At 34.3% G+C, this 72,089-nt stretch overlaps 1 protein-coding gene across 1 annotated transcript; it reads left to right on the forward strand.

Moving 5' to 3' along the window:
* Positions 1 to 12,814: 12,814 nt before the first annotated feature.
* On the forward strand, positions 12,815 to 45,270 carry LOC145674033 (zinc finger MYM-type protein 1-like). The gene is made up of 3 exons (XM_081743859.1): positions 12,815 to 13,118; positions 27,495 to 27,548; positions 44,429 to 45,270. Exons 1-3 carry the CDS (start codon positions 12,815 to 12,817, stop codon positions 45,268 to 45,270), a joined length of 1,200 nt encoding a protein of 399 aa, XP_081599985.1.
* Positions 45,271 to 72,089: the final 26,819 nt, after the last annotated feature.

Below are 72,089 nucleotides of genomic sequence, written 5' to 3' on the forward strand. Positions count from 1 at the left end.
ATGGCTGACCCCCACCATGCTAAAGCCGTATATGATACTCCGAGAAACCTTAATACTTTATAGATGTTATTTCTTTTGGACGCATGTAAAATTAAATTTTATGGGGAGCAGCTTAAATGAAAGTAGAAATTGCGTAGAGCGAAATAGCAGTTTTAATTTATTAGATATCATAGAAAATTTAGAGTGAAGCTAAGCGAATAGTTTCATAACTGTTGAAGTAGCGTAATACAAGTAGCCTTGACACTTAAGGACAATGGATAGAGTGTATGAACTAAGTTACTAGTTTTTTTTTTAATGGGGACGACCTCCAGTTTCTGAAATATAAGTTTCAAAGTTATGGCTATTTGAGACATGAACCTCTAACGGTGTAATTATATGAGGCATATATTATTGAATTAGTAGCGCTGCTTTGTTTGGTTTGAGATTCTAAAGGATGTTAGTAATTTTAAAAACGGACGGCACACACACGGGTTTTTAAAGTTTTGGAGATTGGTAGAACAAATTTAAAGAATTCCCTAACTTTGTTTACTGCATCATATTGTTTTAAGTCACTCCGGGAAAAACTTGCAGTTATAATGATCTGGGAAATTATTCCGACTTTTTTGCAATTATAGCTGGTAAGTTATGAGGGAAATGGTGGTTATTTTGATCCTTTAAAATAGATAGAACCCCGAAAAAAATCTATGGATATGCAGCAGACATTTCCACTGACTCCCGCAATTAAAGAAATATAGGATATATTTTGGTATGAGGACAAATTGATTAATACTAAGATTATATAAAAGGAGAAGTTGTACTGATTTGCTATTTAGACTAATCACATTGTATTTTAGTTTGTAGATTACATTTTTATTAAGAAATAGTGATGATTACAGGGTCCGTAGACACAATTTTAGATATATATACTTACAACGAATTATAGTACTCTTGAATTTTGTTTGTAGCGTACTATTTGACTTTATTGAAACTAGTATTTCCTGAAACTAAATTTGATTTGTACCCGATTGAGTTTCAATATTATTGGAAACATAATTTTATATTAGAATTATCAAATTAGCTATTAGTTCCGTATTTGTGTAAAATAAGTTGAACAGTATACATAAATTGTGTTTTTCGCAGCCTTGTTTACAGTAATATTTGAATATTAGCGTACCCGATTTGTTTTATATCTATTTCCGTTTGATAATACAAATGAGAAAATCGTTTAGATGGACAAAAAAAATTAAATGAAATTTCTTAATTAACAAATAGAGTCTTTAGCTTCCTTAAAATATTTGATGCCGGCGAGAAATGTTATAGCACTCCTCAATACTTGTAAGGTTGATTAGTGAGATGTTCCGGACAATACTCAGAAATACATATAGAATTGGAATCTAGATTTTAGATTTTCTAGGCTTCCTTGGATAATGACTTATTTGAGGAGAGGAAAGCATGCCTAGACTTGTATATTTTGACATTTAAAATGCTTAGCGTACAGCGGGTTTAACTATACAGGGAAGAAATACATATAGTTTAGGGAACGATATCGAATATATTTAATAGAAAAGTGCCTGAAATGTTATGTAGACTAGATAAGCACTTTTGTAACGCTGGGTTGCATACAATCAGGGATACTACCATATCTCAACTTATTCTTTGAAATTTATTATTATATTGAGATGACATATTTTAGTTTAGCGTCCCACAATTATGATTTTCGTAAAATACTAACCAATTTTTTTCAAATGTAAGCCAAAGGCGGGGTGGGGTCCCACCACAATTTATATAAAATTTAAACTGTTATGAAAATACTTGACCGGACATGGAACTCTCAAACATAAACGCTTTAGCACCCTAAGATTAGAACAGAGGGAATTTTGTATGCACTTGTTAAAGAATCAGTATCTTTCAGTTTACGGTGATCATGAGAAATGAATCTTTTATATTGATTTGCTTTACAAAGAAAACTGTTGAAAAAGTATATAAAAAGTGGAAGGAAACTCCGGGAAAGCCACGATTACGCTGTTTGTTTACAACAATTTATACAAAACACTTGTTTTTGTCATGAGAACGCTACAGGATTTGTTAAACCAAGAATTCCTAGCAGCGCCCCGCAATTTTACTATTGAGTATGTCATGCATTCGAGTTAAATGGACGCAATTTTAACTATAAGTAGGATATGCATTTAATTAGATTTCAATATAATCAGAGGCGGAAGAACTGCACGCTGTTAATATTCGTGAAAGTATGGGGAGGCCTTATTAATGGTCAATATAAATAATAGAAGTAGAAACATTTGTTTCAGTTCAATGTGAATACTATTGTTCAACGCACTGACACATGTGAAACTAAGAAAAATCGGTTCATTATTTGTAGCCCATCCAACTTATATTTGCAGATTTTATTGAGAACAGTATTAGGACCAAGTTATTGATATTGTCAGAAAATATAGCTGTTTATATTAGAGTGATACATTGTAAGAAATCATTTTCAAGCTTAGCAATGATAATTATTAAATTTAGGCATCCCTTTTTTTCTTATAAATAGTCACTAATTTAGTTCAATGTAGAATGCTTACCCTGGAACCCTACATTAGATAAATGCTTACCCAATGAGAGTCTACGTATATGGAAACTTATTGTATATGTAACAGAAAGTATCTAATTAAAAGTAAATCTGTATTAGGTGAGTCCACTACATATGTATTTACCTAGGGTTCTTAAGTAACTAAGTTTTCAATTACAGATACTTTATATATGTAAAACACATAATCGTTGAAGCTGCATGAACGCCTATTAGTACTACTACCACTTGTACTAAGCTACTACTACTACTATTAGTATTACCGCTACTGCTACTACTACTACCGACTACTAGTATTATCACTTCCACCATCACTACTGCTACTAATACTCTATCAGTACTACCATTGCTACTACTACTACTACTACCCCCCTACAACTAGTACTACTACTAATACTACTAACAACTACTAGTATTACCACTGTCACCACCACTACTGCTACTAGTATTCTACCACTACTACTACTACTACTACTACTGCTACTACTATTAGTATTACCGCTACCGCTACTACTATTATCGACTACGAGTATTACCACTTCCACCATCACTACTGCTACTAATACTCTATCAGCACTACTACTGCTACTATTAGTACTACCGCTTCTGCTACTACTACTACTAGTATAACCAATGTCACCGCCACTACTGCTACTAGTATTCTACCAGTACTACTACTACTAGTACTACTACTACTATTACTGCTACTAATACTCTATCAGTACTACCATTGCTACTACTATTAATACCACTACTACTAGTACTACTACTACTACTACCACTACTATTACTACTACTACTATTGGTTGCATGTGAACTATCGAGTATCGGCTACTACTTGTTGCTTTGCGGTTATTTCTTTTGTTCCGCTTTTAATCTAACCTTCTTTCTTCTACTACCATGTAAACTTTTGCATGTATGCCTCTTTTTTTCTTTCTTTGCCTGTATGCCCTTTTTCTAATCAAAGTTTATTTTCTTTGTGTTTTTCTCTAACTATTTTTACCTATTTTGTTTTATGTGGAATGCTATTAGATTTCTATTTCAGATTTGTTCTATCTGCACCCATTTATTTCTATTTTACTCTTTCCTTGATCGGCTTTTTAAATTCCCCCTTTCTTTTGTTGGTTTATCTCTATTGAATATTTCTCTGTTTTCTCATGTATGTTTATCTCTTTCTATAGAATAATATGATGAAGTAGGTAAACTAAGTAAAGTTCCTTTAACAAGTCATCTCTTACAGATTAGTATCTTCTCTTGCTTGAGTTTGACGACTTTTTATGTAACCTGTCCTAAGTTATTCCAACTTATTGTGTGCTACCCTAATTTTGATGACCTCCCAATTAAATTTTACATAAATTACGTCCTGATCCGCTTTTTTTTTGGGTATCTTTCCAACTATGCTTTAGCTAACATATTCTTGCTTCTCTTTGATTAACAGTATATAGATTTATCTGATTTCTAACTTATTTTTTTAATTTAACAACACCCACATTTACTTGCTATGTAATATATCTGTCCTTTATTGTTTCCATGGTATGAATCGCTAAATATTTTGTTTCTGTTTGTTGTACTACGTGATTTCCTCTTTTACTTTGCTGACACTTCTATTTCTGATGTTATTGTACTTTCTAATGTGAACTAAATTTAATTTATTGTATTTGTGCTTTGCCTCAATCGTCAATTGCCAATGACTTACAATACTTAATAAACGCCAATATGATATTATGATCATGATTTGAATAATTTGTTTAGAATTAATTTATACTTTTAAGATCTTGTCCGCAGTTAAGCTTTAACTAACTAACTAACTCTATGGTCTATGGAACCCGGAGGTTCAATGCCGCGTTCACAGAAGTTCTCCACTGACTTTTATTCTTAGCTAATTGCATCAATTTTTGCTTTGTATTCCAATCTCTGCGAGATCCATCTTAATATTTTCCTCCCATTTGCGCCTAGGTCTTCCTAATGCTTGTTTTCCGACTGGTCTTCCAGTCAAGAGTTTGAAAGCGTTTCTACTTTTTTCCATTTTAGCTACATGATTTGCCCACCTAAGCCTCCTAGACTTGACGATCCTAACAATGTTGGGTAAACCTTATAAATTATGTAGTTTTTCGTTATGAAGTTTCCGCCATTTTCAATTTCCGTTCCTCTTAAGACCGAATATTCGTCTCAGGATCTTGTTTCCAAATACTTTTAGTTTATGTTCTTCCCTCAGAGTAAGTGACCATCTTTTGCAGCCATACAGAACAACAGCTAAGCTTTAAATGTTTTCTAAACTATTTGACTTAAGCTCATGTTCTGCTTTTACTTGCTAACTAATTACTTCGCTACTTTTTCAATTAATGCTAAATCAGTATGGTGCTTTTAACTATTACATACTCAAGTTTATGTTCCTATCCAGAACTAAGCTTAAGCTATTTGAAAAGTTTTTCTACCTCTCTGTTTGCTATTATATGTCTGTTACCAATTCTATTATAAGATGTCTCTTAGAATTTCCAATTGTGCGCCTCTTTGTAGATGTCTTTTCATTTTAAGATTGGTGTATGGGTTCCATCTTGTGCTAGCATTATATATTTCTTAAAATGGTTGCTTGCTATTCTATTTTATTTAGCATACTTATTGTTTGGCTTCTGCTGCTATTTGATATTATTAGCACTACAATAGAATTTCTTAACTTGCTTGAGTACTATTCTATTGTGTTTAGTTTTTTTTGCTTGGCTTTTGCTGCTATTTGCTATTATTAGTACTACTACTGGTATTCTATTATATCTTCTTTAACCTAACCCAAACTATTTGACATTAGCTATCATATGTCTTTTATCTTTCTGTGTATAGCAGAAGCTTTCTGTTTGTGTATAATCCAAATTTGTTATGTTTTGTCATTTGTCTTTATGCATGTTTTTCTATGATGTTTTCTTCTTATGGCTGACTTTGATTTTTCTTTGTATTTTTTTTGTACTCTGTTTTCGTAGACGTTTTTCTTATAAATGTTTCCCTTAGGTTTCTCATTACAATACTCGTAACTTATCAAAACTCCATTGACATCTCCTATATACCTTTTCTTGAACAAAACCCACCTCTTCCTAGTATCTTACAGTACTGATATTTGAAAGTATCACAAATATTATGAAAAAACTACTTCATTTTAAACAGAGCCAAATGATTTATACATATTTCAGAAATATATATCTTTAGATACACTCAATATCATGTTCTTCTATCTTATATTCTAACCATAAAGTTATTCTAACATATAAGATAGATATAGATATCTGTATTGTAAATATAAATACATATCGATAGATAGATATAGATAGATAGATATAGTTATAGATATAAATAGATATAGATATAGTTATAGATATAAGTAGATATAGATATAGTTATAGATATAGATATAGATATAGATAGATATAGATATAGTTATAGATATAGATATATTTAGGTATAAGGTTTTATACTATATACTACAACATATGTTCTAACACATGTTATGTTATATTTTAGGTAATCCTTTTGTGGCAATACCATTATTACTGGTGTAGTACTAAAACTATCGAGAAGTATCAACCAAAAGTACCAGAGGAGCAAGATATTTTCTGCTACCAAAGGTATTTTTTATTACTTTGTAATAAATTACTTAAATAGAGCAATTATGTTGCTGCAAGAATATTATTGAAAATAATACGAAATAGTGAAATAAGAAACGATTTATTTACAGTTCACAGCGTAGCTGTTCTAGCGAGTATGCTCTGGCATACGAACCAATAAAAAAATAAGAAGCGAACCAAAAATAATTATGAGAGGATAAATAAATAAGGAGTTTCACAGAAAACAATCCAATAAACAAGAAGTTTTCACAGAAAACGATCCGTCAAAGTTAAGAAAGAAACATTGAAAGAACAAGTAGAAATAGTCAAACATATAAGAAAAAACATTGCAAGACCAAATGGAAATAGTCAAACATATAAGAAAGAAAATTTGAAAACCAAATAGAAATAGTCAAACATATAAGAAAGAACATTTAAAACAAAGTAAAAATAAAAAGAAAGGTTAGCTTAAGTTATGTTGAGTTAGTTTGATTAAACATTCTAATATTCACAGCATCGTTGTTCTACGCAATCTTAATTTTCGGAATATCTTTAGTATGCTCACACAAAGTGTTCGAGTAATTTATTACGAGAGGTTAAATAATTATTTATAACTTCACAGCGTAGCTGCTCTTAAAAGTATGCTCTGACATACGATCCGTAAAAATAAGAAACGATCCAATACATAAGCAGAGCTTCCTTTGGAAGCGAATCAAAAAAATGATTAGGAAAATAAATTTCAAGTAATGTTTCTTTGTAATGCACATGACATTGAATGTCATGTAATGTTACTTACATGTAAGTACATGTAATGTTACTTAGTAATGTTTCTTTGTTTCAGGGCAACTAATTGGAGTAAAAGTTGCAGCGGAATTCAGAATTCAAAAGTATCGCACTTCACAGAAGTAAAGTAAAGATCATTGGCAACTTACATCATAGTTTGTGTTTAAAAAATTTTTCACCTGCATTATTTTTTGTAAAAAAGTTTGTAGCATGCAGATTACTTTTGAAAGAATTATTTTGCATCAGTTATTTTTTGAAAGCGTGCATTATTTTGTAACAGTTTGTAACATGCAGATTACTTTATGAAAGAATTATTTTGCATTACTTATTTCTTTGAGAGCGTGCATTATTTTGTAATAGTTTGTAACATGCAGATTACTTTGAAAGAATTATTTTGCATCACTTATTTTTTGAGAACCTGCATTTGTTTTGCACAACATAAAGGTTGTAACATGTTTCCGTTTACAACATACATTTTTTGTTAACAACTGATAAATTTTTCTTGCATACATTTTTTTCTTTGAATTTATTTTTTGTTCATAATATACATGTAAGTTTTTTCAGCATGCAATTTTGTTAACACCGCTTTTTGTAGCATGCAACATAGTTAAATTTTTGCCAATTAATTTTTACAGTTTAGTAATGTACATTTTCCATTTTTTTATATACTGAAATATAATTTCATGTAAAGTAATATTATCTTTCTTTATTATTACAGCATTGAAGTGTTTCACCCTCAACTGTGAATTTACCACACTCATATTTTATTCGCCATTTAAGAACATTTAGATAAGGATTTCCTGTCTTCCCAGTGGCGGTAAGTGTTCATATACATTTTTGTTAAACTTTAAAACTTGTTAATAAATAGAAATAAAAAATATTTGTTACTTACATAAATAAATTAATAAAATAAATTAATAAATTAATAAATTAATCATTAATAAAAACAATATTTTAATCTAATGAAAAATCAAATATAAAGAGTATATAAGAAGATTAATTACACAAAAATAACATAATTATGAAGAATTGAATATTACAAGTAACAGACTTTCATGAACGTGTGCAGAGAATTTTTTTTTCAAAATATTTTTTTATTTTTCAAAGTTACACTTTTTGTTTACGAATTGCGTTTTTTAATTTTAAAATTGCATCTTTGTTTTTTTAACTTGCATTTTAACTTGCATTGTATTTTCATTTTCGTAAATTGAATTTTAATTTTGAAAGTTACATGTTCGTTTTTAAACTTACATTTTTTAATTTTGTATAATGTAAATACATTCTTACACATATAACAATTTCAAAGTATCACCACAAGTAAATTAGAAATACGAAAAGTTTTACTAATACAAGACATTCTTAATTTTATCAGTTAGAATATAAATGGCTATTGAAGTAGAAGATACAAATATTATTAACAGTTAATTAATGAAAACTAACATTACAAGTGAATAATATTTTAGTAATAAATAAATCATGCATTACAAAATACATTAAAACAAAATTTAAAAATTGTATTATAAAAAATACATTATCAGAAAAATATTTAATGTGTGTTACTTTCGTTTACTTATACATTTTATGCTACTTTACAATTTTAATTCGTACGCTTCCTATGAACTGAAACTCTGAAAAATCTATGATTGTGACTATTTTATTTGTTCGTTTGTTTTACAAACTCTGAACAATCTAAGATGTTCGAACAATATGTGAGTGTACTAATATAAACTCGGTGTTAACTTTAGTTGGGATCCAATAAATATTTCGTTTGCTACTCAATTTCTGGTTATTTGTTTTTCGTGTTATTTTATTTTATTGGTTCATTTGCTTTTTGCAACTTATTATTAAGGATCGCTTCATTAGAGCTCGGTGTTAATTATTTGTGTGAACGTTTAAAAAATAGTTGTTAAATGTTTCGAAACTTATTAAAAGTTGTGAACTGCTAAATAATTTGTTTAAATTAACTGTGTTTTTTCCTAACCATTCTTCTTTTTCTTATTTGGTTTCAAGTTTGTTTATTCTCTGCTATTTTTCTATACTATTGTTATTCTATTAATTTCTTTGTTGTTGTGTTATGTTTTGTTGGATGCTATTTTGCTTTTAACTTCAATTTGTGACAATTAACTATCCTAATGCTATCTTGCTAATCTTTGTTGAATAGAACTGCATTAACTAAGTATCTTTGAAATCTGCTATTCCTATGCTATCATTTGTTTAATAATTGGCTTAATTAAATATGGTTTTGCTAACCTATGTGGATTAATTATCTATATTCTTTAAATCTCTGCTATTTTCTATATTGTTTGTCTGATAAAGTTCTGATGCTTTGGGTCATAAACTGTTCTAAACCTTTTTCTAACCTTTTTTCTTATTTGATTTTTTGCTAAATTGTTTCTTCTTTGATGTTTTCTTTAGTATGTTATTTCTATTAAATTGTGTTTCTGTTTATTACTACTTTGTTTATTCCCAATGTTATTTTTAAATGATAGTGATTTTTATTCTTTGGAATGTTCACATCAGATATGTTCATTTTTTTCAAATATGAAAATAATACAATCGGTAAAAATTAAATATTCGGAAACATTTACTGCAATTTAATATATTTTTAATAATACATGTTTGTAAAATAGTATTATTACTAATTACTTTAGAAATATTTTCATTGATATATGATTTAATCAGTCTGTGTACGAGATTTTAAACTAAGTGTATCTGGGTACGAGACTTTAAAGTAAGTGTATCTGGGTACAAGATTACAAACTAAATGCATTTGGGTACGAGATTACATTTCCGAAATTATAAATAGAGCGCAGCAAGCCGCGGCGGATCAGTATAGAAGACGTTCCTGTTTGTACGTTGTGTGCTGCAATTGCAAAACAGTTAGATAAATATTACAGGATTTTGTTATTTAGTGTTTTCGGAAACTGTGAGCGGATTTACCAATAAACTTAGAAGTATATCTTCAGTGAGCTGAAAGAAAAGTTACGGGAAAATTTATTTTTATAGTTATCGGCAAATATTAGTGCTATTACCGATAAAATTTCAACTATATTGTCAATAAACTTAAAACTGAATTTGTGATTTACAATTATTGTTGTGCGGTCAGTGAAAAATACTGTGAATTTAACTTGTACATATATTTGATTACAGATGGCACATATGGAATTAATTAAGGAAGCTGAAGAGCTTATTGATTTACTTCACCGATTTGGATATGCTGCCCCCGAAGTGGTATATTATACCTGGAAGCGTTTGGCAGATACTTATCATTCCAAGGGTGTGCGTGTACCCAATGAAAAATTTTATCAAATGATAACAGAGTTATTAAACCATTTTAAAGGAAGACAGGATGTAATTTTGGAGGGATGCATATTAGCTTCCGATATCACTGATCTATATCGGACAGGGTTCTTTCAAGTAGGTGAAATAAAAAAGCAGGCTTGTGAAAAGCTCAACCAGTTGATATCATCTGGTAAAACAGCTGGTTTATCTGTTGAGATCACTCGCGAGCTATTATGTAAACCTCTGAACTTAGCAGGACCGAGCTCTGAGAGTTCCGGGGAACCTATAAACTTACCAGGACCAAGTTCTGTAAGTTCCCGGGAAGTACCTTTTGCAATGATTGGTATGGGTGCGCCACAATTTGTAATTGTAGGTAAAAGTCAACGTCATTATGCATATTATGCCATTAAGGGAGGGAAATAAGTATTAAATGCACAACCGAAAATGAAATAAAAAACACTGAATCCTATATCCAGGCATTATTTGATTTTGTAATAAATCAAGCACTAAGTGACGTTGATGAAAATGCCCGGGTAGGAATAACAATTGAGAGCTCGGCTTCAAAGCTGAACAAGCGTCTGTATGTCTCGTGGAGAGGTAAATCGGAACTGAACTCGGAGGTCCTTTTCTCTGATAGAGAACACCCTCAATTCCAATGAGGATTATTTATTCGCAGGTAATGTGACTTTTAAGGTCCATTATGTTAACTTTCGCAAGGGAAGAGGTAAGTATCGAACCCAAACTAATCAGAAATATCTTCCATTAACAGAGTTTTTGGAAGAAAAAGTAGTTCCCATGCAGAAGGACGTGTACTGCCTCCCCAAGAGTGTGATTCTGGGGATGGCAAGGGCCGATCAAAATCGTTCACAAGTGTGTCAGTTAAAAAAAATACAAAGCGCTTACTAAACAAGCTGATATTTTGTGTAATGATTTGGGGATTGAGGCTGAAAAAATAGCGGATGTACATTGGAAGATGCTAAAAAAATACAAAACCATCTTGCACCCAACTATCAAATCATTGTGTATGAAAGGAACCTTGAAACGCGTGAATTTAATGTGATATATCCAGGAATTAAAGGTGGTAAACGAATATTCATATTGTACGAAGACAGACACTATCAACTTATTTCTAGTGTGTTAAAACTATTGGGGAAAAATGGATATTGTAAATCATGTTTAAAGGGATACGATAATGACGGAATTTATCACAAGTGTGAGCTTAAATGTAGATTTTGCGAACACTATCATGAACCAGATAATGATGACATTAAGTAAGAATGTGCTGATTGTCATAGGTTATTTCCAACGAGTGAGTGTTATGATAATCACAAAAGTGTAATTAAAGGAGGCAAAAGTATATGTGATTATGTGAAAGTGTGTAAATATTGTGATGTTATGTTTGATTTACGTCGTAGGAAATCTGAACATAAATGTGATGAACGTTTATGTAAATCGTGTAATACACACGTGGAACGGGATCATATTTGTTATGTTCAGAACCAGCGTCTTACCAGGGTTGAAAAGTATTTGTACATTGTGTTTGATGTAGAGACTATGCTGCTAGACACAAATATTGAGGGAGAGCAGGAACATGTTATCTGTTTAGTATGTTCAATGACTGTTTGTTATGCATGCAAGGGTAAATCATTGGATGATTCATGTCATGTATGTGGGGATGAAAATGGAAATCGCGAGTTTTCTTTCAAGAGCATTGATGAGTTTATTAGTTATGCACTAAAGGCTCCTTGTGCTTTTGAAAAAACTATTGTGCTTTCGCATAATGCATCAAGATTTGACATGTTCTTCGCAATTAGAAGTCTCATTAACTCTCAGCATTTTTCTCCAACAGTTACAATGACAGGACAAAAAATTATCGAGTTGCGGATCGGGATTAAGCTTGTCTTCATAGATACCTATCTTTATATGGGAGTCCGTCTGTCTGACTTAACCAAAACTTTAGGCCTTAATCAAAATTCAAAGAAGGGAGATTTCCCTTATTTGTTTAATATTCCGGCTAATCAAAATTATGTAGGTTCAATCCCTGACATTAAATATTTTGATCCCGATAGTAGAAGTCCTGAAAATAGACAGCAATTGTACGCCTGGTACGAACAACGTGCGAAAAGTGGCGAGCAGTATAAACTGCAAAAGGAGATGCTAGATTATTGCCGCAACGACGTGAGAATTCTAACGGAGGCCGTTGTCAAATTTTCCGATCTAATTGAAGAGAAAACTGGTGGTATCCAATGTTTCACGTCTGCAGGAACCATAGCCAGTCTTCCTATGTTGGTCTACTGTACCTTATATTTACCAAAAGACTTAATCCCAATAATTCCTCCTCTTGGCTTTGATTACCGTGACCGTCAAAGTGTAAAAGCATTACAGTGGTTGCGGTATTTAAAGAAAACAAGAGGTACTGAAATTCAGTATACTGGAAATGGTGGGGAAAAAATTTGGAAAATATAAAGTTGATGGTTATGAACCAAACAGTAATGCTGTGTATGAGTTCCTGGGTTGTTTCTGGCATGGTTGTCTCAGCTGTTACCCTGAATTGCGTCACAAACAACTTGACTCTACCTAGCGTCAATCTACATCCATGCAAGAACGATTTGAGTCTACCACTATTAAGGTTAATTGTTTGCGTAAACGTGGTCTCAACGTTGTTGAAATGTTGGAATGTAATTGGGACAATCAAGTGAAGAAAGACAAGTCCATACAAGAGTTCATTCGAACTCAGTGTGCGGATATTGTCGATCATTTGATCCCCAAGGAAGGATTTAATGGTGGTCGAACCGAATGTTTTAAGGCTCTTCATGAATGTAGTAGTCATGAAAGTATTCAATATCTGGATGTAACTAGTCTCTACCCCTGGGTAATGGCGCGTAAGCCGTTGCCAGTAGGTAAGCCAAAAATACATAGGGGGCCGGACTTCCCAGATGCGGAAAGTATTCATGATATGGTTAAATGTACCATTTGGCCTCCAACTGATTCGTATTTTACGGTCCTGTCATATGTTGCGAGAGGCCGATTACTTTTCGGACTCTGCCGTACATGTATGGAGGAGGAAAATATCAACAATTGTTTGCATTGCGAAAGTGATCGTGCTATTACTGGCACATTTTGCACCCCGGAATTGCATAAGGCTATACAATGTGGCTATAAAATACTCGCATTAAAGAAATATGGGAATTTGAACTCGTAGGTTCGGAGGATTGTAATGAGCGTAGTTTATTCCGTGACTACGTGAATTCTTTCCTCCAAATGAAGCAGGAGGCGTCTGGTTTTCCTGATTCATGCTACACTCAAGGAGACGAGGAAAAATATATTAAGGAGTATCTTGTCCACGAGGGCATACAGTTAAATCATAGCAATATCAGGAACAACCCGGGATTCAGGTATATCTCCAAGATATTCCTCAACTCATTATATGGAAAATGGGGCAGCGAACAGATCTTCCGCAATCGAAAATTGTTGATGATCCAGAAACATTTTTGACCTACTTACTGTCAGCGCAATATGAGGTACAAACAGTGTCACACATTGGTGAACGCCATCTCATTATCACATATAAAGACATCGAAAATGAAAACAGGCCCTGGAAATTTTCGAATGTGGTACTTGCATCGTTTATTACTTCGTGGGCAAGGCTAAAACTCTATGATCTCGTGACGGCTGTAGGGCCTGAAGCCGTATTATATTGTGACACGGACAGTATCATGTATGTCCAAAGACAAAATGATAAGCCCAAGCTTACCACTGGTTCTTACTTGGGTGAGCTAACTGACGAAATACCAAATGGGTGGAAAATTGACATGTTTATAGGTTTGGGGCCCAAGAATTATGCGTATATGTTAAAAGAAATTGGGACGGGAAAATTTGATTATGTTTATAAAATTAGGGGAATCACATTAGATAGTAGAACTCGGGAAAAATAACCTTTGATCACTTTTTTTTATTTAGTCCGCGGAAAAATTGAGAAAAAGTAGTTAAACAATCCAGGTAGGATAGTTCGTAAGCGGGGGTTTATCATTGTATCACGACCAGAGACAAAAACACATCGACAAGTGAATAACAAAAGACGCAGACTTAACCCGACTGATGAAACAGATTATACAAGTATACCGTATGGATATAGAAGTTCTAGTCTTGTCCTGTGATGAGTGAATGGTTAAATGTATATGTGCATTTTGTAAATATTCCCAGTACATTATTTTTTTATAATTTATCAATGGTATGAATGAAGGGAAATAAATATGGCAATCATACATTGCGCTCCTCGTGGATATATCATATTAGATTCTTTACAGTATAAGGTTTCTTTCTATAACTCGCAAGTTCTGCTTATTATATCACCTAGATAATATACCTCAGCTGCATCCTATTATATATTGTAAATAGATTTTTCATAAATTATATAAATTTTGTAAATAGATTTTTCATACTATATAATTTTTGTAAATAGATTTTTTCATATATAAATTTTGCAAATAGATTTTTCGTATAGTAAATATAAATAGCATATTTCAAATATTAAATTATTTTTTGTTAATCAAGTACAAACAATACAGATACCAATATAACACTGTATATATCATTATATTCAAACAGTTGTTTTATATTTTACAATTTTTTTATTATATATATCTACATTTTTATTTTTATTATATACATTCAATTTTTATTTTTATTATATATGTACATTTTAATTTTTAATATATACATTCAATTTTTAATTTTTATTATATATTTTACATTTTTATTTTATTATATACATTCAATTTTTAATTTTTATTATATATTTTACATTTTTATTTTATTATATTTACATTTTTTTAATTTTTTTATTATTATATATAATTTTTATCATTATTTTTGTAATAAAATTTTTTAAATTATATTCCTGCCTTTAATTTCTACATCCTATACAATTGAAAAGGTAATACAAAAGTATGTGTATTCTGTATAAGATAAAGGAAGAAAACATATGCTTCATATACTATTATATAAATTTATTTACGTATATTATACTAAAGTATGTGTATTCTGTATAAGATAAAGGAAGAATACATTTGCTTCATATGCATAAAAATAGAGTATAGATAAAGGCACAATATTTATACTTTTCATAAAATTACAATATCAAATTCATATATTCACTCAATGAATTATTATTTTATTAAGTTCAATAATAATCTAAATCAAAAAGTCAACCAAGGTTATAAGTATATCCTAAAAGTGGAAACTATAACTGCGGTATCGTAATATTTGTTTGCTTTCGTTCGCCCAACAAGTTCTTCTACGTTATAAAGAAAGTTGTCAACATCAATAAACCATCAACCGCAACCAGGAAATAGGCAGCAGCGGAAATGTTATCAAAGGTAAGTAAACTTTCTCTTCTTACTTAAGTTAAAATAATAGATAAACGTACAAAGTGTGCCGATATCTATAAAAGAAAAATACCATTAGCGTTCACGGCTACCGAGTGGCAAATGTACAAAGCGGGCGGGCTGAAAATTCGCAACAGAAATGGCGCCCTTGCAAAGCTAACGTTCAATACAGTGCGGCTGCCGGGCAGTCGGTAATATACAAAGTGGACGGGCGGGGAAAGTATAAAGGGAAGTCGCACTACGGTCAGACAGTAATGGCGCCAGCGGAACCATCTAACACGCAATATCAATTCAGGATAATTGCAATCTCATTACTTCAGTTGAAAAAACTAATTGAAGTGTACTTAAAATAAGTCATAAAAGGGAACAATAATTACATTACATACAAAAATTATCGAAAATCTAGTTACTTTTCGGTGCAACACTGCAAAAAATCACTAAAAATCCCTTAAAAATCAGGAAAATTTACCTATTTAGGGGAAAAAAGAATCGCTGTAATTATTCTCATTACAGGCAACACTGTGAGATCTCGACATATTATACATAATACTACTGCCGCAGTGGGTCAAAGTGGGTGGTTGGTCGCAGTAGGTCATGGTGAGTGGTGGGTCGCAGTGGGTCATGGTGAGTGGGGGGTCACAGTGGGTCACGGTGGGTGGTGGGTCACAGTGGGTCATGGTGGGTGGTGGGTCGCAGTGGGTCATGGTTGGTGGTGGGTCACAGTGGGTCATGGTGGGTCGCAGTGGCTCATGATGGGTGGTGGGTCACAGTGGGTCATGGTGGGTGGTGGGTCACAGTGGGTCATGGTGGGTGGTGGGTCGCAGTGGGTCACGGTGAGTGGTGGGTCACATGCTGTTGACCCACGACCCACTGACCCACTCAGAAAACTTGACCCACTTGACCCACTGACCCATTCCATCTCTGCTCTCTGTTCAATTCAGATTTGATGGTTGTCACAAATTTAACCTCTTACTCACCAAAAAGTTGATGACTGCGTGAACTTTCTTTGTTCCATATTGACACCCTACTAGCATTTTTGCTCTTTCCTGTACCTTTGCAAATCAAACTATTAGACAAATGGAGATGCACGTTCAGAACAGACATGACCTTGTAATTTTCAAACTTTTATTCCGTTTACAACGATAGTAAGCTCTAGCATAGTGAAGTAAATAAGCGCGAAAACAAGGTAACGAGGATCTCACTGTGAATAGCAAGCCCAAGCTCGAACTACTGCGAGTCCTGGTGTGATTCTCATTGAGATTAGCGAACGCGAACTCCATTGAAGATAACGAGTCTGAGCGTGAATAAGTCTCGGTTGCAAAATGACCATCCTTGCTTCTCTCTTTCTCTATAGTTTTCCGACACGAGTGCAGAACGTTTATGGACAGCAGAAGTGCTAGAAAAACCTAAATCAGTATGTGTAAGAATTTTCCACTAAAGTTGTTTAGACATCTGATGGAACATGCGTTCCCGTCTTAACAATATAGGTTGTAATCATAGCCCTCACACTAAGCAGTTAATTCTTCGTAAACAAACACCTTCAGGGTATCTGAAGAGGCTTGAGTTGAAAAGGTGAATATGTACCACGCAATATGTACAACGCAATGTGTCATTTATTTATTAATGTGAACGAAACAGGATCTTGTTTTTTCTCCTTTTTCATACAAATTGCAAGCAAGCATTCTGGCATTGAACAAGAAATCTAAGAACATAAAATTTACAATTTTCTTCTTTTCATATTTGGCTTAAACAAACCATATGTGCACTTTTAGAAAAACATGTGTGTGTGTGTACATTAAATTAATCGAAATGGGCTAAGAAATTTTAGTATTAATTTCAAATTTCGCAATGTTTTGAAAACTGTAGACAAATGGAGGCTCGACTGGTGAGCACCACATCATCAAACTTTTACAAAAATGGAATAAAAATGAAATCTTTGAGTTTTATCTCCCACGGTTATGCCAGTTAGGCTCAAGGAAACGGTGATTATGAGAAATGAATTAAATTTTGGAATAAAGAAAGTGGGAGTAAACGGCAGAACCCCGAGTTGAGTTGATTTTGAGTTTAACGTCCCGTTCAGCAGCGAGGCTATATGAGACGAGGACCTACTGATTAACGTGGAATCCGAACCACACGAGCTCCCGCCGGGAATCGAACCCAGGTCTCCCGCGCCGAAGGCGCCTACGCTAACCGCTTAGCCACGGAGGAGCTCGGCAGAACCCCGAGAAAATCCACGAGCACGTTGTTTGTCCACCACAAAGTCCACACGGCGCGATCTAGGATCGAACCAGGGACCTTAAGCACCGGAGGTGAACGCTCTACCACTGAGCCACCGCGCCTCTTCTAACTTTTACAAAGTATAAAATATTTGTTGACCTCAAAAGCGAGAAAAATATTTCCTCATCAACTATATGTTGCCTTTTCCAGTTGAGTTGAGTTGATTTTGAGTTTAACGTCCCTTTCAACAGCGAGGCTATATGAGATGGAACCTACTGATTAACGTGCAATCCGAACCACATGAGCTCCCGACGGGAATCGAACCCAGGTCTCCTAAGTCATTGTCTTTTCCAACTATCAGTTGTTTCTTGTCAGAACTTGTGAGATTTACTGCAAGTTAATCAGAATGTTGGAAATTTCTTACATTTTCTTTTTATTATATGTTTTACCTTGTTTATTTTGTCTCGACTCGAAATTCAAAACATCTCGACTCCAATTTCGAGACGAGTGGAGAAAGAAGCTGTCGAGTCGAGACAAGAAGTATATTTTCGACTCGAGACAGCATTTTCTAGAGAGGAGTTGAGACAGCCTTAAATCTCAACTCGATTTGTCTCGTGCACATTCTTACTCACACTGTCAACATTGACTCCCTATATATGTTAAGAAATCATATAATTGAGCAATTTCTGTTGCTTGTCTCCTTTAGCGTATAGTTGCTGTGTGTGTGCGTCTCGTACATAGACCCTAATAGCAAATAGAAAAAGTTTATTATTCACTCAGAGGGAAGACAAATAACTGATAACGTAGGGTCTAATCAAGTTTTTGCTTGAAGAGAAACGGGCGTGGTAAGAAAAGAACGTGGCAACATTGGTTTGTGAAACAGAAAGCGAAAAGCGTTCTGGGAACTTCGCTGACTAACTCCTCTCAGAAACCCATGTTCCCACAACAAGTCATCTGTGATGAGCAATACCAAAAGTCGTTAGATGCTTATAAATGTATCAGCATAAGACATCTTGGGACATCTGTTAGCGTCTTCATCAACACATTCAGAGAAATGCCAAATGGTTAAATATGATACCACCAGATGACTCGAATGTGCACGTTTCATCAATCACATCCCCTGTGTTCGTTGATCTGGGCAACATTTCCTAACAGTTTCCGTCCACGCAAAGTGAAATCTGCGTTTGAGTTTCCAATAATAAGTTTACCAGTTATAATTGAATCCTTATGAATATGAGGAATGAATAACAGGAAGGGGAGTTATTGTACAAGTTAAGCATTAGTAGGTAATACCAGTCAATACATCAATGCGATAATCATATAGGCCTATTCCCTCATCTGAATATTCTATCTACTCAACATCTGAACCGGAACTAGAAGGGAGCAAGTGGAGCACTTGTCCCGGGTGCGTGGTTAGAGGGACTCCTAAAAGGGTAATGTATACATAAATTGGGGCGACGAATTTCGTGTTTGCTTCGGGTTACATATACCCTAGTTGCGTGCCTGCCAAACGTAAGAAGACCAGTCTTAACGGTCACACTTAAACTATAGTTCTACTTTCGAACGACGAAAGTAAAGAAAACAGCATAGCATGGTGAGCGTTTCACTGCCCATAAATACCGAAAAAGTGATTTGTCGACATCTGTCCGTACGTTCGTCCTTATGTGCACTCGCCTACAGGCCATACCGTTCAAGAGATTTAAACCAAATTTTAAAATTAAGATTTTTTTTTTTGTAATTATCCGTGAGAGTGAATTTTCCTTGCGCTCACAAAAATAAGAAAAGTTTACTTAAGGCTGATAATAAAAATAAGCGGTTTTCCCTAAACATCTCTAACGACTTACTCCATATTTCATAAATCAATTTTTCAGTAACAATCCTATGTTGTGGTAACAGTAATTACTCGGGAGCAAAATCGAGAAGTATTAGTTTATTCTTGGGATGAGAGTTTTCGGACAATTTTCTCAAAAACGACTCAATCGATTTTGTTCATAATTCATAAATAAATATTTTATTAATAACCTGACAAAACTAATAGTTTTGCATGCATCATTTATCCTAAAAAATGTGTGAGGAGTAGTTCACATTTGGAGCTGAGTTTTTCAGACGATTTTCTCGAACGTCGCAGACAATTTTGTCCATATTTTATAACTAAATATATCATTAATAACATGATAATGTGGTATATCTCATTTGTCCTTAAAAATGTATGAAGAATAACTTACTCCGGAGGTATTTTTTTCAGACCATTTTCTTAGAAACAGCTCTGGCTATTTTGTTCATACATCATTAATAAATATTTTATTAACAACTCTATAATGTTACGTAAATCACTTTCATGAGAACATCCATAAGAAAGAGTTTGCTCTTAGGGAATAGTTTTCTTAACAGTTTTGTAAAATACAACTCATGCTATTTTGTTACTAATTTAGAAACAAATTGGAGTTTGTGGTGGCTCAGTGATAGAGTCCTCACCTCTGGTGCGTGGGTTCTTGGTCCGATACCAGCTCACGCCAAGTGAGTCTTGTGGTGAACCAACACTGTGTGCGTGGGTTTTCCCGTTTCTTCCCACTTTTCTTGTTTTACCTTTTCATTCATTTCTTCTTGTCTCCCTCATGCTGTTCGGATTCCACGTTAATGAGTAGGTCCACGTCAGAGTTGGCGTGGGTCAATGAAAAAATTGACCCATGACCCACTAACCCACCACCCACCGTAACCCACGACCAACTGACCCACTACCCACTATGACCCCCGATCCACCGTGACCCACTCTGACCCACCACCCACCATGACCCACTACCCACGGTAACCCACTCTGACCCACCACCCACTATGAACCACTCTCATCCACTATGACCTATTCTGACTCACCAAAATCCATCGTCATCAACACTGAACACGATCCACGGCCTCTTCTGTACTGACTAAAGAGTTTACACTTGTAATAAAACAAGACTGTGAAATTGTCACTAATCGGAGTTTGAATTTCTAGTCAATCGCTCAAGCACCACTCTGTTAGAATAGCGGTGGGTCTGACCTTTATGATATAAAATGGTAAAGTGTTTGTCAGTGAGGAAATTGAAACAGCTCGAGGTGGGGGGTAATTAGTGTGTGCCTAAAATATACTTGTACTAAGAGAGTATTCTTGCCAGTGTTAATTTCTCAACGCATTCCAAAAGAAACTTCTATTCGCAGGAAAATACCCCTGTACAATATGGAAAAGGTTATGGTTTCTCAGTTCACAGTATTTTTCTCCCAAAGGCTTGAAAAATCAGTTTTTCGTAGTCTATAAAGGTGCTCGGGTACCATATGTAAGAGCATCTCCATAAGGTATGATCATATTTGTAATTCGTGTAATCACTAAAACACCACGTTATATTTAAGTTAAAAATATGCATAATTACAATTATTATGAATATTTATTGAAAGTAGTTTACCTAAAGCAAAGAAGAGACTTACTAAAAAATAGGTACAAAGTTGAATAGCACAAATAAACCATTAGTAATACAAGTAGGCCTATACAATTTCTATAGCTCGTAATTTTCCACCTTAAAACAAACCTGAAATCGGGTTTATTTCCTGTTGGTAACTTTTCCGTAGTAAATCATCCGCAGTGGAATGATGTCCATCCTTCAGCCAAGAAAAAACTAGCACGTCTACTTTGAGCTTGTCTAGCGGTGGGCCATTAACATTGATGAACAACAAGTTAGACAATGTTTGAGCACTTAGTCTATTTCTAATATCAGTCATCTGTAAATTCATAATGGGAAATCCCCGTGGAAATTGATAATACTTCTACCCGATTTCTGCAACTCCTCATCGACAATCTACTTCTTAGACTTAAGTCTGATAACGATTTTTCTTGGTCAGTTTTGAAATACTCAGCAAGAAGTATCATCTTTCTATCACCATACAACATCTTTTCCATATTGACCATGTCAGTTGGAAATGTCGACTCATGGAGAACAGATACTTCATCTACCACGCCTTCGAAAGGGAATCTTGTGAATAAATTATCAATTAAAGCCTGATAAACTGATGATTTCTTATTTGTTTATAAATTTATTTTTTTTAATTACACATGAAGGTTTGATAGCATTACCAAGTTCCCTTTCCCGTCTAGAAAGCGAAAGAGAACGAGGTTCCTGGAAAGTGTTCAGTGGTGAATAGGAATTTCCCTCCTTCTTCCTCTTCAATTACCACACTGCTTTTTGCCATGTGCCAAATTACGATGAATTTCAATTAAATTATCATTGTATAATTATTTTCTTGTTGAATTATCAATACTTTTCAGTGGGAAAAAGGATGAAATTTCAAAGTTCCAAATCAAAGTAAGTAGACCAACGTAAAGGAAAAAAAAAGTGTAAAATTTTCCATACAATTATGCGTACAATCCAAACTTCAAATTTCCGTGTAATTAAGCTTACAGTACAAATTTTATGCCTATTTTTCTCACAACTTAATGGGTTGATTGCCCTGTGCTGTAATCGCTCCATATAATAAATATAAGCTTCAGCAATTATTATAGTAGAAAGCAATGGAGAAGCCAAGCACTGTAATTTTTTTGTTTCTGATTTTTTTTCTTAAATAACATCGATCGTTTTCGATCATTTTTAGAAACCAACTCACTACCAATTTTCCATATATAGAAAGTGCCCCCCTCCATAAAGGAGAATTTAAAAATATGCTAGAACACATTGTGTTTATTTTCAATAAAGAGTTAATACACTGAATTTCAGCTCAGTAAGTTTAACGGCTTGCGAGATACTATTTTTTTCGCAAAAATTCGGATCCTCACCCTCCTTAGGATATGTAGCTATTTTAATGAAAGCAATACAACATCCCAATTTGGATTAGGCCTAACTACATACCAAAAGTAATTTTATTTGACTTTGCGATTAGGCCGTGATAATCAGGCACACACAGTTACATTCAGTTTTTATATAATAATTTATATATTACAGTGATTCAAAAATGTATTTTTTCCTGTAGTTAGCTCCTCTAAAAACTCACAGATCTAGAAAGCCAAGTAGTAGTATAAGTCCTATTGCTATTATTGCAATTTAAAATATCAATATCCAAAAGTGCCTGAAATTCTTTTTTCACTTGATTAGATATACTCACTTCAGGTAAGTAGACAGAAACAAGTGGAAAAGGAAGGGAAAGGAAGGTCTTGGAAGTAAAACGAAGACAAATTTACCAGTCTTCAGAAGATACTGTCTACAGTGCAGTGAGCGGAGAGGGTCGGTAGATCATACTGAGTCGGTGGGTCGCAGTGGGTCATGGTGGGTGGTGGGTCACAGTGGGTCACGGTGGGTGGTGGGTCACAGTGGCTCACATGCTGTTGACCCACTGACCCACTCAGAAAACTTGACCCACTTGACCCACTGACCCACTCCATCTCTGGTCCACGTCTCATATAGCCTCGCTGCTGGACGGGATGTTAAACTCAATTTAATTCAATTCAATTATTATCACCGTCGCCTTTAGCTCACACAGCATAATTATGAGATATAAAAGTGAAAGATTTCATTTCGGATTCTCCGGTGCTTGGGGTTCCTTGTTCAATCCTAGCTCGCGCCGTGTGTACTTTGTGGTGGACAAACACCGTGCTATTGAGTTTTCTCTGGCTCCTCCCACTTTCTTCATTCCACCATTTTATTCTTTTTTCATAATCACCATCTCGTTTAACCTAACCGGCATAATCGTGAGATGTAAAACTCAGAGATTTCTTTTTCATTTGTTTTTTCATTTCGGATTAGAATTTAGCTTTCTGGAGTTTCGGCATGTATGCCCATATTAGCCCGTCACATATGAGGGAAGACGTTCCTCGGCGATCACACTGCACAGGGAACTGATGAGGAAGAGAGGAATGGAGAAGCGACCTGGGACTATTGTGTTAGGTACCATCCTAGTAGTTGTTTAGGCTATATGTCCTCAAGCTTCCGACTATTGTTTCTAGCACATAGGAGAGTCGGAAACATCTGGAAGATGTCTAAATGTGAAGAATACACTATTATTTATCTTTCGTGTAAATTTGATACTTGTACAATTAAAAGAATAGAAGTTATGGACACTTGAATTGATAGATGTGATTTGGTGACAATGGTATAGCTGTTTGGAAGCAGAGAAGAAATATTTGTAAAAGAATAGTTTATTGTAATACCGAAGCTTATGTGATACATAGGGAAACAAGAAAAGTGTCAAGTTTGAGAAAAATATTACTCATTAATGTCATGAAATGAAATTTTGGGATAACACCTGAGAGGAAATGGAACAGAATGGTACATGGAACTGAGGGGGAGGGTAACATGTCAGTTTCACAAAGTTATTGCGACATTTATTTTTTTGAATTTGATTTTGTACAATGTTTCGAAGGAAATTGGGAACCCATACTGTTGGAACATCCTATGTGTGACACATGAATAGTTTAAGTTTGAGAAGATAGTATTTTTGGAAGAAAAGTGTCTTTGTTGTGGACACCTGCGTGTTACGATTTTTTTTTTTTTTTTTTTTTTTTGAGATTGTGTAAATGTATAGTATTGGACCCGCCATGTGTTGTGTTTAATGTAAAAAGGCAGAAGAGATTAATAGAAAGAAAGATGCTTTAGTTTAAAAACACGCCCTCATTGAGTTATTGATTTTTTAGAAACAAATGTGAGAAAAATACGCTTTTACAATTTGTTAAGAACTTTGGAAATAGATGAAAAAAAGATTTTTCACCTGTTAGAGAGATAAATGTAACATTAAGCACCCCTTTCCTATTTTCTGTTTTTTCTTGCTGTTTCTTTTTGCTAGCAGATAGAAATAATGACTTGTGTTGTCCAGTTTTTTTGTGTATGTGGGTGTGTAAGGGAGGCTAACTTGTCTTTTTTGAAAGTTAAGTTAGAGAATACGTATTGTAACCTTTTTTTAAAAGGGTACAATAGGCAACGTAACATATGCTTGGTTGGATTATTACATTGAAGCACGTGGACACACTGTATTGAAAGTAGAAGAAAAGAAAAACCGTATTGTTGTTGGAGGCGCAGCATCGTGAATGTCTTTTGTAGTTTGAGAAGGAGAAAGAAACTTAGGTAGAGAGGACAAAGTGTGATATTTATAACATATTAATTGAAAAAATGAATTGTACAGTGAGAAAGCACATAATTTGTTTATTATTAGTATGTGTTTAAAATTTATTGGAGATTTGATATGATTTTTTTAGGTGTGAGGCTATAGGAGACATGTACTTACAGTGTAACGTTTTATTTGAACTTTACTGGGGAATTGAGTTTATGAAAGTTAAAGACACGTATGTTATTTGTTTTGGTTTTGTTTTATGGTTGTGATAGTTAGGGTAACTTATACCAATTTATTTGTGGGAACATACCCTTTATGATGAATGAAATGGGGGGATGAAGAAAGTGAGAGGAAAAGGAAGAACCCCGAGGAAACTCATGCACATGCTATGTGTTTACAACAAAGTTTATTTAACGCGAGACGAGATTGAACCTGGGACCGGAGGTAAGCGCTCTAGCACTAAAGCACCGCTCCCTTGTTTTTGTTTCTAAGAAGTTTATTATTATTATTATTATTATTATTATTATTATTATTATTATTATTATTATTATTATTATTATTATTATCACTATTTAGGAGCTAAGTTTTGTAGAAAAGAGTGATATATTGCATTCTGTTGGGAATTGAAGTTGATTTTTTTATATAAAAAAGCATGCATGAAGTAAGAAAACGAAATCTTATTAGGGTACGTATATATTTGATGGACACGAACCTTATGTAGCCGGGAATCTAATTTGGGATCCTCTACTAAAGGTAAACACGCTAGGCAGTAGATTTGGGAAGAAGATTAAAGTGAATGTTTTTGAAATTTATGCACAAGACGTTGTTCGGCATAAGATTATATGATTGCCGATTGAACATAAAACTCTGAAACATCACAAGTGAACGTTGTTCCTTAAGGATAGTCGCAGTTAAAATGATTCTACGCAACTGTTAAATGAAACGGAATATTTTAGTGTAGCGTCCCACAAGTATAACATTTAGACCATTTTAATAGGTGTTTAAAATGTAACGCAAGTGAATGATGATAGGAAAATAGTGTAATGATAGTGTGGGAGGAAAGTGAAGTACTCTGAGGATTTGCACGGACACGATGTGAATTTGATTGGATTTTGAGTTTAGCATTTTGTTTTACAGCGACGGTAAATGAGACATGGACACTGATTAATATGGAAGCCAAATAACATGAGCTTTTACATGAAAACCGTGTACGCTAAGCGCTTAACAACCGAGCTTATAGGCAAAATGTTGTTGACCGCAAACTTAGATGGCCGTAGATCGAACAAAGATTACACGCACCACAGATAACTAATGTACTAGTGGGATATTACGGTTAAGCCTAAGGTTGGATAGAGTTGAATATTGCACACAATGGAAAAAAGAAATGGAATATTTCAATGTAACGTGTGGGAAGTATATTTGTTAACTTAAGAGAGACGATTATTAAAATAATTTATGTTATTTTTGCTAGTGTTGAGAGCAATAATTATTAATTGGGAAACTTAATGATCAATATAAAAATAGTCCAAAAATCCACGGATATACTGTTTTTACATTACAAAGCTCAGTTTGCGTGAGCTTGAATGGAACAAGTGAAGAGAGGTGACTGTAGTTGACCATACATCAATTATATAAAATTTAAATTATAACCCAGAAAAAAGATTTTAATTATGTAAAAAAGAAAATAATGTATATTTACAGAATTGAGGAAGAGTCCTGACGCCTTGGATGTTTGACGCGAAGTTACTGCAAAGCACACACCTTTTGTGCGTGGTTGAAAAGAAGTATTTTGTATTTACAGAAATTTTTTATCCCGTTGGCTGCCCATCATTTATTGTTAAGGATAGAATAGACCTTGTGTCTGAATTTATCCTTTAGAGACAGCTAGTTGTGTATATTTCTTTTAGTGAATAGACTTGTAGAGAAAAATAATCATTTTAAAGAATGTCCTTTTTAGAAAGAAAAGGAGTGATACAACTGCCTTTAGGTACCATTTTTTTCTAATTGGATTTACGTGATTTGTAGGGGCCCTACCATTTGAAACAAATTTGAAAAGACATCGTTTTGAAGATAACGGAACGCGTCACTTCACCTCCTTTTTTCGTGAAAAAATATAAATATCGTGTTTTGGAGAAGAGGCTTATTTCGATTTTAGACATTGCCTGTGTTAAGTAGTAACGATTGCAAAGTACATCTTATAAAATACTTATATTGGGAAGGTAAGTTGAATTTTCTTTCCTTACATATATAAAGAAATAATGAAAAAGGTTAACTTTTATAGCTGATTAAACTGCAATATATTAAAACTTTAGTATGAGATTGTATTTATATTATTGGGAAATACTGACTTTAACGTTAGGTTAATTTATATCCGTTCACTTTTAAGAGAAATAAAGGAGAAATACTTTGAGAAATATTGCAGACAAAATTTTGATATCAAATCATGTAGTATGATTATTAATTGTTTTTTCACTTAAGAATCAGTATATATATATATATATATATATATATATATATATATATATATATTTGACAAGTGTCACGATTTTTTATTGTTGCTATATTGGAATTTATTAGTAATTAAATTATATTTTCTCATTTTTCTTTTAGATTCCTTTTTTGTCGTAAGAATTGTTGAGAGAAGAATTCAGGTAAGAATTTCAGGTAAGAATTAGTTTATTTATTTATTTATTTTTAAATATTTGAAGACAAGTATAAGAAAGTTGTTTCGTTCATTTAGACATGTAAATGACAGAAAGTATGAACGTTTTAAGAGTTTTAATTGAAAACATACATTAGGAAGATGCAATTTTTGTATATATTCAGTTGGATATAGAGGAACCCAAATACAATAAAATGAAACGAAATCTTTGAGTTTAATCTCCCTTTGAGCTGCAAGGTTTTATAAGATGGGACTTAGTGATTAACGTAAAATTTGAATTACCTGAGCTAGCGTCGGGAATTGAACCCGACTCTTTTACGTCAAAGGCACCGGTACCCTAATCGCAGAACTCCTGATTGGCATGTATTTCCGCATGTGTATAGGAGGTTACGTAATAGTGGCATGCCTTAAAGTGCACAGTTGTCATCTAACAGTCCCCGACGGCAGTCTTTGATGAGGACAACAATATCTTACAGATGATCCAAAGAAGCCCTACACCTAGCATACGCAGGATTGCCGTAGGTGCAGATGTGCCATAGTCCTATATGCATCAGATTATGAACGCTGTTGATAACTATATGAAGAAAGTGGGAAGTAATGAAAAAACCCACGTGCAGGGTATTTGTCCACCACAAAGCTAACTTTGCGGGAGCTATGATTAACCATGCACTAGAGGTAAACGCTAAGCATTGTGTAGACATATTATAGTGTAAGGTAAATGAATGATATGCTGAATAACATTATTCAGCCGTACAAAAGGAATATAAATCCTTCCTGATTGATAGCAAAAATTTATTTATTTTGAGTAGCGCAGTATTGCAGAAAATATAAATTACTTCTTTTCTAAAATGAAATGAAATGAAATCTTTGAATTTAACGTGCCATAAATATTTTCGTTACGATAAATCGGACGAATTATTAAGACATGTGAAAATGGGAGGAAACCCACGCAGACGATATTGTCCACCACAAACTTACTTGGCCGTGATTAAACCAGAGTCCTCCTCGCACCAGAGGTAAGCGCTTTACTACTAAGCCACCGTGTCCTGAAACCAAATACAGTTGTTAGCTAAAGAAAGAGACAAAACCCCTTGTGATATCAGTATGGATTAAACTAGTGACTTGCAGACAAATGCTGTAGTTTTGACTTACCTTTTACGTAAAGTTTTAATGGAATGGATGTATGAAATTTAATTTTTCACAGAGGGTTATGAGTTTGTATTAATTAATATATGAAGGAATTAGATTTTTAAACTGTTGGTACCTAAAATTATTTAAATCGATGCGTACGTCCCATTGGCGCCCACAATATTCAATGAAAGAGAAATAACCTATTAAAATTTGTTCGGTCTGAGTGAGGGAATTTTCACCCATGTTGCTTGACCTGAAAAGCTTTTGCACTTTATAGTCGATTGAGTGCCCCCACCAGAAATTGAAACCGGGGCCGCTTGCACCAAAGCATCAGTGTTAGCGAAAACAGACAACTTGACAAAATATTTTGTTAAAGCTGAATTCATGTTTTATGTTACACAAATTTGGTTAGAATCTAAGTAAGGAAAAATCAAATGAAGTATATATTTTAAGTAGAAGACCTTATTGAAAATGTGCGTATGGAGAATAATATTCTTTATTCTTCTTTGAGAACTGTTTGATGTGTTTTCTTGATGATTTTTCTCCTTCTATTAACGCGGTGATTCAATAGGACTACTGAATGACTGATTAAGCATGTTGCTTCTCATTAGTTTACTTTCGTACGTTTTTGTGACCTGCAAACTAATATGGTACGATCTTTAAAAAATTGTTTTCGATTACCCTATGTTATTTTGTAAATAGAAGTGTTTGCTAGGCGTACGTTTGGTTTATTACTTTTTGTATTTATTAATGAATTTTTATATGATCTTGTGTAGGAATGAAACTTGAGAATAAGAAAAACTACTAATATTAGATCAGGGAGAAACTCAGAAATTTTGCCGGGAGGATTACAAACTATAACTTCCTGTACATTTATATGTACTTTATTCTTCAACTACGGTATAAACTGTTTAGTAAATTTCCAGAAAAGGAAAAATTAATGAAATTTGATCCGGGTTGGAAGGATAATTATCATGAAATCGATTTCTCAATTGGAGAGTTGATCCCGGGATTACTTGTACTGAAGGCTGACGTTTTAAGAACTAATACGTGTATTTAGGTGAGAAATATCATTGTATTCTATTGTCAATATTTTAAAAAAATCATATAGCTACAGCGGTTGTGCTTATTAATGTAAAATGAAACATAATTTGTCATGTTAAGGGTGATCGTAAGCGCTAAACGAATAACTACAAAAATTTTATTTGAAAAATAAAACTGACAAATGTTATTCATAAATTTAAGTGAGTGAAGATTAAATTATATTAACTTTATTTGTATCGTACGAAATGTGGTACGATTTACTTGTTGATTGTACAGTACCTATTTATTTTATTAGAATAGAATCAACGATTGTGAGTCTTGTATTTCCTTGGAATCGGTATCGATAGTTATAAAACTGAATGCGTGAATTCATGACAGGAAGGAAAAATATTGTGAAAATCGCAGTGTCTTACTTATATTGATATAACTTTAGTAGTACGTTCTTTGGTTAAATGAAGTCTTTAAAAATCTAGTTTATTACTGTGTATATATATTTTAAAATATTTGTTATTGATAATTTTGTATCTTTTTTTTTCTTATAGGATGAACGGGTCAAAACCATCAACGTCGTTTGATCTTTTTAACACATTTAACGAATTAGATGGGATTTTATTGTCGGTTTAAAATGAAGACAAAATAAGAAATACGAAGAAGTCAGCGGAAGCGCTAAAAAGGAAACGTCAAGAACAACAACAAGACCTATGGGAATTCTTCCCACTAGAAAGCGACGTAAAAAGAAATATTTTTATTGCAGTGAAGAGAGTTGAAGCCCTAGAACGTTTACGTTTAAAGAAGAAATCATTTAGAAAAGAAAGGGAAAAGTGTAAAAGTTGAATAAAAAAGAAAAAAGAAAAAGAAAAGAAATTAGAATAGGAATTTAATTATAATTTAGTGTTTTATTTCATAATCATTCCATGTCCTTTCGATTAGTATAGGATATTTGTTATTGTGTTTGACAAGGGTTTCTCATTTTTAAGTTTAAGAGTAAAAGTGTTTGTGAGTCTCAAAACAAGTTTGAAGGGTGGAAAAGTTTGTGAACCATAGTTCAATAGCGGTTATTTTCCCCTCTTTGTGTATGTTTTTTTTGTTGCTGTTTGCCCATTCTTTTTAGAAAGAGAACTATAAGGCTGTCGCGGGGGATTTTGCAACATCTAAGGTAATACATTGAAATGGTTTTAGTAAAATAAGTAACTAAATTTGTGTATTCCAGGGAAATATCTGGCTTAACTTAAATATTTCTTTTAGTCGACTGCATACGTTTAAAATAAAGGACAATTACTTGATTTTCTCGAAGAATTGCGGGTAATCTTATCTTTGAAACGTATTTGACACTGGTCTCACAGTAAAATTATTTTAATCTTATTATTACTCTCTGAAATATATTAAATAACTTACAAGAATTGTGTTCTTAGGTTTTCCAATATATTGTTCTTATTAAAATAATATCTTGGCAAAACTTCTGACAGGGTTTCACTGTAATTTCACAGATTCATGTAGAATTGCAAATGATTGATAAAGATAGTTGAACTTGAAACATATAGATTATATGGTGTCCTGTCACACTTGTTTCGTTATTAGAGAAAATTCCATATGAATCTTTTGGTTTCACAAGTAAGTTTACCACTAAATTTAACGGAGGGCAAGTGAGTGATGAAAAAGCCATGCGCTTCGTCCTGGACGAACCCAAAATTTGATTATCGGAAACTGTAATCCAATTATGTGGAACCGACACTTGAATATCTGATGTGTCTTTTCTCTCTGTGTCTTTATTTAATAACCAAGTAAAATATTTTGCTTCATATCGAACAGTAAAGACAAATATTTTATTACTGCGTCATTCTTTGTTCTAAACTTGACTTGAAGTTTGAAGGAAAAAAGTTTGATATCCTTAAGAATACTAAGACCCTTGAAATGAATTTGAGCCATAGCTTGGGAGTCATTAAATGTTATAGGGGTAAGTTAACACAGTGCTTTGATTATATATTTGTCACTCCGCTATATACTTTACGCTTTTAAAATATCGGCTACAATTAAAAGATATAATAAAGAATAATCCAATGCAAATGAATAATGACCCTGTGATTCAAGAATCAGTTAAATTTTGTTACTTGTGAGTAAATTAGTTCAAATTATTTCGTTTTTTGTAAAACAACTGTCTTTTAACGGTTGACTCTATTCATTTGTATACATGTTGGTGTAAAGAAGAATGAAAATTTCTGAAACAAACTAGAACAATAAGTTGAGATACTATTACTACTTTCAGTGATTTTTATAATTTGTCAGGTTGTGAGAGTGTATAATATCGCGTAAATGTATATTACAGATAAAAAATAGCTTGGATGAGAAGGAAGAGTTGAGTACTAGTTAGGATGTAGGATTTAGATTACTGGGCCTTCGGTATCTTATGTCCATTTAGCCTGTTACGTTTGAGGGATAACGTTTTTTCGGCGAGTACATTATCGGTGGAAAGGGAATAAAGAAAGGGTTGGGGGAAGAAATAAAGCAGTGTGGGACCTATAAGGTAGGTTTGATCCCGGCATTTGCCTGGTGTAAATGATAAAAAAGAGGAAAACTGTATTCAAGGTGGATGGCCTGAAGAAAAGCTGTTACACTGTTTATGATCGAGTGTCCCCACCGGAAATCGAAACCGTGACCTTTAAGGCATAGCAAGAGCGTTAGCGAGTACACTAGGCAGGGCCACCGTAGTACTAGTTAAACAATCATACCGAGTAGGTAAGCAATTCCTGAAACATATATATTTGGACGAGAAGAGGAACGAAAACGGAAAATGGTGGAATTATGTAGTTAGTATTATTAGGGTCATCAAGTCTAGGAGGCTCCGATGGACATGTCATGTAGCTAGGATGGAAATACTATCAAAATTTTAACTAGTAAAATAGAACACATAGGCGAAAATGGGAGGACAATATTAAGATGAATCTCGCAGATGCACTTGGCTAAGGATAGATGTTAATAGAGAGCTTTTGTGAACGCATCATTGAACCTCAGGTTCCATAAGCAATATGGTTACTTAGTTGAATTAGGTTAACATTTCACTATTTAAGACAAATTATTGGTGATGAAAGATAAGTAAAGAGGAAAATCAACGAACATATTAATTATCGCTGAAATTATCTGTAAAATTGAAATCACACTGGAGGAAATCACTCTACCACTAAGTGATCAGCGTGGATATTAAATGAGGTACCCGCAAGTAGCACAAGTAAACAATCTATCTGTGAGTAATACTGTTGCAGATTAAATGAGGTAGCCTCAAGTAGCACAAGGAAGCACTCTTCCACTGAATTACTGCACTGAAGATTAAATGAGACAATCCCAAGTAATACAAGGAAGCACTCTACCACTGACCCAGTAGTTTGAAATTCAATCAGTGACACCAACTGGCAAAAGTAATTACTCTATCACTGAGTCACCGCGCTGGAAATTAAATGAGGGACACCCAAATAGCAGAAATAATCACACTACCACTCATTCAGGCCCCCTGCATTAAAATATACGCAAATTAGAGTCTCGATAGTAACGAACGAACAGAAGAAGTAATATAAGTATTTGTACAAAAATTATAAAGCTGTTAAAATGCACGGTTTCAAATCAAGGATCTATATATTAATAGAGCAAAAACAAATCCAGGAAGAACTTAAATGTCAACTAAAAAGCAGAGTATTTTGGTTATTATCCGATTGTAAATCTCTTGTCGTCGTGAATTATCTTCCAAGATTAAAATTAGGTTTGTTCTTGTACATGTTTTCGAAACGGTTGCTTACCGTGGAGTAAAATCATAAGATGTATGTAATTACCAATGTTAGGGGCATCAACTGTAGGAAGCTTACGTGTAAAAAAAGAAAGAAGGCATGAGCGCATTCAAAGTTTTTGGTCGTTAGGAAGACCAAGAGGAAAATGGGATCTAACAGAAATAGAGAAACAAATTAGAAACTGGATTTATTTGTGTTAACAAAAAGTACATGGAAAGCTTTTGTGAGTGCAACATTGAGCCTTTAGCTTCCATAAGCCTTAACCTTAATTTTTAAAAACATTTTTCAGTAAATTTCTTTATAACATTCTTCAATTGTTCAACAACTACATTATTATTCCTTAAAGCATACAGCTGCAACGTTTCTCTTTTATTGTTCTTTTCTTTTATTCAAATTCTTTTACTTACAATGATTCATTTAAAGCATACAACTATAACGTATTGTGTACATCTATCATCCTTTTCTTTTATTTATAACAATCTGCGATTGTTCAATGAGTTTCCAAGGTTTCTCTTCTATTCTTTTACTTTTCTTTATAACAATCTACAATTGTTCAACGACTAAATTGTTATTCTTCAAAGCACACAGCTGCAAGGTTTCTCTTTTATCATTCTTTTCTTTTGTTCAAAATTCTTTTATTCACAATAATTCTTTTAAAGCATGCAACTATAATGTGTTGTGTACATCTATGATTCTTTTGATTTATTTATAACAATCTCCTTTATATGATGTTCCAAAAGTATAAAAAATGCACCTGCAATATTTTTTTCTTTTCTATTATTCTTTTGTTTACAATTCATATATCTTTTCAACTTTGACATCGATTAATATTGTCTTTTGTGCGACTCCTATACATACAACAGTGTACTAGCTTTATTCCCACCCCTTACCTGTTATCCTATGTCATTTATACAATAGTAAGAATACAACAGGCGGCACCTTTGTGGACATATAACCTAAACAACTACTCATCCTAGCATTTGCCTGGTGTGAATGAGGAAATTCTAGAAAAAAGTGACTGGTCTGTAAAAGATGTTAAACCTTTCCGACCGTGTGTACCCACCGGGAATCGAACCCGGAAGGCTTCACTAAAGGCGAGAGCGTTAGCAGATACGCTACGGGGGTCCACAAGATTTAACTTCGTCTTATAAACAAATTATTTCATTATAAAACCCTAACTAATTGTCATAAATCTACAAGAGGTAGTTTACTTTTAGAGACTTTAGAGAGTTTACTTGACTTTTCTTTTAGAGATGCCTTGAAATGTTTCATTAACAACTGCAACACATGATTTAGTTTAACCCTTAAAGAGCCAACGTGAGTCCAATGGACTCATCGCATATAATTTTTATCCAGCTGCAATTTATTTCTTACTCAATAGATTTCTCTTTATAGATATGCTATCGGTAGATAATGTAAAGTGTGAATACAATTTGGAATTGTAAAAATATACAATAGGGTAGGTTTTAAAAATATATTTCTAATTTCGTAACAGAAAAGGCCAACATGAGTCCAATGGACTCATTACTGAGCTGCTTCATATATTTTGGTTCATAGTGGTAATATAGGTAATTGTCTTTAATTATTAATTATATGGCACATTTATATCAGTTGATTCTTGTTGTGGTGCAGGCAGTTGGAACTGTTAGTGTATGTTAGTGCTAATGGAAGTGCAGAAATGGATGCTTTTTCAAATATTGCATAAGTAAATCGCTAGTTGTTGGGGATTAAGACAAAGACATTATGTGCAGTGAACTCGAAGATAGCGGAAGTGATTGGGAAAGTGAAACATTAGAAGTTTCTGATACGGTTAGTAATTCTGAGATTGAAGATGTTGGAAATCGGTGGCAAAGTAATGAAAAGATTTTATATGCAAAGGATGGAACCTCATGATATTCTGAACCTCCTTGACCACAGAATACGAAATCTCAGAACATTATCAGGGGGAGTTAATAAGGTTCCTTTTTCCAAATAAAATAATCGAAGATCCCTTAGACGCTCTGTTATTATTTATTCAAGACGATGTGTGAAGACTATCGTTTGGTATACCCATGAAGAAGCAACATGCAGAATCAGTGGAAGCCGGTCAATGAGAGAGCATTGAGGTATTTACTTGGACCTTTGTATACTACTGGTAGTCTCAAAGCCAAAGATCTGACCATAGAACTGCTATGAGATAAAAAGTATGGACCACCAATATTTTGCGGTGCGATGAGTAAAAACAGGTTCAAGTATTTGCGCATGTTTATCCAATTTGATGACAAAACAACAAGAAGTGACAGAAGAAATAAAGATAAACTGGCGTCAATACGTGAAGTTTGGAAAAGAATGAACCAATGCTTGAAAAACCACTATGACCCTGGGGAAATTTTGAATGTTGACGAAAAGCTTGTTCCATTCGCAGGTAGATGTCTATTTACACAATATATGCCGTTGAAACAAGGTAAGTGTGGGATGAAGGAATGATGAATAGCAGATTCCAAAACACATACTCCTTTTGTATGGTACACCGTACGTTAGGAAAGATAATAGCAACCAAAAACTTGGGACAAAATGTGGTCTTGCATTTGTCGGAGTCTTACTCTGGGAGTAAAAAATATCATATGCGATAATTATTTCACACATTTTGATCTCGCCAACACATTGCTTCGCAATGGTCTCACACTAGTGGGAACAGTGAAAAACAAAATATGTTCGTTCCACTCGAATTCTTACCAAACAGAAAGAAGGAAGAGACCAATTGGCCCATGAATATTCATGGCAAAGACAGACTAATATATGGCCATTTATCAGCTCCAGAAGTCTCATCCAGCCACATATTGGCAATAGACGTGCTGTAGGTCTTGACAAATCAATCCAGTCTGTGGCTGCTGAGTTCAAAACTAGTCATATAGGCTAATGCATGTTACCAACATAAGGTTGGAGATGGAAAGAAGAAGCGATTTTTTTACTTGTGTGATGCGCGAAAAGGACAATTACAAAGGCAACATGCAGGACCTGCCAAAAGCATGTCTGTTCTGAAGATTCGGTTGTACTTAGATATGCAAAAATGTAAATCAGAAAACAAGAAAAACTAAGCATGTTCTTCAGTAGTTCCAGGAAATTACAAGAACATTCCAAACCAACAATTGAAGAGCTCAATTCCAAAAGAGCCTAAGTCAAGAAAGTAAGCTTTCCAGGAGACGATATTTTGTGTGAGTTTCCATCATTCTATTTCCGTAGAAGAAAAGTAATCTACGTAAAAGAAAATTTTAATTCTCTACGTTTCGTAAAATAACGGTGAAATTATCATCTATAGCAAAAGTTTTATAAGTATTTGTAAGCATGAGTCACAAAATAACTTCAGAGAATACTGTTGTCTAAGGACATTTTGGACAATAACTCAGTTTTCTTTCGCCTACAACTAATTTGGCTTATGTAGTTTTGTCATGAAAGCCTGTTCAATATACGAAGATGCAGAACAAATATCTCAAAATTGACAAAAATTGACTTAGGCTCTTTTGCAATCCACCCCTTCAATTGCATTACTTATATTGTTTCTAATAACTTAGAATAGTTTGAGAAAAGAGGTTCTTGAAAATCTAGTAGTTAGCAAAAGTTGTTTCTACTAAAATTTATAATTACACTACCTTTTAAACAATACAAGAAAAGTAATTTTAATTTCCACGAAAATTTTACATCAGATGGCAACACTGACGAGTTTGTAAACACTATAAGAATACGTGGTTGTTATACTTTCGTGTTCCGTCGGAAATACTTAAAAATATTATACGAAATTACACTCAATAACACAATACATGACCTGATAACACGATATCAACAGTGTGAGTCCATTGGACTCACCTTGGCTGTTTATTATAGGAAAATAGGTTGGCCGTTGTAGGGTTAAGCAATTGAAGCAATAAAGTTTAGTGCTGTGGCCCGTACCTTTCTTTAAAACTCTTGAGTGTAGTTTGGTGTCAATTACCATTAGAATTTAACAGGATTACAATTAATGAAAGAATTCATCTCTTCGTTAAAATCAATGTATGACTTTCACGTCCCCGTAAAATATCTTTTATCTTTCCAGTACTCCAAATGTTCAGCTATTTTTCCATGACAAAAGAGAATTTACATCTCACACCGTTAAAATTTTCTTACATAAAATAAATTCTTTAGATTATTTCAATGCTTGATAAGAAAGCCATTTCGTAAGATTTAACAATAATCTATGACACATATGCTACAATTTTTGTAGTTGTTTAACATATTTGAAAAAATGATATGTTCTGCAAAACCCTGCAAAACCAGGCTCGAAGAGGGCTCGGCACAGCCCGAATCCCGAGCTGGGCGGAGAAAGGGGCCGGGCGTAACCGGCCTGAGAACAACCAAGCCTGATAAGTCAAGTCAATCCTTCAATATGCATTGGAAAATGAGAAATGTGTCGTCATAACATTGCAATATCTATTTGTCCTTCTCCAATGAGAAAACCATGTGAAAGGTTACCCAAGGCTTGCTTTCTATATCCTTATTCTGTCTGTCTATTCGTTATCTGTGCTTGCTCTGTCCAGCCATGTTTATTATATAGGGTATTTCAAAACAACACCGACAACGTTTGCGAGGTGATTCCTGACACCAAGATAACACAAAAAGAATAGACCAACCTGGGTGCACAAATGCTTCCTTTTGGAGTTATAGGCTGCCGAAAATATGAAAAAAGAAATGAACTTCAAAGGTCCATAAATAGAAGACTATGGAACCTACCGTAGTCGTGTCAACACCTCACTTAGAAATTAATATGTGCGCTATCCAAAAATACATATTGCAGAATCTTAAGGTACTCACAACAATTTTTATAGAGGGAGTTTGGATATGGGCATATAACTTGAAGTACTCATTAACTACCTCTATAAAAATTGTTGCGGAACTATCGGAGAATTCTGAAACTTGGATATTTAGATAGGGCACATACTAGTTCCTAAGTAAAATCTTGACCCAACTACGGTAGGTTCCATAGAATTGGAGCTATAGACCTTTAAATTTCATTTTTTCATGTTTTCGGCAGCCTATAACTCCGAAGGGAAGCATTTGTGCACGCAGGTTGGTCTATACTTTTTGTCTTGTCTTGGTGTCAGGAATCACCTCTCAAACGTTGTCGGTGTTGTCTTGAAACACCCTGTATAATACAGCTCATGGACGTAAAAGTCTTAAACTACGCTCATTAGTGCGTTACGAATAATAGAGAAGATACGTAAAACTGCTACACCGTATGTAGTATTAATACTACAATTACTACTGGTAATACTACTATTACTATTACAATTACGAATGCTAGTGCTAATTCCACTATTGCTGCTATTGCTATTACTATTATTACCATTACTCATTGCTATACTAATATGACAGCGAATACCACAACTGCTATTACTAGTAGCACTAATAGGAAAACAGTACGTCTACTAATACTACTACTACCACCACTACTAATACTACTACGTCTACTATTAATACTACTACTGGTAGTATTACCGCTACTGCTACTAATACTATTACAACTACTTTAACACTAACACTACTAAATTACCATGAAAAATACTATCACTGACACCTTTTCTACTATTACTAGCTACTATTTAGCGTAACGCATTTCAATGTAACTTCCTCCGAGATGAACAGCCATAAGTAAAAAAAAAAAAACTTTTTAATAGCGTTAGTAAGATAGTTACATATCTCAAGAGATCTGGATTTGTAACCCGTCTGCCACAAACTGTTCACCAAGACACTAAGGTATGATGGAACATTAAACTCATCATGTGGAAATCTGTGGATTCGGAGGTCTTCGACATCCGGCGGATACTAGAAGAGCACAAACAAGATCAGCGTATAGATTGCCTTGATCAATCCTTAATGAAAGAATTACTGCAGTTTTAGAAGATTTCTACGATGCTACCAAAGCATTGGAGGCAAAGAAAACTGTAACAAGGCATTTGATACTACCTTGGTTTGAAAGACTAAACAAAGTTTGTAAAGTTAACAGTGAAGTTGATTTATTTATTTATTTATTTATTTATTTATTTATTTATTTATTTATTTATTTATTTATTCAACACATCAGGCTCTAGGCCCAGTTACAGTTTTGTTCCTTAAAACTACATTTATCCGTAGTTATATATTAACAAGGTTATACATTTATATATTTTCATTATCACACATATTTTTAAGGCTATGTTTGTACACTGTCTCCGACATTCCAAAATCATCTATAACATATATTCTTTCACTTGCATTGTTGAAAGCATTCATTCTCCATATAGAAGACTTAGCGAGGATATTTGTTCTTGCCTGTTTGCAGTAAATTGTAGTGTTATTTCATACGCGGAGTCCACCTGACGGGACATACAATTGAACCTTCTAAGTAAGATTGGGACAGTCAATTTTACCATGCAGTAATTTGTGGAGAAATAAAATATCCGTATGTTCCCTCCGTTGTTTCAATCTGTTCATATTGAAGTTTTGTACTATTTCTGAATATGACTCGTATTTTGGATATTTGCCAGTTTTTCTATAAGCAAGAAATTTCAAGAATTTTGATTGTATCCTTTCAATCATATCTATGTGTTTTTGGGGACAGAGTCGCATATTCTAATTGATACCTCATAAAACAGAAGTAGAGTTTCATTAATGTATCATCGTTTTGGAACTATTTACCTATTCTTATATCAAAGCCAAGATTTCTGTATGAATTATTAATAATTGTTTCAATATGATAATTACAACTTTATTTAGGATAAACTACCACTCCTAGATCTTTAATTAAAGTAGGTGTCTCTAAAATAGTTCCTTCAATAAAATAGTCATATTTAATCGTGTTTTCTTTGACGTGAAGGAAAGAGTTTTGCATGTATTTACGTTTAACTTAAAGTTGTTATTGTCACACCAGTTCTTAATATTGCACAAGTTTACTTGCAGTTTTGCACAGTATTCAAGCGAATTAATTTTGGAGAATATTTTAAGGTCGTCCGCGAATAGAAGAGTGTTAGAATAATGAATGTGAGACGGTAGGTCATTTATCGCTAATAGAAATAAGAGTGGACCAAGATTTGAACCATGAGGGTCTCCAGATAAGGCTGTGAATATTTTAGATAAGTATCCTTTGAACATGACGGCCTGTTCACGACTTTGCAAATAAGATGCAAATAAGCATTTTGCTTGCAAAGAGAAATAAAAAGTCCTTAGCTTTTGTAACAATGCATCATGATCTACCAAATCAAAGGCTTTTGAAAAGTCAGTATAGAACACATCCACTTGACCCCCTCTATCCAATTCATTTACAATAAAATGTGTAATAATGGCTAAATTAGTGGATGTTGATCTATTCTTTAAGAAGTCATGTTGGTATACTTATATGACAAGGTTGGTATACTTATATGACACATTATCCTGTTGAATATTACTTGCTTAAACACCTTGGCAAATGCTGATAAAATAGAAGTAAGCCTAAAATTATGTGTATTCTTTGCATCACTAAATTTAGGGATAGGACAAATTATGGCTTCTTTCCACTTGACCGGAAACACGCTTGTTTTTAATGACATATTTACAATTGTATGTAACGTATGCTTAATAGGGTGGAACGTTTTGCCCTTTTGTTGGAAATTCGATGACGGCTAGTGCGGAAAAGGTGCCATTAGTGGCACCGACCTTACTGATTTTTTTTTTTTTTTTTTTTACTTTTTGGACAACCCCTTACCCTGTCCCAACGGACTTAAAGTTTTTTAAGTGCTTGATTAGGCAACACGCACAACACCAATGACAGAAAAGCTACTTGTGGTCGTTTTTAGTTACCTGCATAGGCGCCTGAGCCATGGGGCAAAAGGGTTCACTTGCCCATCCACTTCCCAGACTGGGGGGGGGCAAACATAGCATTTTGCCCCCTCCCCACTTTCGGGGCACCAAACAATATCCAAAAAGTCTTGTCTTTCAGGGAAAACTACCTCTCAAATACAAAGCACTGAAATAAATTGCTAAGTGTTTATCGCATTTAATTCTCTCTCTCTCTCTCTCTCTCTCTCTATGTATGGTTCACTAATTTTGACCCAAGCATATGCATTTTGAATATTATAGATGAAAACTTGACACCATTAAAAAACACACACACACATTATATACACTGCTCCACAAAACTTAAGCAACCCGAGAGAACGTAGTATAAGCGACGTGTGGGGCCCATTCAACACTGGTTAGTGGCATGCACATACACAGAGACGCGTCAGAGACACACAGGCAAGGCGAGCACATGTTCTATTGCATAAGCAACACCGTTTCAAGCGCAGTGAACAAATTATGCCATGAGGCGTACAGCACAGCCTAGTAGTGTCCGAGGCTCCAAGCATTGTGTTAGTGGTTCTTGTGTGGGGTACACACCTTGCAATGACTGATAGACGACATTTGAGTGACTTTGACCGCGGGCGAATAATTGGGCGGTTGGAATTGGGTCGATCGCAAGTGGAAGTGGCGCAGGAATTCAACGTGAACAAAAGTGTTGTGTCGAGGCTGTGGAGTCGCTTCCAAAATGGAGGTGAAGTCAGTAGACGTCATGGAGGAGGCCGTCCGAAGAAGACTTCGGCCGTCGATGACGCATTTCTCACAATTTCTGCCAAACGTAACCGACAAGAGTCATGTTCTCAACTGGCCAATGAGTTGTTTCAGGCTACATAACAACGCGTGAGTCGTGAAACTGTTCGTCGTCGGCTCAACAGAGCAGGACTCTATGCAGGAAGGCCTGTGCTGTGTGCGCCATTGAAAGTGGATCACAAACGTGCGCGTTACACATGGTGTCAGGAACATGTTGCATGGGGGAACACCAGTGGCCGCGTGTCATGTTCTCCGATGAGTCGAGATTCAGTTTGTCGTATGATTCTGGTCGGACTTTAGTGTGGAGAGAGCCAGGAACACGCTATCATTCAAACTTTATTGCTGAACGGCCTTCCTATGGCGGTGGTTCCATTATGGTGTGGGGTGGAATTATTCTGAATGGGAGAATGGACCTCCATATTGTGCAACATGGCACTTTAACAGCACAACGGTACCGGGATGAAATTCTGAATGCACATGTGCGCAATTTCCGCGGAGCATTTGCCCCAGACTTCCTGTTCATGGATGACAATGCCCGCCCACACCGTGCACATCTTGTTTCCGACTATCTGGAGAGCGAAGACATTACGAAGACTGTTCGTGGTGGTCACATACGAGCATGGAGGCCATATTGACTGCCTATGCCCTCGCACAATCCAGCTTCACCTGTTGAGGTATTGTTGTGCTGAACTTTTTGGTCACTCTGTACATCCTAACTGTATTGTTCGTCTTCACTTGTGTTGCATTGTGCATCTAGACCGTCGGTTTCTTCATTATACTTGGTGCAGTGATGGTGTCCTTTTATTTTCTGCCACTTTCTTCGAGTTGCTTAAGTTTTGTGGAGCAGTGTATATATATATATATATATATATATATATATATATATATATATATATATATATAATGTGTTTGTGTGTTTTAATGGTGTCAGATTTTCATCTATAATATTCAAAATGCATATGCTGGGGTGAAAATTAATGAACCATACATAGGCAACAGCTGGAAAAGAAAAATTCAAGATTCTCAGATTTTGATAAACGATCGATACAAAGAGCTAGATTCCAGCATTCTTTTAATGATAGGTCAGTTTTAAAATGCGCATGTCCAAAACAATGTGGAGGATTAAAACAACTGCAGATGGAACAGTTGATACAATAACCTGTCAATCACATCCTCAGGGTGTCCCGTGCCGCAGTAGAAGAAAGAACATGGTAGAAACGCGAGCTAAGATCAACTTCTGCCGGTTCTTGTGAAGCCAAAAAAAGTAGAGGAGGAGGGTGGGCACTTCTGCTATCAAGTGACAGTCCATGTTGACCTGTTGATCTTTTAACTTCCGAACAAAGCAAGTATACGGTAAAAGAACCAGTATCATCTTGCTGCCTTGGATTATATTCGTACAATTGCACATGTGGATGGAAAGAAGGCAAGGCATCTTTCTCACTTCCCTCCTTCTCTTTTATCTCCCCTTAGGGCAATCACGTGAAAGAAGTATCTTTATAGTTTTCTAAAAATTTAGACAAGAAAGAATGCAAGAGAGTTGTCATAGTTTTGGGACAGTATGTCTGTATTTCTGTATCATGCGGGTCCGGCTGGTGCTCTTTAAAATCGTATCTTAAACTGTGGTGTGTGCTTGAGTCGAGACAAAATGTCTCTCTTGAAGTATTTAAAAAATAATCAGTGGCAGTAGTAGTGTCAGTTCAAAAAGAAGTGGAGAGAACTCCTCATGTATGAGTGATGCGCAGAGTATACTCGAAACTGATGAGTCATCTTGTATCAACAGTGAAGATAGCATTTCTAGTGTAAGTGAGGAATGGAGACCGGGAAGTTCAAATGTCGATAATGTGTCTGACAAACAACAGCTGTTTAACACATCGCACGTAGACAATGATACTACCGGTATAAAATTGCAAGATATTAGTGCTCCCAATCAACCACGCGATATTTCTTTCCCTCAAGTGTATTTCGGTAAAATACGCTGATGCTTTCGGGCTTGTTGGTTTGATAACTACCCTTGGCTTCATTGGGATCCATTGTCAGAGCGGGTGTTTTGTTTCACTTACATTAAAGATACGGAGAAAAATCTTTCGTTTACAAAAAATATGGACGAAGGGTTTACTAAAAATGGTTTCAAGAACTGAAAAAAAAAGAACTTGAAAAATTTTCTTGTCACGAAAATTCTCATGTTCACCGAGAAGCAGCATTAAAATTAGTCCTTAGTGAAAAAGTGAACGTGAACAGTAAATTGAACAAACAAATAACCGAAAATGTGGTATTTGCGCAAAATGCTCTTCTTAAGGTGATTTCCTCAATTCGCTACCTAGCGAGAAAGGGATGTGCTTTAGGTGGACATTCTGAGAAAGCAGGAAACTTATACCAGCTTCTGCAGTTGAGAGCAGAGGATTCCGCAGATTTAAGCAAGTGGCTTCTTCGTCGAGATAAATGGCTCGGCCATGACATTCAAAATGAAATTTTAGAACTTCTTGCGCAAATCGTTCTCCGTGGCATAGCATCTTATATTAAACGACAAAAGTATTTTTCTCTTACTGTTGATGAAACTTCAGACATTTCGCGTCAGGAGCAAGTGAGCCTGTGTATTCGTTATGTAAGTGAAGCATTCGAAGTATACGAGGATTTCATCGGTTTCTATAAAGTAGAAGGAATGGATGCATCTACATTAACAGCAGTGATTACAGATGTGCTTGTACGAATGGATCTATCATTACAAAACTGCAGGGGACAGTATTATGATGGAGCTAGTAATACGTCCGGTTGTTACTCTGGAATCCAAGCTAAAATAAAAGAAGTGCAACCAAAGGCGCTCTATATTCACTGTACTGCCCACTCTTTACATTTAGCTTTACAATGGGCAGCACGACAAATTCCTTGGATTAGAGATGTTCTTGAATTCGTGCGTGCGCTTGTAAATTTAATACGTGACTCACCGAAGCGTTTAGCTAATTTTACGAATATTCAGAAGGGCTTATCGAAAACTAATTACAGTTTTTATTCAAGTGTCTCGTTGAGAACTTTATGTCCGAACAGATGGACTGTAAAAGCTCTGTCATTTGACAGTGTTCTGAAGAACTACGCGCCGTTATTTGAAACCCTGAAAAATATACATGATGATGATACATGTACAGGTGGGTCGAATTTGACGGCTTAAAGGCAATAAGTGGATCGAAGTCAATGAAACTGTGCACAGATATCGTAGACGTAAAACGAGAGAATATTGTTTCGAATTTTCTTTTTTTAAAAAGTTGTGCGGGGCACAGACTTCCTAAACCGTTGATTACGAAATACCAACAGTGCAATTCGGAGGGTGCCTTGCCCCCAATACTGTTTGGGGGCCAAGGCCTCCTGCGAAAAGAGTAAATTTTACCGTAGTAGCCCAGGAAGGAGTGGACCGAAGCAAATGAAACTATGTGTGGGTATTGCATATGTTAAATTAGGGATCTCATGTTTCCCAAGTGTCCGCACCCGATTTGCTTCAAATTTGGCACATCAACAGTAAATAGGAAATAAATCGACACATCTTTCTGCTTATGCTGAAAAACATTGTAAGGGTTAAAAGCGCCTGCAGAAATACTATAAAATACGCTATACTGTTTGTGCTTACTGTTGATGTACCAAATTTGAAGAAATCGGATAAGGACACATGTTGAACCCGAAAGTCCTTATTTAACATATATAATATCTACACACAATTTCATTCGCTTCGGTCCATTCTTTCGGCCACCTAACGCTCAGCCTACCCAACTGTTTTATTATTATTATTATTATTATTATTATTATTATTATTATTATTATTATTATTATTATTATTATTATTTTCAGGAAAATTCGAATAACGTATTCCCTCATCTTACGTCTATAATATCTGTACACAATTTCATTCGCTTTGGTTCACTCTTGCCTTCAACTATCAAACTTTTGAGTGGGTACTTTTGCCCATAAAACCGTTTCTCACCAGAAAATGCAAAAAACCCGTATTTGCTTATTTTTGCATACTGTCCCTATACAAAGTTTCGTTTCAATTCTTCATGTTCTATAGGCACTTCTGAGAAACTATTATTATCACTATTGATATTTCGTGATCAAAGGTTTGAGGGGTGCCCGTGCCCGACCAAACTGTATTTTTCAGGAAAATGTGACGCACGTTTTCCCTCATCTTACGTCTTCAATATCTGTGCGCAATTTCATTCACTACGGTCCACTTCTTCTTGCCTTTCCGACGTCAACTTTCAAAATTTTGGGTGGGAGCTTTTGCCCCCTTAAACCGTTTTCCGCGGAAAACAAAAACTCGCATTCGTTTTTATGTAGTATCTAAGTGCTAAATTTTATCAAAATCGGAGTGTTACACTTGGGAAATGTTACATGTTAGACTTGTAGAGTTTAAACCATGCCGCAGTTGTTCAGTGGTAGATCGTTCACCGCTGGTGCATTTGATCTCAGCTCGCGCGAAGTGAACTTTATGGTGTGCGTGGATTTTCTCGGTGTTCTCCCAGTTTTTTCATCCACCCTTTCATTTATTTCTCATCATCACCGTCTCTTTTAGCCTAGCTGACATAACCGTAGAACGCAAAACTCCAAGATTTCATTTCATTGTAGAGTTTAAAGTCCCTTTCAGCAGCGAGGCTATATGAGACAGAACCTACTGATTAACGTAGAATCCAAACCACATGAGCTCCCGCCGGAAATGGAAGGCCAACTTAGCATGTAACAAGTAGTAACAATTTTCATGAATACATATATCATATAAAAATCTCTTCAAGTCTGATACTAGAATATTATTATTATTATTATTATTATTATTATTATTATTATTATTATTATTATTATTATTATGTTACATATTACTTGAGACGCAAACTATAATTGCAGTATTGTAGAAGGAATTTTGCCTAACTGATTATGCTTATGAGAATTGTTAGGCGGATCTACTCTTCCCACCCTGGGAAAGCGGTAATTACGTAAATTTCTTTTCCACTCTACAAATAAAGCACTGATTAGCATATAGCACTAGAAAAGGGTTAAATTTTAAACATGTAAATAAAACTTTATATATTGTTTTTTTCTGTAAAACAGATTATTGTTTAGCTTTAGTGAGTGAAGGTTAAAAAAAGCAATTGAACGAATTAATTTCTTCATACAGACCAAAACAGATAGCTGTCGTTTCTAAAGAGAGCAGAAACAGCAAGTAAACAAATCGACACCTCTGCTAAGCTAATACTCAGAGATCGGTATGTTAACATTTTGATTTTGTCTTATGCCTAAAGGCGTTTACAAGGTCAATAAAATATTGTATGTTAGCGTGTAAAAAATGCCTGAAGGAAAGTGAAGCAGAATACTAAACAGTTGTGCAGTACTTGCTTTAAGCCAAACAACATATATCGAAATAAGTTGTGGATTCTGGCTGTTAGCAAATAAGAAATACTTATTTATGAGCTGTTGGAGCGACCAACTGCACATACTGATAGAAATAGAAGCTACTGCTAGAAATAGAAGAATTTAAATGCTACAGCAAAGTAAAAATATGCTTTGTAGAAATTGAATCCCGACTATAAAAATTATGACCTCAGCGAGATTCATACACGGAGCCTATGACTTCGTTAGTACTCTATGACTTCGTTACTACTCCATGACTTCACCGTCTGAGCAGCGACGATTTGCTTGTTTTTGTCTTGTATACCAATGCATTTCGGGCACAACTTTGGAACATGCACATTGAATGAAATAATTAGAATGATGGGATGGATAGTTTGAACAGCTCAATATTGTAACCCTAGTTGGGCATTACAGCATTACGCAAACTCTATTTTATATACAACCATTATTATACATTTCATTTTCATAAACTTGCTCTTATGATAATACCGATCTCCTTTTTAAATTCAATGTATAGATAATTGTTTACTTGAGTTGATTTTGAGTTTAGCGTCCTTTTCAGCAGCGAGGCTAAATGAGACGGAACCTACTAATTAACATGGAATCCGAACCACATGAGCTCCCGCCGGAACCGAACCAGGGTTTCCCACACCAAAGGTATAGATAATTGTGTCTTATATGGCAGCTAACATCAACTTTGTGGTGGACAAATACCGTTCTCGTGGGTTTTCCCGTTTACTTACACTTTCTTTATTCCACCATTTCATTCACTTCTCATCATCACCGTCTCCTTTAAATTAACCGTCATAACCGTGGGACGTAAAACTAAAAATTTCATTTCATGTTTCTTGCTATAAAGTATAAACTAATTAAACATTTGATGTAAGTAAATGAGAAACCTAAGATATTGCAGATTACTGAAATTGCGATTTAATTCAATTTTAAGCATTATACATCTTTACGATTGTTCAAGTTGCTTTATAAAGATGCAGATTATGAATTATACTAATTTTTTCAATGAAATGAAATTAAATCTTTAAGTTAGACGCCCCATGCTTATGTCAGCTAGTTAAAGTAAACGGTGATGATAAGGAATGAATGAAAATTGTGGAAGGAAGACAGTGGGAGGAAACAGGGGAACTCTGAAAAAACACACACGGTGTTTCTCCACCACAAATCTCACTTTGTGCAATCTGGGATTGAACCAAGGACCCCATGCATTAGAGGTGAACGCTCTACCACTAAGCCACCACGGTCCTATGAAAAATACAACCATATTTGTTCTGCTGCCCCTCTCTCTCTGCTTCCCCCTGCAATATATAAACGGGAGCGGGTCCAAAGGGGGTTATAGGGGCTATAGCCCCACTTGCCGCTCAAGTATACACTGGATAAAATGGGCTTCAATCCTGCTTTACACTGGATAAAACTGCAAACTATGGTTTAGCCCCTCCCTTGATCATATACTGGATCCGCCACTGTATATATACATATATACGAGAAGCATGAATAATTTTGATTTTGGACGTATGGTTTTAACTTTTTTATTTAACTGAGAACTGTGTTCCTAATGAGTTAAGTTGATTTGGTGTTTAACTTCCCTTTCAACAGCAAGACTATATGAGACGTGGACGTATTGATTAACGTAATAACCGAACCACGTGAACTCCCGCCCGGTGATGATGATGATGATTTTGACGCAGCGTTCGTTTATGCCACATATAAACGTCGGAAGACAGTGTCCTATATTTAGGAACGTTTTGATGTCAGCAATCATAGGCTAAAGTGTGGACGTCTACTGCTATTTGAAAACATATCACCTTGTACCAGGTTGCCAACATTGTCAACCCAATAAGCTCAAATGTTGATTAGTTTCATTCTCTATGTTAGTATAAAGGTATTTGCACAGGCATAATTCTACTTGATTGTATTATTCCTCTAATATTGAACATTTCCATTTACTTTCCCCTTACTGAGCCAATGTAGGGACTCGACATGTGAACACCCTATATCTTGGAAACGAAGCGGCATCAGACCCATGCTTATGGGAACATTTTTACTTACTTGGATGTCCTAAATCACCTTGTCACTTTTGGCCATGTATATATGTTACACCCTGTATATAATGTATATGTATAATTTGTATATTCCAAATATATCATTGTAAAAGAACGTAAAATCATAGCCATCAAAAAAAAATTTACACAAAGTGTGAGAGATGTAACTCGGCATAAAAGATACCTCAAATTGGAATGGTTGCTTGTGGGCAACCTATCATATTTCATTTATTATAAACAATAAATTCATTTTCACCCTAAACTTTGGATTTTGTACCTAAAATATGCAAATCACCCAAATTTGAAATTTTTAACACAGCTCGTTCACGTTTCGCCAATTAAAGCGATAATATACGCGCTGTATTTGATTTAAAATAAAGGAGTTTTTTTTTAATCTGTAATGTTGACAATTTAGTGAATACAATTATATAATGCCCTGCGAGCCCTCAATTACATATTCCTGTGTTTTGCAAATCATAATCTATCCGTATATTATTTTGATACGCATATATGTACTATCGCCTTGGTGAAAGGGGGGTCGTACAAGCTTATTTACGTCTCTCGTTTACATTAATTTTAAACTAGAAATTTTCCCAATCATCCCCTCCACCTGGAAGTATATACATGCTTTGCCAACTTTCGCCTGAGCTTGGAAACGACTCAAGCAGAAGAGTTGGTAACAACGTGTTTGGTCGCGTCCGAACTATCCAAATATAAAAATTAATAAATAAAAATATTGATTTAACCTTTCTTGTCTAACTGGAAGTTTGGCGCGAGGGATAGTTCACTACACAAGCATAATTGGAATTATGTACATTCCGCAACTTATTCTCGCGTCTCTGTTTAAAACTAAAAACAACCACAAAAAAAGAAATATCAGGCAAACAACAAGATTGAAACACTGGGACTTAGATATCAACCGTTCATATTTAACAGAAAGCAAAATTAATAACTTTACATGCACTGGTTTCTACATGGGAAGTTTGAATATTAATGTACATCTGAGCTGGAATGAACAATAAGCATTAAACATGAATATCACTAAAACAACATTTTCATCAGTGGTGTCAAATACACAACAACATCCAAAATAGTACTTTAAATGACAACTTTTCCTTATGGAATCCCCTATCTAGCTAAACAACATGTAAAAAAAAAAGATGAAAATATTTACAGAAGATAATTATACGCATGCGGTTTTATGCGTAGTTGGCCTAGTACTCGTAAGCTTACGTTATTATTATTTCCTTTTTCTTTCTTGCTTTTTTTTATCCAACGTTTGCTGTCAATGGAAGATGAAGTACTCGACATATAAGTCACAATTCAAAAACTAGAATCACTCATATTATTCTGCTAACAACTTCCTGAATCGGGCGGATTCGGTATAATGCTCGCACAAATCACTCGATGATTGCTCCTATCACGTCAATTTTCATTACTTACGATATGGTGTCCCCAGACGCGGCGTGCTGACTTCGTTGTCCCTTTGGGTCTGCAGAGTTTGAACTAGGCAAACTTCATGGTTTTCGAGTCCTTTTTTGATTAATACGGTGACTATTACTTTCAAAAATCATTTACACACGTTAAATTTCCTTGTACATACTCACTAGGTCTCGACGCTTCTTTAAATGTACACAAAGCATGTGAGTCGAGTACACTTAGGACGTAACATAGTTTCTGATTGGTCAGTCATTGAAAAGTTGTCCAATCACCACTCACTTTAGAAAATCACCGGAAGTACGAAATGATCTGGTAGTTTCTAGAACGTTCTCGAAGCTATACAACCGGAAGTTCCAATGTCTTTGAAACAAAGAATCCCTGCTTTGCACACACACACATTCACAAGAAAAGTCAGTTTGTGGCGTCGAAGAGAAGTCATGTGCTGAACGAGCATGCGCATAGTTGCCAACCATTAATTTTTGTCACCAAAAGTCAATTATAAACTTAATAAAATATACGCATTAATTTTTCTTGCTTCGATGGTCGATAGCAAATGGCGCCCACAGAGAATTGGCAATATTGTATTAACAAGGTTGACAAAGGACCCTGGAATGTTTATATGTGGTCCTTGATTTTGATGCACCCTGTATATAGTTTGATTCTACTGTTTCATGGTAACGGTGAACACAATGTTTCCTTGTGGGGACGAACACGCCACTATAACACTATATAGGAGCAACTTGGGATAAATGTGGAACATTAATTGGATAATTTAGAAGAACTATTTATTGTTGGCACTGTTGTAGGAGCATTATTGGTGGAGCATTATCTACGAAGCACTAATAACGCCATTTTGCACTATTTTACACGCCTTGCTACTATTTTGAGTAATAGGTCTTTACACCTGTATGTTCGGCCACCTTTTTTTTTTCTTTCGGCCACTTTTATATAATTACGAAATATTTTCTGTCTTTTAATGTCTTTTCACTAAAGTATGTAATTTTCTGTCATTTATTAATTTTCACTTAATATTCTGAACTATGGTTTCTCACCGTGTGCTTATGTGTTACGATTATTCACTAACAACAAAATTTACTTACTGCAACATTACAAAAACATTACTTAACAAATATACCAATTCCATTTGGGTAAAGATCTAAGATTATATAAAAAAAGGAATATTCTTTCGACCTAATGAAATTATACGTGACAAAACGATTTTTTTTTAACCGGAAACGTATCGGAGACGAGCTTGGAATTCGAAAATGATGGAATTGAATTTGTGCATTGCTTTACAATATAGAAACTTCAATACTTATTGGCTATAAACATTTTTAAAAAAAAAACTTTTTTTTACAAAAAGTATGGATATCGTTTTCAAGCATTTCAAAAAAAAATCGATACAATCCAAAATGAAAAACATTATCAATGTAATAATCTTCGTCATTACAATTGAACAACATTAAACTTTAAAAATCATTCACTCATCAATTCGTTGGAACAAAACTCAACAATCCTAAAATTGTATTTCGCAATAGATCTTATTCTCATATGTTCTATCATGTGGTTCAATATTTGAGAGGATTTTTAAAAACAAAAGTTCGTCCTTAACAATGTTTAACTATCCTGTAACAATATGACGGCATACATTAAGGCTACATAACTATTCATATCTTCTCCAATGGGTATTTGAGAAATATCATCTTTAACACTTTCCCTATTAACGCATTTTTATCGCATTCACATTTAATTACATCGAGGGCACAACGTCAACCTCGGTAAACAACATTTTCATAAAACCATTTCGTCGCTACTACTATCAGAGTATAGCCTTGCTACTGCTATCAGAGCATAGCCTAATTTCATTAAACGCCTTGTAACATCTCTATCCCAGACATACTTTATCAACGGGGTACACACACACATATATATATATCCACAATATTCCTTAAACCCATTTGCAAACATCGTTATATATATTCGCCTTATGCCTCAGATAATTTGTTACCTATTATTATTCTTTTGCAATCATTGACCTCTCATATTCATTACAATTACCACTCGTACTTCTCGATGACCAAAACAAACTTAGAATACAAGCCTTTTTTTATTCCCATTAAAACCGATGATTGTTGACTATGTTGACGAAAAAGAGTTATTGGTTTCTCTATTCTTCTTCTTCTTGTTTTTTTTTCTTTTTTTCAACTCAATATCTTTGCTTACAGAAAAATTTACTTTAAGGTTAACGCCAAAAGTTTGAAGATGTATCTGAAAGTCTCCGTTACCTTCCTTTTTTTTGATAACACAAAGATAATGAAGTAAAAATGTAAAAATTCGACAAAAAAAAAGAATATCTAATTCAATGGTATCTGCTCAATTATTGAACTGAACTATATTTCGGGCATTACTAACTAACCTTCTTCAGTGACTTACTTACATATGTTTCTTCGATATATTTACTAATAAACATCACATTTATCTAAGAATCTAAAAATATGAACCAACACATAATATGACAGTGATTATTATAACTACTATAACATATTTTGTAAAAAATATTAAAAATGTTTCATAAAATTGTTAACTACTAAAATAAACAAAATTTTCATTCACATGAAAAGTACGTTGCTTATATCTTCGGCCTTAACTATCATAAACGAAAATAAAAATGTGAAGAACGTGTATCAATACAAATTTCCTGAAGAGCTTGATTATTCATTACTTAATGAATGAATGTTTTATCAGGCATTCTTATGAGCCATAGCGACTAAGTTACTCGTAATGTAAGTTGGATTGATATATTGAACAACTAGTATATATATTATAGTGAAGTTAAACAAAACTTACTATGGTATGTATTTCTCTATATATGTATATATGTGTATACGTTTATGTGTATTTGGCTACAACAAACTATCATACCTTTTGGATTATAAATGCAAGATTCATGAAATATTACATAAAGGCCTAATATGTAAACCTAAAATGGTATATGATTAAATCCAAATCCTATATTTGTGTACTGAACATTGAAAAGAAATATATCCATGAAATTTATAAAGTTTGACATTAATGATAATCTATGTATACAATATGTGGCATTTGAATCTTCCTACATATTATTCTTATAGGGCAGGTAATTTAACTATTCATACATACACTTGCTTTATGTAACTTAACTAATAAGCTATAAAACATTTAATTACATATGTATAAATACGAGTTAAACGGCGGTTAAGCCTTACGTAGCGCTATCCTGTAGGTCACTGATTGACGAAACAGGTCGTAAGCCATTAATTAAACAAAAATATAGGTTAATGATTTGATCCCGAAGATCAATAAGCGCTGGCTTACTATTTCTTTTTACAGCTCGAAGTGTGCGGGATCGCCAACCTTCCCGACGATTTGAACAAATCGCTTCTGCACTAAATCCAAATCCCTCCCAGCTGAATGCTTCAAGCATTACAGCTATGTCATAATCGGGTAAATTATTCCAACCCCAATTGGACTGTCAGTATCTAGACCTATAGAAGGTGTTTCAAGAAAATAAACGTATGAAAAGGACAATAAGAATACCCTGAGGGGAAGGGAAAGTTCGATACTACAGTCCCGCATCTCAATACCATTAACCACTTATTAATTGTTAATTATTTTTGGCTCGCTCATACCTACAAAATTAGTAGGTTTACAAAGTATTCTATCAGAGAGCGCCAGCCAGTACGAAAGAATTGTGCGGCCTTACTGGCAGATTGCACTTATCAAATCCGGGTTATATAGTCACATTCGAGATTAAAGTCATAATCGAGTAAATCATCCGCCACTCTAACTCCACAATTATCCACAGCCTGACATGACAATTTTCCAGTAGACTGATAAAATTACAAATACGTAAGAGAACGCTAATCGGCATCCAGCACAAACATGTCATGCTTAGTTTTCCATTTTTTTTGAAACATAAAAACATAAAAGAATAATAACCTGAACGAAACAAGTAAATGGGGCCAACATTACGAGCCTGACTATGATAATCAGTGAGTTGAAAATTATACAATGTTCAATTAAGAACCAACAAACTCTTTTCATACAAGGAAGGTTGAAAAGAAATGAAAATTGGAAAATTTTCACATCCTGAATTAATTGTTACATCCGACAAGCACCATCTAAAAATTAGAATATCATATCCGTGGTTTACTTGATTCTACTTTAAACAATTATTATTCACATTTCATTTTAGTTCATTTCAAAAAATAGATTCACTTCAAGACTTAAAAACAATATTTATTGATTTTTTTTTCAAAATCGCCGACGTTAATGAATTCAAGGTTGATAATTTTGATTATCCAATTTCCGTAATGTTTTATAACCAATTTATATTATGTATATTTTCCATTTTTATAAGCCAATTTTACTATAGGTAATCGCTACCTAATTAAAACAAACACTTTACATATCGATACCAAATTGTGTCAATGATCATTGGTAGTACAATTTTCTCGAAACATTATTATGACTGTACGTAATATTTCGGGAAAAGCGTACTACAGGAAAGGAAAAGAAGAAGGAGTCGGTTTGCCAAAATCTAAACAAACATAATTTATCATTTCCTCTACGTCAATTAAAAGTAAATATCTAATAAAATATGAAATTTTACGCGTCAATTAAGATGTCTTTCCATTTTCAAATATATATGAATTAAATGTCACAAGCCAAAAGTGAATTTTGAAGTGTGTGTGTATCAGCCAAATCACACACTAGCTGAGGCCCAATCGGACGCCGTCCCGATTTCGTCACTTTAATTTTGAAAGAGAATAGCAGTGACGCCCCTAAGGGTTAAATTGCATTTTAACCTCTTCATTCTTCTTATCTTGTAACATTATTACTTTTGAATCCTACTAAACTTCAAACTTTATTAACGTAATAATAAATACTTGTTGATTTTGCGTAATAATTATTCGTATGAACCAATTTGTAACCAAGTTCGTCATTTTCAACCTTATTTTGTATTATCCTTTTTTTTCAATCACATTTAATAATATTTTAAAATTTTGACATTTCAGCATATAACCAATCTAATTTCATGGATTTATCGTACTCTTACATACGTTCAATGACAAAGACGTTAAATGGAAAAGAATATTAACCAAAAAGAAACACATTTTTTTTCAAGACATTCTAACATATAATTGTGTTTACACGTTTTCCGCAATCAAACTAAACGAAGAAAATATTTGCAAGTAATTTTAAGTATGCATGTATTCACATTTGTGATGTACGTTCTCTAAAAATCCTACCAGAGTCTCTAAAGGTACCTAACCAATCTCTAAATTCCTATTAAGAACTTCAAATAGGGTCAACAGGTTTCCAAAATACACATTTCTTAATATTATGATAATAAAACAACACAAGATGCTATAGGCGTAACTTTATTCAGATGTCCTCTCTTTATCCTAAATAAACACAAATACACAAACAAATCATTAAATTTTCGTAAGTGTGGTGATGTCCACACAAAAATAATAATGCTTGAAAATTAGTTGTGGTTATAAAACTTTGGATCAAAACATATTCGCGAACTAATTTTCATCTATTTTTACCTTTCTTTTCCCTTAATCATCCTTCATGAGTCCTTCCCTTCTCCTGGTCATCCTCGACCCAAATTAATCCTGAAATGAGATTTGATTAGACATGTTTATTATCTCACGTACCGGTTGTAACGGTGGGAGATGTGGCTGGATGGATGGATGGTCTTCTTTGGTAAGCTGTAAGAGAAATCCCTAAACATACGGATTGGTGAGGTTCCTAGCTTTTTTTTTCAATAAAACAATTGTAATCCACTGGAAAAATTAGTCATGGTGGCTTGATTTCCTGTCTCTTTCGGGATTCAGTTTAAGATTCGGGATAAGTTTACACTTTAGTCTCACTAACCCTTTTATTTTCCATCGATGCCGATTACACTTGTATGACTGTACTTTTTCACGCTTACGAACACTTCTCCAATTGTTTTTCCTGATTCTCGGACCTTTTTTCCTTCTTACTACAAGCTTATTGAATTTCCACGCGAGGGTACGTTTGCGTTTGCAGTGGTTGGATCTGCCCTGCCTAATAGTACCTTCCACGAATGGTTGGTCGCGCTTACGTTTCTTAAAATTTCTTCGAGTTGATGTTTTCACTATCTGTGTGCTTGGTTCGGGATGAACTTGCTTGTAGTTTGACTGATTTACGTCTAGTTCGTTTGCGATTACGCTTAACTCGTTCCTGATTACGTCTACTAACGTGTTTTTCACTTGCTCTGAATATACCATCTAGCACATGTTTGGCATTTGTTCGCTTGCATTGCACACGCATTGTGGGGTTAGGCCGACGAATGTTATCATTGTCACCGAAAACGGTCAGCTGATTTACTTTGTGTCTGCTTGCACAATTAAGTGTTTCCTTTTCACCCGTTCGCGATGGTGGGATACTAACTTTAGAGTTTGCACGCGCGAAGAAATTAACTTTACTACACTCATAACCTATTTGTCTATTACTACTTTTACGCCTATGAACCTTGATCTTACTAATTATACGTCGAGGCATCCTTTTCTTTCGAATTGACATACTATGGAAAATCGGTTGATTGCTTGGTACTACGTGGCCTTCCCTTCGTGTCGGATTCTTACATTTTACTCGTTTTGCTAGCGTACGTTTATTCTTCAATCTACTTTTATGGACAATGTTATTTTCGCGTCTGGTTACGGGTAATAGTACTGGCGAATTGAGTACACAAGAACTGCTGATTACGCAAAACATGATTCTCTTTGCGGGCTTACATTTCAAACTCTTCACTTGAAGTTGTTGACCTATACCACGAAACTCAAAGTCAATAATGACAGAATCAAATTGGAATATAAAGACGCAACTCACACTAAAAGACAAATACGGTACCACAGACGCATATGTAGTTGTAGAATCGCGCAGAACAATTCGCTCGCAACACAAATACAACATTAAATTCTCAACATCGCAGAAAAATAACAACTCTCAAGCCTTCCCTGGCTTCTCCGAGAGGGTGGGTATGCGCTTCCACTACGCTACCATTCGTTTTGTATGATTCATCGGCATCTCTCGCCGGCACTGCAACTACATCTAAAACCTGTCTGCCTACGGATACTCGCGCTAAATCGTGATCGATTACTGTCTCTGTACTGCCTACTTTCTCTTGTTTTACTTCACATATAATTGTCGTCAACTTTTCTTCAAGCATTTTACGCGACGCGTTAATTTCCTGTTCGACCTCGCAAAACAATTCTTCCGCCACTACACAAATTTGTTCATTAAAATCATATTCAAAAGTCTCGCAAACACTGTTTTCCTGAACTACAACTTCCGGTGTAAACAAACAACTATCTTCCAATACAACATGATCTTTAAGTAACTCACAATTCTCTTCCGTAATCTGAGCTTTTTCGTACACGGGAGTTTCAATTTCCAAATCATCTACCACTTCGTATACTACACTTGGAATTACACTAACACTAGCCTGACGTACTATCAAAGGTGGTGGTTCAATAACTATAGGTGTAGAAATCTGACATAGCTCCACACAGTTGTTTTCGACGAAAGTGACTTTAGCTCGCGCTTGCTCTACATGATTTTCCACTGAATTCTTTCGACTTTCTAAGCATTCGAACTCGATTGACCTACTTTCACAACTATCCGACTGTTTAACACTTAACGGTGGTGGATGAATTTCAACAGGAGGCAAAATCTCATATGTTTCCTGACATAAATTATCTACTGTACCTACTCGTGCATACTGCGGTTCAACTTTTGGCGGTGACAAAAATTCCCAACATATTTCAAAATTCGTGAATTCAAAATCATAAAACGCATGTCTATTCCATACTTTCAGTTCACTTACGGCTGTGGGGTGAGTCAATGCCGCTGACCTACATGACGGCTGCTTGCCTGCATCTACTTTGGATGTATCAGCTGATTGCTTATTCGTAGTCTTTTGTTTCTTACGCCTGCCGGGTTCACTTTCGAGCTCTTTTACAATTTGTTCGTGCAAAGATTGATCGTACCGCGAATCACCTATTTCCTGATGTTGTTCTAAAAGAGACTGTAATTCTTGCAGTGTACGCCTACCTATTACTATAATTCGTCTTCGACCATCTGTTCGCACTTCCGCTGTAACGTTAAATATAAATGGCCAACTTTGTACCGTAAATGTAACTTCCTTCGGAACATTCGTATTTTGGTCTTTACCTAATGGCCCAAAACTTTTTGACAAATGGATTCTACGCCAAGTAACATAGTTATTTTCTTCACTTTTATCTAAATGTATATCGCAAAGACTTTCATCTATGAACACTGCAAATGACCTCATTTTGTTTTACTTTTTTTTTCAAAAACAAAAACAAAATCACAACTGAACTTTGGACTCTTTCAAGCGTTTAATATTGACTTCCATTTTCTAAAATTTCCCCTCAAACTAGTAACCAGTACCGTTTTCCTTTACACTACCAACACTTTCAATCTGCTCTGGTTTCGAACTCACGACCGTGTCATTGATCTGTGCGGACTGCTTTTTAGACAATGCTGTAAACACATTCTTTAATTCCTTGGATTCTGACATTTTGTACAAAATTTAATAATCAATAATCAAAAAAATATGCTAATGATTTCTCTAATAGGGTATGATAGGAGAACAGTAGAAATAAATGCAGAGATCTTATTAAATGCTTGCAGGGACATGGGTTTAGAAGTAAATGCAGAGAAAACTAAATACATGGAAGTGCGTCGGGACCGTAATACGGCAAATTGTGGAGGCGTTAAAATATTAAATAATACTTTTGATAAAGTGGATACTTTCAAATATTTAGGATCAATATTAACAGACGAAAATCATATTCACGAAGAAATTAAATGTCGACTAAAGGCAGGGAATTCGTGTTACTATTCGGTTGAAAATCTCTTGTCGTCGCGAATTCTGTCGAAGAATTTGAAGCTTAAAATATATAAAACGATAATCATGCCTGTTGTTCTATATGGTTGCGAAACATGGTCACTTACTCTGAGAAAAGAACATAGACTGAAAGTATTTGAGAACAAGATCCTGAGAAGAATATTCGGACCCAAGAGGAACGAGAATGGGGAATGGCGGAAGCTTCATAACGAGGAACTACATAGTTTATACGGTTTACCCAACATTGTTAGGGTCGTCAAGTCTAGGAGGCTTAGGTGGGCAGGCCATGTAGCTAGAATGGAAGAAAGTAGAAACGCTTTCAAAGTCTTGACTGGAAGACCCATAGGAAAACGACCATTAGGAAGACCTAGGCGCAGATGGGAGGATAATATTAAGATGGATCTCGCAGAGATAGGAAAACAAAGTAGAAACTGGATGCAGTTAGCTAAGGATAGAAGTCAGTGGAGAGCTTTTGTGAACGCGGCACTGAACCTCCGGGTTCCATAGGCCATAGAGTTAGTTAGTTAGTTAATGATTTCTTTAATTCCAACTAAAAATGCACTCTATTGATTACTAATGATTTCTCTAAAGGAACACAAACATAATAGAACACACAATCAACAACAATTATTAAAGGTGAAACACATTTAAGCAATGCACAAAATTCGTCACGCGTTTTACTTTTTATTTTACTTCTTAATACCAGTGCAAGGTAAAAATACACAAGGTCACCGTATTGTAAATCTGTCCCGGGTTTATTTCTGTATGAATTCAATATTATCCTGGGCTTATTTAGATGTCAATTAAACATTTGCCTTCCCGGGTTTCGGCACCAATTAAATACACTATCGCCTTGGTGAAAGGGGGGTCGTACAAGCTTATTTACGTCTCTCGTTTACATTAATTTTAAACTAGAAATTTTCCCAATCATCCCCTCCACCTGGAAGTATATACATGCTTTGCCAACTTTCGCCTGAGCTTGGAAACGACTCAAGCAGAAGAGTTGGTAACAACGTGTTTGGTCGCGTCCGAACTATCCAAATATAAAAATTAATAAATAAAAATATTGATTTAACCTTTCTTGTCTAACTGGAAGTTTGGCGCGAGGGATAGTTCACTACACAAGCATAATTGGAATTATGTACATTCCGCAACCTATTCTCGCGTCTCTGTTTAAAACTAAAAACAACCACAAAAAAAGAAATATCAGGCAAACAACAAGATTGAAACACTGGGACTTAGATATCAACCGTTCATATTTAACAGAAAGCAAAATTAATAACTTTACATGCACTGGTTTCTACATGGGAAGTTTGAATATTAATGTACACCTGAGCTGGAATGAACAATAAGCATTAAACATGAATATCACTAAAACAACATTTTCATCAGTGGTGTCAAATACACAACAACATCCAAAATAGTACTTTAAATGACAACTTTTCCTTATGGAATCCCCTATCTAGCTAAACAACATGTAAAAAAAAAAGATGAAAATATTTACAGAAGATAATTATACGCATGCGGTTTTATGCGGAGGTGGCCTAGTACTCGTAAGCTTACGTTATTATTATTTCCTTTTTCTTTCTTGCTTTTTTTTATCCAACGTTTGCTGTCAATGGAAGATGAAGTACTCGACATATAAGTCACAATTCAAAAACTACAATCACTCATATTATTCTGCTAACAACTTCCTGAATCGGGCGGATTCGGTATAATGCTCGCACAAATCACTCGATGATTGCTCCTATCACGTCAATTTTCATTACTTACGATATGGTGTCCCCAGACGCGGCGTGCTGTCTTCGTTGTCCCTTGGGTCTGCAGAGTTTGAACTAGGCAAACTTCATGGTTTTCGAGTCCTTTTTTGATTAATATGGTGACTATTACTTTAAAAAAATCATTTACACACGTTAAATTTCCTTGTACATACTCACTAGGTCTCGATGCTTCTTTAAATGTTGAATTTCACTAATAAAATATCTTCTTGAATCGGGTTACGTTCTGCACCTTTTGAGTCTTCGGTCCCGATTGCTTGGCGCACTTCCTCCAGTACACAAAGCATGTGAGTCGAGTACACTTAGGACGTAACATAGTTTCTGATTGGTCAGTCATTGAAAAGTTGTCCAATCACCACTCACTTTAGAAAATCACCGGAAGTACGAAATGATCTGGTAGTTTCTAGAACGTTCTCGAAGCTATACAACCGGAAGTTCCAATGTCTTTGAAACAAAGAATCCCTGCTTTGCACACACACACATTCACAAGAAAAGTCAGTTTGTGGCGTCGAAGAGAAGTCATGTGCTGAACGAGCATGCGCATAGTTTCCAACCATTATTTTTGTCACCAAAAGTCAATTATAAACTTAATAAAATATACGCATTAATTTTTCTTGCTTCGATGGTCGATAGCATATGTATAGTCATTTGAAGTAAGTTAACTTGTTTATAATCCCTAATTTTGTTAATAATAAGATTATTCAAGTCCCCTGACTGTTATCTACTCATCGGCGCCTCTGGTGTCCGTATATTCTTTTTTGGTATTGTGCTGTTTACTGTGAGTAAATGTATCCATAAACTCCCTTCTGTTATTTCGTCAGCCAGCGTTTCTCCTCACTCCTGCACAAAAACACACTTTATAATTTTTTTTAAAACAGGAGTGGCAACTTCATGCTGCTGTTCTAGCTACTCTACCAGGCGTAATTAATCTTCGAGCAGGCGTTAGCTGGGTTGCCTAACTCACGGACTTTGTACATCAAGAAGTGCAAGATGAATCCGGAAACACAAGCACTAAAGGTACGAACCTACAGTATGCAATGCCAACAAACAATGGCGTGGTCCTTAACCCTTAACGAGTTTTTTTGTTACTATCTGATCTTGCCTATTGCGTTTGAACAGTATTATTTTCAGGCAATGTTCGTTGTGGTTATCTGTGTACATGCTTTCCGCGATAGCAAAACAGCTATTGCCTCCTGGTGACAACTCTGCTGAATTTTACGTGGGAAGTAGTCTTTGGATATGTTGTTTTGAGAGCAGTGCCGGAAGCAGAGGGTGTTCAAAATGGTATAATGAAGGATAAGAAGACCTAAGCATGCTCAAAGTAGGGAAATGGACAACAGAGGGACCTAAGGATGGTCAAAAGTAAGGAGATGATGAATAGGATCAGCTTAGGACGTTAAAAGTTGAGAGAAATGACGAATGGAAAGACCTAAGTATAGGAGAATCTAGAAGATAAGAATTAGAAAAGCCTCTCCTCTGACTTTTAAAAATGTGTTATATTACACTAAATTTGGGATACTTTTTATTAAAACGAAAACAAATTAAACTATAACATTACTTGTTCAGCTGGTACCGGAAATTCAACCTGTGGCCATATATACATAGAAAAAATAATTAGTTGGATACGGAGAACAACTTTTCAATTGTGTGAAACCAATAATGTTAGTATTCTAATGGAAAGATGTATTGTAGATCTTAGAAAAGTAGTCTTAAACTGAACATAAGAATACAAGTACAGTTCATAATCATGAAGTGGTATTACAAAATAAAAATGGAGTTTCAGGGACATATGTTTTTCCCCTTTATTACACATTGGTTGTTCAAAATTGTTTTAAGTCGGCGTTCCAAATAAATCAATAAAAGGTCCGGGGAAAGTTCGACAATGGGGTCACTATAAATCTATGTAAATACCACAGTTAAGAAAGGATAAATCTATGTATGATTAAGTATTTCAGCTCTCTTCGTACTGTTTTACAAATATGCATAAAGAAGACAATATTTGTAAAAACTGTTTCAATAGAGGAGTCTTCCAGTTCTTCTTTTTGTACGTGCTAAAGATTAGAAGTAAAAATGTCTAATGAAAATAGTAGTGAAAATGTATGCACCTGTTACTGCAATAATATTAACATAAGCATTCATTCAATGTCTAATAAACACGTTTCAAATGTGGGATCTAAAACAAGAAGTTTTCTTCTTTGCAGTGGGTGTACAAGACGACACAATAAACCATGACTGCATTCTGTTAGATGAAAAGAAAATATATTGAAGACAAATGTGATAAGTATTATTACTGATATGGATATACAAGATGAAATTCTGCTTCAGTTTCAGAAGATGTATGATCGTACTTTATGAAGCAGTTCATGTGATGCCTTTGTTAAACTACTGATAGAAATAATCTTGCAGAAAGATTTTAAGAAGTTCTTAATACTGAATAGAGACCAGTGTGATTAAAAACTATGAACTGTATTCACGATTAAAAAAATATCCGACATTTGATAGAACTGTGTTTCATTGGATGAACTTGTCGGTGATCTGTAGGTTTGTTACATATACAAAATATGAAAAGAATTGGTATGAGTTGATTTGTAACTGGAAAAACTGATAACAACTGAATCTTACTGTCGTAATTGTCTAAGAAAGTTTAAAATAGTTACTGTGCACTGTAGTGGAGTGCAATAATACTAAAACATTTCTTCTCATGAGGAGGAGGGGAAGAGGAGTGGTAAGTGGTGCAGAAGAAGAATTGATTAACGCATTACAAAATTAAAACTGCGTGCAAACCAATTGAAAATATTGGAAGATACTCCTTAGGTACAATTATTATTATTATTAAAATTATTATTATTATTATTACTATAGCAGATAAGTGTTTATAAATCTCGAGGAGATGTTGGTGGCACTTAAAGTTTTATAATGTAAGAATGAATGATCAACTTTACTAAATAAGTGATAGTAAGATGTTCAGTAAAAACAATAATAAATCCCAGATTTATTGTACTCCTGCAAGCAATGATCGCAAAATCATTCTATTCCTAATAGATTGCGTACGCTGGTGACCAATTGGCAATGTTTGTCCTCATATAAGTTGAATATGTGTTTGCTATTCTTTATGCGTGGAAATAACATATGAAATTCTCAACTATTAAGATTTCTGTCGTATACAATGATCTGGTACTTGGGTGCTAAGTACCATTAAAAATTTTAACATCCTTGAGAGTACACACTTTTTGATCTCATGTATTTACTTCCAAGTTTTGGGTTAATTTTCTTGCTTGATTTGACAAGTGTTTTGGGTTCTTCCGCAACCTGTATACATGGATATGTTTATGTTTAGCCCTTTCAATTCCTAAAATAAAGGTCCTTCTCCATGGAAACCACTTCTTTCTTCCGAAAACGTTAATGGAAGGAATTTTAGGTTAGTCCGGGTTCGATTATTATCTCTTCCTTTGCGATGGTTAACATAATGCACCTTAAAAGTTACACTACCTCTAAATAAATAATCACATTACTATTGAGGGTATTTTCTACTACAAAGAAAAGAGGACCTCCGGGTTCAATTCCGATTTACGTTTCCAGGAGACATATAGAGGCTTGTTCAACTTCGAGACACTGCTGTCAATTGTTATTCCCAGAAAGTTGTTCTTATCAACATCTCTTAACAATTATCGTATTACAAAATCAAATAGTGCCCGGATATACAATTCAGGGTCTTCGATTTCATTTGGACCCGAACGCTTAATGCTTATTTCTTTTCCCTCTAGCCCGAAGTAAGTATAATTACGAAATGCAGTCTTTACTATTTCAAACTATGGTGCACCCATACCATATATTTTATTTGATGTGTCCCGATCTTGTTAAGCCATTTGTCTTACCTACCAATATCAAATGATTGGACTTCCCTATAAGTCTACTTCTTTGTGTTACCAATGCAAAAGAATCCTGCACGAAAAAGATCGGTGAAACCATGCTAAAATAATATCCCGTCTACCCTTAAAATGTCTCTATAGTTCGATCAGCAAATGTTGATATTTTTCGTTGGCTACACTATCCCCTTGGAGTGGTAATTTTCAACTAATATTGTGTTTGTATAGTACGTCACCTCGAGGAAAGCATAAGCAAATCAATAAGCTCATCAGCTGTTTGGCCAATTCCATGCGTACCATCTGTAATAACGAAATTATATTCTTCTACTGAAACTGTAATATATCATCCTAGTTGAACTTCACTAGTTAATTAGTTAGTTCTCCTAAGTGAAACCCAATTGTAAGTTTGAGCTTTGCACAAATATAATATTGTCCGTGTAATATTGTGTTAAATCCAACTGTTGTCAATACGTCATAAAGCTTTACCACTACCAATGACTTTAAAATTTCCTTTCAAAATTATACGGTTTCATTCTCGATGTCGTATGTCACAATCATATGTTCGTTACCAAAGCTGCGCTGGTGTTTGCACGTTGTATTGCGCTAACACTAAGTAAGTTAAAAATTTTTGTCTGCCGTAAGTCTGTTCGTTGCCACCATTTTCCGTACAATGAATTGTAAAATATTTCTGGAATATGCTTCATGCATGGGGTCGTTCCGATATTGTCTTGAACAAGTTCTATGACTTCATATGCATGATACAATTCAATGTATTTTTCTTTGTCTTCTTCGCTTTGGTAGTAAGCAGGACAGAATTTACATAGTCACGGAAAAGACTAACTGAAGTACTATCCTCAGAACCAACTAGTTCGAAATCCCATCTGTGATATTTCGTTTTCTGTGATAACTCGGATTACTTATTATTATATCATTTGTTGTAGGAGCGCGTAAAGCTTGAGCATAGGGTAAGTGTTAGTGATGGTTTCACAAAGTTTGCAATTGTTAATATTACTTTCATGCACATGTCTACTGTTACATATATATATAAGAATTATTCCTTTGATATTTCTTTATATATATATATATATTGTGTTGTGACACATTACTCATGGATATAGTGCTCTAAAATGCAAATACTGGATTGATACATTAGTTTTGTATTTGTATGAATAGAAAACTATGTTTACCCACAGTATATCTTCATCCGATCATGTATATGAATAATCTGATTCTTAAATTACGATATTCAATCAGAATAAAAAATAAAAGGGATGCTATTCTGATGTATCAATTTTTTGCATTTAAAATACATGAAATGTAATTAAATACGTAAACAAATGTTACATTGGAAAAGACTTTTAATATATTCATACTTATTTCATTTTAGCGCACCCTTCGGAGTATAAATTCTGAGCGTGCGTGTGTTTGTACTGGTACAAATAAAGTGATTGATACGCTGTTAAGACGTACACTCAAAAGTTTCAGTAGGAGCAAAGAGAAAAATAAATAGACTTTCATAATGTTAAACATGTAAAATCATATTCTTCTTCTCATAAGAAAAGAAAAGGTGAAATTCAAAATAATCTTTCCTTATTGCAAAGTAAACGTGCAAAGTCTAAGTACATTATACCACGTGAAAACGTTTTGAACTTGAAAAACAAAAGAAAATTATTCTCGTACATCCAAATTATCATGACATTACTGAAGAAGAAACCCAAGCATTTAAGATTATTTACCCCACACAAAATATAATACGTGATGCTGTGCATAGACGAAATTTCAGATATCCAAATGAAATACCCTTTGAAGAGGAAGTAGTTGATCAAAATACAATTTCTAGTGACATTCTGATGTTCAATGATGTGAAGCGGGATTGTACTCCTAATTAAGTAAGTGAAGTTTGTGTAAAACAGTTACTACAAAATTATAAACTTCCTGAACCATTACTTTGTGAAAGTTGTGCATTCGTAGTGAGAAACTGTGCACAAATGTGTAAGTTAAAATGATGAAGAATTAAATATTATTGTGCGGAATTTCCTAATTAAAAACCCAACACGTGAAGAAATATTAAACTATATTTAAAAATCCATGTGAAATATATAGATGCAAACATTATTCTATATATTATAAACAAATTTAACTATACATATCAGGAGATTACATTTAATAATTATCATATTTCTTTTTTAAGAGAATCGTATTTTGAAAAAGATAAGTATGTGTTTCAACAATCATCAGTGTATCAATGTGTTTCCCTAAATGTGTACGATCATTTCGAGAATCAACAACGTGTGTTACTGTGTATTGCAAGATAAAAGCCACAAAATAAACTTGTGTTATGGTTGTTTTGAAAATCGTAGCATTTTAGATGAACATGAATGCATTACCTTAGACTATGATATGATATGCTATAACACATGGCGTGCTATGGTTAATGTCCAAACTTTTGAGGACTTATATGAAGAATTTGTACCAATGCATACTGATACTGAAATTGATGATTGGACATTTACATATGCACTATATAACATATTATTAAAGACAACATTCACTTAATTACAGTTATTCTTACAAAAACATTTGCAAGATAACATGCATTCTTAAACTTGTAAATAATAATAATAATGGACAATAAAAAATCTTCTGTTAATCAATTACAAGATTTCAGAAACAATGTGTGCAAATTAACTAAAACAATCGATAAAAGACTTTCAGCATTAAATTGGCCAACATGTAATTATAAATATAATATGTACATATAATATTACAAACATTTTTTGCATTAAAATATTTCAAGGAATGCAAACATTTTAAAATCACAATTGTATTTGTTAGTAAAATATTGATTGTATTAAACAATGTTTTAAAGAATGTTAACAATTTAAAATCACCTTTGTATTTCTAAGTAAAACATATCCTACTGAAATGTGTAAATACATTTTTTATAACTTTATATCACTTGTTTTATTATTATTTCCTAACATCTGGATTTTTTAATTTCTTATACGTAAATACGTTATAAATTATCGTACTTAAAAGATTCAGTGAAAAATTATTTCATGCAATAAAAACTTTAGCATGTCTATGTGAAAAAAAACTTTCTGCATTTTATAACGCGCGTATGTGAAAAAAATTCTGCATCTTATGATGCGTGTATGTAAAAAAAGTTTCTGCATTTTATAATATGAAAAATAACTTTCTGCCTTTTATAATGTGAAGAATAACTTTCTGCATTTTATGAAAGTTTTATTCTGCAAATGTGAAAAATAACTTTTTTGTATTTTAAACATGAGTATGTGAAAAATGATTTTCTGCATTTTATGACGCAAGTATGTGAGTAAAAATAACTTCCTGCATTTTATAATGCGTATATGTGAGAAACACTTTCTGCATTTTATAACGTAGGTATATAAAATAAAAATCACACTATAACATTACAGAGATTTTAAAATTATTTAATAGACTAGTTTCTGTCTTTTAAATACTGCTTTCTCAATGGAAAGTCGCTGTTAAGTTTTTGATTGTGAATATTCTTTCGTGTTGTTTAATATCTCGCAATTATTTACTCGAACACTTTGTGTGAACGTATTAAGATTTCGACGAACAATCTTCGATTGTCAGCCTTCAAAAATTCTCTTTATGTATAAGTTCTGAACACTCGATGAGTGTGATTATTTTATTCGCTCGCTTCCTATGGAAGCTCCTTGTTAAACAATTGGTTCGTAAACTCCTAAGAGCACCTACAACAAGTAATTCGTTTTATTTGCAACAATACTCTTACAGCAACATAGTTCTGTAGTGTTAAAAATTTACTACATAAACTCCTAAGAACACTTAGAATGTGATTATTTTATTCGTTCGTTTGCTGTGCAAACTCATAAAACTAAAGTTGCGAGAACATTAAAATTCTTATATTTCGCTGGATCGATTAATCAGAAGCTCATCTTATTTGTATTTTTATTTCTAGCAGAAACTCGACTTATGAATTCTATCGTTTTCTTTGGAAAATTCACTGTTAACTTTAGTTCGTACGGTTTGTTTTAAAATCTTATCAGAACACTTAGAGCGTGAACTTGCGAAAATTCGTTTTCAATTATGAAAAATAAAGTACTTGTCAAATATAAACGGCAAACTTCTAAATAATTCAATGTAAAATTTTCATGAACGTAAAAAATACCCATCAAACTTTTAAGTAATTTAAAGTAATAGTAAAAAAATTCAAGAAAATGCAAAACACTCTCCAAATATTAAACTTAGAGGAAAATAAGATCGTGTACCATAAGTTTAAGAGTATAAAATAAATTTTTATTTAGAGTATAAAATAAAGTAAAATACCAATGATACCTTTTATTTAGGAAAAGTGTTTTATTAAATAAAAATCAAGGAATAAATTTTCTGTATATATATTTATTTCCATATAAAGACAGAATATATATAAGCAAACATACAAAAAGAATAATATATACAAGTATACGCACATAATACACACAACTATATAAAACTAATATGTATATACACAGACAAAAGGAGAGAAAACGTGCAAGTCATGATACTATATACAGAAAAATTACACATTACAACTTTGACTTCGGTCTTTCTCCAGCAGTAAATTTATCAAATCTTTAATATATTCAGGATTTCTTAATAACTGTTCAGATTGTTCATCATAGAACTGTTAATATATTTCAGTATTAAAATGTGATTTAACATAGATATCATACATTTAATTTCTTACGTTTTTATTTGCAAACCTTACAGAAATTTTCCCTCAATAATGTTATTCATATCGCGTAAAAATCAATCATTTGTCATCTACGTACAAAGAAAAGATTTACATGGTCCCTGTCCAAATAAATAATTTACATGTTTTAAAAGAAAATCTATGTTACTCATGTGGTCATTTACATCCTCTATTACAACATTCCACCATTATTGTTATTCGCGTAAAAGAATCTACCAAGCAATCACATATCATCTACGTAAAATAAAAGGATTACAACTAATATTATATTATCAATACGCTTCATACTAGCAATCTTCCTTTATATTCGCACACGGTATCACATCATATTCATCCGTCAATGTTACAATCTTTTCTTGTATTCACGTTCAGTGCCGCAGCTTGTTTAACAGGATCATCCGTTATTATTGTAATATTCTTTTTCATTCTCCGCTGACAATTTGTCATGTCCAGCTACCACGCCATCAAACTTCTTTTTATTACCTATCGGTATTCTATAATGTTTATCTACCGCACGCCCAATATTTTGTTTTCTACGGCGACATTGTGTGATGTTCACCTATCGCAATCTCAATCTTCTTTTATATTCTCTGCCGACAATGTCTTATGTTCACCCACCGCGGCACCGAACTTGTTTTTATTATTTTTATTGTGATGTCTAGCCGATGCGGCGTCGGTCTTTTGTATTTCTCTTCATGTTTTAACATGTACCTGTAAGATCATTTCCCGGCAACGCCATCTTTCAGTCCTACCCAACAAGTTTCCAAAATGCGCGCGAAAAGTTCAGTTAGTCTCTTGAGTTCAACAGCGAAAGACGTACGAAGACCATGCTCTGTGTATGAAGCATAGCGTATCATGTAAAATTATACGTACTCCGTAAAAAAAGAGTTCTTCACGACCGTACAAATAAATATATGTCATGCATGAATAAAGTTTATTCCTTCTCATCTCTTAGTACTTCAAAACAAAGTTTTTCCTGAGTTTGTATAAAATAGAATTTGTCAAAATTATTTTTGTCACAGCACAGCTGTTCTACGGAGTATGCTTTAGCATACGATCCAATAAAAATAATTAATATGATCATAATCAGCAATTGTTCGACGAGTATTTACGAGATAATAAGTTATTAATTCGACTACAACATAGGTGTTCTACGGAGTATGCTTTAGCATACGATCCGATTAAATTAATAATATTCAATTAACTCTTTTCCGGGCTGTTTTTTAGATATGATGCTGTGTTATGCATATTAAAATAAGATTTCCACCAGGCGAATATGAATAATTATGTTGGTGCATTCTATTTATTCTATGTATTTCCCATAGAATACATTGGAGTTACATTGGATTGAAATGTCTCTATCAATTGTAATTAGAAAATAAACAATAATGGACGTTATGTGCTAAAATGAAACGTTTAATTGCACATTGTGTGACATTGTGTCTTGTGCAACTCTACGGTCCAATGCGTTCCGTAACAATGAGAGAAAAAACAAGGGTTGTGAACAACAAAGATTACATTCCATGGAACTAGCGGAAGCAGGGATCTATACACAAAGGAACATTACATGCATTACAGATGTGGCGCGTTCGCTTTTTCCTTCCTCTTGCACTAAATGTTCTTCAGCGTTGATAAGTAGAAATTGTGTGTGGCATGTGCTGGCCAACGCTAACCAAACGAACTTCCTCAGGAACTCTGCATTTCTTGGCAAGAAATCTTGGTCGACATAACTTACTTTTTCCTAGATGAGTAACCATCTATGAGCTGCGAG

Source organism: Thermobia domestica, chromosome 17 (assembly GCF_964235325.1).
Source record: "Thermobia domestica chromosome 17, izTheDome1.hap1.1, whole genome shotgun sequence".
Lineage (NCBI taxonomy): Eukaryota > Metazoa > Arthropoda > Insecta > Zygentoma > Lepismatidae > Thermobia > Thermobia domestica.

Coding starts and splice junctions, on each gene's coding strand:
- LOC145674033 (XM_081743859.1), top strand. CDS start 12,815: ATGCAAGAACGATTTGAGTCTACCACTATTAAGGTTAATTGTTTGCGT. Junction 13,119..27,494: donor GCGTAAGCCGTTGCCAGTAG/GTAAGCCAAAAA, acceptor TTTTTCTTTTAG/ATTCCTTTTTTGTCGTAAGA. Junction 27,549..44,428: donor AATTCAGGTAAGAATTTCAG/GTAAGAATTAGT, acceptor TTCGCTACCTAG/CGAGAAAGGGATGTGCTTTA.